We start from the raw sequence: 71,916 nt of genomic DNA, 5'->3' as shown, positions 1-71,916 counted from the left end.
CCAGATAGCTACGTATTTGTTAGTTGGATTTTACTTTATAGTAAGAGTACATTTAGAAGCAGTTTCTCAATGGTTAATAATGGAGTAATGGATATCTTGATAAATGGTCAATCAATTGTTAGAATCCAACAATATTGTCTGTAGCTGTGACTTGGAACCATCTGTTATGAGCCTATCCGTAGAAGGTGTTATAATCTATAACATATGCTATTTATGACTATAACATGCTTTTAAGCGCTAATCACTTTAACTCTCTATAAGCTATTTATAAGTGTAAACTTTATATTAAATGACCTTTAATTTTGTGTGTCACTTGTGAGTTTTAAATTGCTGTCTACTGCTGTTATTTCAACTATTTCAGAAACTCTATCGTATCAAGTGTTAGAGCAGGATGCTTCCTTTTCCCAATTACCGCTAACGAGCTGAACTGTCACTAATGAATGTGTTATTAAAGAGAGATGTTTTTGGAAGGCAACGTCACTGAGACCCTAAAAAATATAATAGGAAGACTACATCCAGTTATCCACCTGATTTGATCCATACTGGTCACAATAATCTTGTGGCAATCTCATTACAGATTAATTAAAAAGCTTCTTAGATTTCCACCTCTCCAGTATTGCTCACATGTAGATATATTTTCACTGTTTACTGCAGCAATAGCCCCTTGTAGAATATTAGGTACAAAATCTATTGTATTGACACCATGTCTTAAAAAAAGTTTTCCTTTTATAATGGCAAATACAGGAGAAGCTTACTCATAAGGCCATGCTGAGGAGCATTCGTTAATGCGTATGTCTCTGTTAATGTATTTTCCCCATGTCTTTAGGAAGCATTGTTGTTCCTGTTCCCATAGGTGACATATTTAAATATGAAATACACAAGCCATGTTAAAAGAGCCCTATTAAGGTTCCAGCGTCAAGCTCTCAAAAGTTAGGAAATGCCAGAATTCAGGCTGCATGCGTAACCTTAATTTGGCCCCCATGTGCATATGCGTTATAATACAGTCTTTAATTACATGATCACATTCTGCTTTTCCCCCCAAAGGACCCTTGCCTCATTCAGCACACAGAATGGACATTAACTGAGCAATGAGCATCTGACAGTGTAAACTGTTACATGGAGAGGAGAGGAGAAAAAAAACAAAAAAAAAAAAACCCAAGCAGCTGACTCCAATTAACCATTCCTCTCAGAGCCTGCTGGGAGTGGGAGAGGTCTGGGGTCTATATAAGCCAGAGCTGGCTCATTTCAGGGAGCGGGGGGGGGGGGAGAGGAGGGGCACGGCACGGCACGGCACGGCACGGCACGGCACGGCACGGCACCCAAACCCAAACCCAAACCCAAACCCAGTCTAAGTCTGTATGCTGAAGGAGTGCTGGGGTTGGAGGGAGAAACAGTTCCAGAAAGTGGCAGGATGAGAAGTAAATGCCTATCGGGGGAGAGGTACTGAGTTTGGGGAAAGTTGGGCACCAGCTTGGGTCTGCCTTCCCAGGAAACTGTAGGCTTGCCTGAGCGGTAAGGGAACACCTGGGGAAATGGGACAATAACTATGGGTATAAATAATGATAAACTGAATACTGAGGCACACCTTTTATAAATATTCCTACAATCTCTCTAGCATCCTTCTTCCCCCTGCCCCCCCTGCAGTGGTCAGATCATCCTGGCTCACCAGGCAATGGCTTGGTGACAGGAGTTGGGGCTTAGCTGAAGGGCCAAGTCACCTTAGCAATCATCTGCCAAACTCCCTGCAGCTGGTGCACCAGTTACTGCAACATATTTTGTTTTTTCCTCCATGTTCAATGTGTGACCTCAAGCCTTATTTACTGCGCACTGTCCAAACCTTGTTCTGAAAACAGGATGACTAATTTTCATAATAGCTTTTCTATGGTGCTCCTTGCTATAATATTTGAGTGCTTCAGAAACACCCATAAACGTATCTCCACAGAACACCTGTGAGATTAGGGGATGCTAGCCCTATTTGACGGATGGAGAGCTGAATTACAGAGAGATTAAGGTCAGGAGTGTCCACTAATTTTGCATGCTCAATTTGCCTAAAACCTGATTTATTTTTTTTCCCCAGGAGTACTTAGCATGACATAGCACTTTCTGTATTCAGGGACAGCTCCTACTGGGTTCATTTACAGCTGTCAGTGCTAGTCACTTCTGAAAATCAGACCCCAGGGTCTGAAGGTGGACACCACTGAGGGTGAGGGAGGAAGTTAGTGACCACCTAGGAAAAGATCCATTTCAGTGACCTGCCCTGTATCCCACAGGAACTCTGTGGCACAGAGTCTTGTCTCCCTCATGGCTCCTCATCCCATCCAAGTCTCTGCTGCATCGGCTGGCTCCCAGTCAGTCCATCCCCCCATTTCCCATGCCAGTCTCCCCGCAACTCCCAGTCCCAATTTCCCTTTCCTGCCAGCCTTCAGTCCCAGCTTCTACTCTCCACTGTTCCTCAGGTCTGGTTCTTGTTCCCTCTGCATTTGAGTTGGCCCAATGTGGGGCAAGGGGCAGACGCTTAAGAGCACAGGAGGGAGAGGCTCTCAGTTCTGGTGCCAGGACCTAGTGTGCATGTCCCAGCGTAGTCTTGAGTTGAAATTGCAGGGAAAAGTCCTGCTCAGTCCTAGGCTGGAGCATGCCCAGTGCAGCTGGACTCTAAGGGGAATTTAGCTGCTAATACCTAAGAAGTCCCTACCAAATACATGAGATCTGTGATTTCCCCCCCCCCCCGCCCCCCAAAGGCTCATAACTTGGCCAAATGCTGGTGGATTTTCATGGGGATGGCAAAAGGCACAGCCTGTCTCAAAGGCCACCCCATGCTCCTGATCCAAAACGTGGGGGCATTAGAACTCTTTTTCCTGGGCAAAACAAAATATTTTTCCCTAGCTACCACCTTGGAAATGGCTGAATTGTTTTTGGCTGAGGTTTTCTCAAAACATGCAACTGGAGGCAGACACACAGCATGGTAAACTTCAGCCAAAACTCTTAAAGCTTGGTAAAGTTATAAACAACTGAAGACAGGGACTTATCATGGAAAACTTTGGGCAGCCTTAGTAATAGGTGGTGCTGCTAGCCCTGCCTATAACGCACAAGTTTTGTGGGTCTGTAAAGTGTGTTGACAATCTACTCTTGGTCTTTGTTTCTTCCACATAGAAGGTGAAATGTCTCTGAATTTCCTGAAGTGTTTTGCCCAATATTGTAATGGGAAAAGAGGAAGTTGACTCTAGGTTGCTGGCAGCTCTTCTGCCTTTTCTTGAAATAGTAGTGTCCACTCTGAGTCTCCAAATCCTAATACATTTCCCATGTAAATACAGTCTTCAACGGCGACATTCAAGTGCTCAGTGGCTCTTTGAATCAGCCCCAAGGTGTCTCAAGTTATACATCCAACTACTGAGGTATCCCAGATCTGTGTCCACTTTTGTAAAATGTTGGGTTTAGTGCCTGAAGTTCAAAGGTGCTGGAACAATTTGTACAGTGGGGGTGCTCAGAGCCATTGAACCAAGCTGTAAATCCTGCATGTGATGGAAACCACTTCAAGTCAGGGGGTGTGGCGGCACCCCCAGCTCCCCTAGTTCCAGCGCCTATGGGTACCGAGCAACCACAGTTCCTGTTGAATTAAATAGGAACCGTGAGGCTCAGCACCTTAGAAAATCAGACCAGAGCTGACTAAAGCTGGGCACCCACAATTTTGCAGCATCCAAAAATAGTAGCCACTTTTGAAAATGTGGATGTAAGTGACTTGCCCAAGGGAACACAGGAGGTCTGTGGCTAAGCTAGAAATACAACCCGGACCTTCTGGTCTTCTTTTAAAAATATGACAGTGTTCTGCCCTCCATTCCAGGATTTTGTCTCTTGCTCATCAGCCCCAAGAAGCTGCACCTCTGCTTTCTGAGCACTGAAAAAAAAATCCAAGAAGGTTTTAATGGCTCATGTATCAGCTAAGCGTATGCAAAATAGAAAATACAATTAAAGATTTGAAGTTCCAGGAATCTGGGACTAGATTCCAGCGGCCATCCTCAGAGAAGATGGACCCTATCTTGTTCTGTTATTTATCCCCGGTGCATTACCTGTGTGTGAGAACAGAATTTGTCCCAATCCCAATTTGGCCTCTAATTCCTTATGCAAACGGTTGCAATATGATGTGCAAATTAAAGAGCAAACAGTTTGGGTGGGTTAAACTTGTTTGTCAAATAAAACTGCTGGGCTCTGAAATGAAGACCACCAGGTGAGGAGATCCTGGAAAGGACTTGAAAGTACATTGCATATCACATTTTTAGTCTTGAAGTGATTGGTTTCTTCAACCTCTTTCTGGGTCCTAATCTGGCTACTTTTTGCGTGCTCTGCCTCTTTTTTCCAACTGACTCATCTTTGAGTCGCTCCAAAAGTTTCTTTGCTGGGGGTGAGGGGAGGCTTTCTCTCTTTTTGAATAGTGCCTCCTACCTGTGGATTAAGACAGTCATATGCCCTTTCAAATTAAAAGGCTTTATGGTGAACAATAAAAACTCCCACACAAGTTTTTAATAAAAAGTATAAGTGGCTGACACTAAGATACATGTAGTTGTCATCATAAAACTTGTTTTGTCTTTAAAGCCCTATTTCACGCTTAGAGGACAGAACAAGAAATATTATGGGTGGTTTCCTCTTCTTTGGTTGGCAACACATAAATCCACAAGAGAAGAAGGGTGGTCTAGCAGGTCAGGTACGAACCCAGTGTTGCAGAGCTCCAGGTTCGCATCCCTGCTCTGCTGCAGACTTCTGTGTGACTTTAGATAAATCATTTAGCCTCTCTGTGCCTGAATTCCCTAGCTGAAAAATTCAGTTAATAATTAGAACTGGCCAAAGGATGATCGCTCCAGTTCTTCTGAAGGATTTCAGTTTGGCTTTGCTTCAGATCAGAACAAAACCTGAAAATTTCAAAATTCTATGTGAAGGGCAATTCCAAAAATAATTTAATTTGGGATTGATCGAAATGTTTCATTTTTGACAAAATTGAAACCTCTTAATTTCAACTTTTTTTGGTTTATATTCTATAATACAAAATTTTTAAAAATTCAAGCGGATATGCAATTTCAAAATTAAAAAGCCAAACATTTCATTCCAAAAAGTTGAAATAGGTCCTTTCTACATTGTCAGCACTTTCATTGATTTCCTGAAATGAAATTTTGGCTAAATAAACACTGTTTCATGAAGTATTTTGATGTCAACAGAACGCTATTTGCCGTAATAGCATGTCCTAGAATTTTAAAAAAGTCTTTAAAAACAAATTTAAGGTTTTTTTTCTGCTTTCCTGTTGATGTTGAAAAGAACCTTATAAACAAGGAAGAAAGCAGCTGGCTAAGATCTTAATCCTGAAATTGAAAGTCAATGAGGCTTCATGCTAGCACAAGGGTCTACTTTCACAAATCTGATTGCAGGATCTAGGCCTATCCAGCTATGCTGGGGGAAATGTGAAAATGACTATACAACAATGGTGTGATTTTCACACTTGGCCAATGCTCAATGCTTTTGAAAATTCCATGTTAAATGTTGTCAAATATATTATGAAAACAAATTAAAAATATAAAGATTTCCCACACACACCAACACCTCCAACTAGCTTCTTTCCCTTCCAGGTTTCAGAGTAGCAGCCGTGTTAGTCTGTATTCGCAAAAAGAAAAAGGAGTACTTGTGGCACCTTAGAGACTAACACATTTATTTGAGCATAAGCTTTCGTGAGCTACAGCTCACTTCATCGGATGCATCCGATGAAGTGAGCTGTAGCTCACGAAAGCTTATGCTCAAATAAATGTGTTAGTCTCTAAGGTGCCACAAGTACTCGTTTTTCTTTTTCCCTTCCAGTAACCTTAAGTGCTATTTGTACTGATAGTAGGCCCACAATTTTCAGACACAAATGTGAATCAAACTGACAATGCCCCTTTAGGCAAGATGACATCAAAAATCATTTTAAAGCAGATTCTGGATTTTAATAATGTCCACATAGTTCAAAATATCAATATCCTCCTTCCAGCTCAGCTGCAATAAACCTCCTCCTCCATCTGGATTTGAAAAGATCTGATTTTTAAAACAACCCTCCAGATCATTAACTTGGAATTTTTCACAATAGAGATCTTTCTCTCACCAGAGAGAAATTAAAGAGCACTCACGCTAAATTACTTCCATCCATTATACACCACACATTAGATTTGTTGTACTTTTGGAGTTGTAATATTACTTTTGCTATTACTAGGCAGAAATATAAAAATGCTAATAACACCCACATTCAACATTAGCTCCTTGTGGCATTTCTCTCTGAAGTTGCTTTGTCTAGCATCCAGTCACAAATTGATTTAGGGTCTTCATATACATACTCTCTGCATTGGTGTACAGTGCCTCCTGGGAGAAATGGAAATTCCCAGGTCTGGATGAATCCCCTGCTCTGTTGCATCTGCACTTGTACTATCTGTTTAGAATGTACCAGCCTTCATCATCATCTCCTTTTCCCAGTCGTCTGGTTGGGTAGCACCAAGATTCTGAGCAGATCCCATCCAAGTCTACTGTGAGCTGCCATTTGAGCCTTGTTGGGGGAAGAAGAGTTATTGCCTGGATGGTTTTTATATACCACATTATCCCCCGTCTCCTTCGACATCCACGGACTGCGTCTCCATGTGCTCTTCCGTAGAGAACAATTTTAGGAAAGCAGTATGGGGACATTCTAGCAACATGGCCAAACCATTGTAGTTGGCACGTTTTGATGAGTTTAGTCATGTAGTGCACTTTCAATCTTCTGCAGATGTTGTCGCTTCTTAGTATATCTAGCCTTGTCACAGCTAGGCTATGGTGGAAGCACTTCATTTCAAATGTTTGCTGCTTTTTCTACAGATGCTTTCTCAGTTCCCATGTGTCTCAACCATTGTATATAATCTGGTTTTGGCTGTCATGGACACTGATTTTTAAGCTTCCAAACATTTTTAGTCAGGCATGTAAATATTCTGTTGCCAGTAACCATCTGTTTGTCAAGGTCCTCTTCATAGCAGTTGTCATATGTTATGATAGAACAGTAGCCGAAAGTGTCTAATTGTTTGATGTCTGCACCCTTAATGACTAGTTTCGCCTGTTTTCTGGGAAGAGGGGGTGTTTTGTTGTTGTTACCCTTAGTTTGGTCTCTTTCTCTTCCATCTTTAATCCTCATTCTCTGGCTGTTGTGTACAGGTTAGTTGCTGCTTCTTGGTTGTATTCCTCCATAGGCGCTATTATGATAGCGTCTGCCAAGTTAAGGTGATCAATACATTTCCCCAATATCCTGCAGCCTCCTCCAGTGCCAATAAAGAAGCTGGACAAGATGTTTTCTAAGTATAGAGAAAAAAATATTGGGTTGAGGATGCAAACCTGGGACTCCAGTTTTCACTTCAAAACCACTGTCAGCTCACCATTGCCGCATAGTGCACGCCAAGCTATGTTATACAGACTTCTGAAGTATTTAAAACCAACTTGCTGCTAAAACCATACCACTTAAGTATTTTGCACAGATTCTGTGTTAATAGTTGAGAATGCTTTCTTAGTGTCAATGAATGTGCAAAGCAGGGGTTCATGGAACTATGGACTAGCCTTGCAGGTTTTTAATTATATATTTTTTCTTGCTGTGTACTAAATTGTCAAGCCCATGCAAAACTTTTCCTTACTTAGACTTAACACCAATGCGTGCAACCGCCCTTTCCCGACCGTGCAGTCATACAAGACCAGGGACTAAAGCTGGTTGGAAACTGGGTGTTTCCAGAGAAAACTTCGAAGAAAATGGGGGAGGGAGGAATTAGTTTAGTCTAATTTTCTGTGGAAAAGTTAGACTGTTTGGCCAACAACTGAAAATGCTGCTGTGGTGTCTAATGGGAGTTGTAGTTTGTGTCTCATTCTCTATCATTATAAGGAGTTTGAGCTCCAGGTTGGACTACAACTCTCATGATTCTCCATGGTCTCCTCTTATGGTGAAGTGGGGCACTTGTATCATGGGGGGCTATAGTCTTTCTAGGGAACCTAGCCCAAGGAGGAATGAGGACATGAGAAAACTGAACTCACTCATGAGGCAGCAGGGTGGGATATCCAAATCAAAATGTTTTAGTTTTTGGATGAAATATTTCAATTTTCATTTGTTTTTTTCAAGGAAAAATGAAAAAAAAAAATCCAGAGAAAGCAAACAATTTTTGTACATTTTGTTGAGTAAAAACCCCAGTTTTCCACTGAAGTGGTTTTGACAGAAAATTTGAATAGGCTGACCAGGAACTCTGAGGTGTGTGCATGGAATGGACTGGATGGGTGGGCCTCAAGATGGGGATGGGGATGCACTCACTCTTCATGTATCACTTCCTAAATCCTGACCATTTTTTCCCCAACCTAACTTGATTTGAACATGTTGCTTAGGATTCAAGCTCTCTATTTGCTTTTTTTAAAATCAAGTAATTAAAATGTGAGTTGGCACGATAGACTAACAACAATAAGAGACCCATTGCACTCTATTATTTATGACTCTCCATACAGCAAATATCTAATTACAGTCCTAAGTTATAACATTATGTGATATTTCCTTGATGCAAGCAATTGCAGTCTATTGTGCAGGGAAGTAATTATAGCCTGGGTTAGTTTAATCATTTTTTGAGGGGGTATGTACAATGCACGTATAGAAAAATGATGGGTTCTCAAAAACCCATGGAAATTGTGGGTTCTCAGCACATCTGGAACACACACAGAAGTATGGGATTTTGAAAGGATAACTTATAACTCATGGTATTTTCTAAAATAGCAAAACATGTAATCAATTAACTACAAAACCTTTTGTTTTTAAGAGCCAAAGAACAACAAATCAAATGTTTTCTAACAAAGTGTGTGTGTGTGTGTGTGTGTGTGTGTGTGTGTAAATACACTTTGCATATACAGACATATAAGTGAAATGTACACTTTCTCCTAGGCTAAGACTTTAGATTTCATTTTTTTTAATCCAGGAGCAATTTCTTTTTTTGTTTGGTTGGGGGTTTTGTTTGTTTATTAAGTCATTAAATCTTAAAACTAAGGGCGTGTCTACACTACAAAATTGTTGCCCTAATTGCAATCGAATACAGCTGACACAGTAATTAAATTACTCTTGTGAGACCATGCTATGCTCCTTGTATCAGCAGTGCACGTCCTCTCTAGCAGCACTTGCATTGATACAGAGAGCAGTGAACCGTGGGTAGCTATCCCACTTTGCAACCCACTACTATCCGGCGCCGGATGTTTTGGGAAGGTTTAGCAATTCCTCATGGTGCTGAAATGAGTTGCACAGGGGTGACTGGGAATATGATTTTAACATCCCATAACACACTGTTCTCCATCCCATAATTTCATCTGCATCTCATAATGTTTTTGCCTCTTTTCAAAATCCCTGCAAACCCGCACATCTGTGTGAGAAGCTTGGCTCCTGCACGGTTCTGCACTATTGTGATGAGCATGGCGAGCACAGGGCTCCTGATCCTGCGGTATTTGCAGAGCAGCCGCGGGGAACATGATGATTCCTTGGAGGCTAGATTGCTGTGGGACATAGAAAGAAACAATGGAAAGTTGTTGGCAGCATTCATGGAACAGCTGCAGATGGTGGAGTGCCGGTTCTGGGCCTGGGCCGTTAGCACTAATTAGTGGGATCCTATTGTCATTCAGGTTTGCGATGATGAGCAGTGGGTGCAGAACTTTAAGATGCACAAGGCCACATTCCTGGACCTGTGTGCAGAGCTCACCCCAGTCCTCCAGCGCAGTGAAAACCAGCATGAGATCTGCTGCACTGAGAGTGGAGAAGCAAGTGGTGATTGCTCTGTGGAAACTGGCAATGCCCGATTGCTACTGATCAGTAGGGAATCAATTTGGAGTTGGGAAATCCACTATGGGAGGTGTTGTGTACAGGGTCATTAATTGCCTCCTGGTACACAGAACTGTGACTTTGGGAAATATGCAGGATAGTGGATGGTTTTGCAGCAATGGGGTTCCCAAATTGCAGTGGGGCACTAGAGGGCACACACATCCCTATTTTGGCACCAGACCACCTTGCCACAGAGTACATCAATAGAAAGGGCTACTTTTCTATGGTAATGCAAGCATTGGTGGATCACAGGGGATGCTTTAGTGAGATCAACAAGAGTCTGCAGCATGTCTGTTTGCTGCTTGAAAGGCGGTAGCATCTCCTGCTGCATGTCCCTCTCCTTTTCCTGCCCCTTTCTCTCCGCTCTATCCCTGACCATGCTGTCTGCGAGGCTGATCCTCCAAGCCCTGTGCTTGGTATCTGAAGCGGCAGAAGCTTGCAGGATCTCTTGGAACATGTCATCCTGCATCCTCTTCCTTCTCCTCCTTGTCTGTCCACACCACTCCATTGGTGTGGATGAAGAGACCCTCAAGGCCACATTTCCAGCTGCAAAAGATACAGTGCGACTCTTGTGAGTGAATTCACGAGATAAAAGGAAACTTGGTATACTGAACTCACTCCTCTTGTTCCACCCAAGTTGCAAGCTCTCCATTCTCACAGGCAAGAGCGTACGTGTATAAGGCAATTGAACTGCATACTGGCCCCGTTTCCCACAGGCTGTGGTGACTTTTAGCTGATATCTCACTCCTGAGGGTAATGGAGGCTGAAAGGAAACAGCTCCTGCAGGCATCTAGCTGCAGACCAGGCCCGTATGCTGCTAGCCTGTGTGGGCTGCAATGGTGCCTGCTGAAGTAATTGCTGAGTGGCATGAGAAAGTGTCCTACCATGGTGGATGAAATAAGGCAGCCCTCCCCAGAAACTGTCAGCAGAGGATTGCAGAGTACCTCCAGAAAACTTTCCTCTATCTACATGGAGGATGCACGGGACATCCCAGTGCACATAAGCAAACTGTTCCACGGGGCCCCCTCTGCCTAACACTGCAGGGGAATGAAAAGAAGATAGCAACTTTACCTCTACTGGTTATTTCACTACCTCTTCTACCATAGATAAAAAAAGCATAAATCAACAGATGTGTCCTGGTACTGCGCCGGTTCCATCCCAGCTATTTCAAAGCCAACTGCATATGGGGCCAGGACAGGCAGGGAGCTTGCCTTAGCCAGGCTGGGACGCCACCTGGGAACTGCCTGAGGTAAGCGCTGCCTGGATGGAGCCCACATCCCTCACCCCCTCCTGCACCCCAACTCCCGGCCCCAGCCTGGAGCCCCCTCCCACACCCAAACTCCCTCCCAGAATCTGCACCCTGCACCCCCTCCTGCCCCCCCAATTTCTTGCCCCAGGCTCAGGGAATTGGTGGAGGTGGAGTTAACTTGGCATAGCCAAGCAGTTACGTCGGCAGGAATGAACTTTTTAGTGTCTACACTAACATACTGAGGTCAATGTAAACTGCCTTGTGTCAGCCTAACTCTGTAGTGTAGACCAGGCCTATGGTTTGTAACTTAAGTGTTTGAGACAACCTCAACTCTAGTGATAGTGCACTAATTGTCATGAAAGAACATATTAGCAGTAGTTGGGGAGGCGGGAAACAGCTGAAGAGGGAATGAAAAGCAGACTGTTAAAATGCAGTCTAATTGATATTTTTATTAAAGTGGTGCTAAACTGTAAATATCCAGTCTTCTTCGCATTTATCTAGAGATGATAAAAGTTACCCTCCTCTCAGATATTTGATCCAGTCATTAACTACTAGCAGAAATTTGAGATCGGATGTGTGATGGTTTGACTCCTTTATTACCCACTAGAGATTGTTTTTAAAGGGATTTCCTGGAGAGGAATATGAGATCTTTGGGGAATATTCTGAAGCTAGAAAGCAAAACTTAGTTTCAGTTCCTGCCATGAACCATGTATGTCTTTCGTCAAGTGCTTAGAAGACTGGTAAAGGGTCAAGGAAGTGAGGTGAAGAGGAGAAAAGATCAGAAAGATGCCAATGTTTATTGTGAAGGGATGGGGTTGATTTTTTTTTCATATATATACATAACAAGCTAATGGATCATCTTATGACACAGTCTAGAAAATAAATCCTGTGTCAGTGGTGACAGTACATGTCAGAATAAGATTTCTTTGTGTTAGCATTCAGAAAGTTAATGTTTGTTTGGTTTTGTTGGTTTTTACCTTTCCACCTCCTTAGCAATAGCGCAAGAGCTGTTGTTCTCAACTCTCAGCTATTGGAAGAAGAATCTGGGGCAATTTCCCTTAGAGCTAAGGGTCAAAACTGGAACATCTTCTCAACTCGGGACATTTTGCTCTCGATGCAGATTTGGAGCCAAACTTTGCAACTTGGGCTCCATATGCTTACAAAGGATAATTTCTGTTTTATCAAACCTTACGCTTGTTTTTCCATGATTTTTTTTTCTCTCTCTCTCCCTCTCTCTCTACTTCCACACCATCTCTGCTCCCCGGTTTGGATTCCTGAACTGTATTCAATTAATGCCATTTAAGCACTAATTCAAAGGAAACAAGATTAGAGGGAATTCTAAATCCTGCTAATCAGAGGGAATATATTTTAAAAATGAGGCAATCCCATGTTAACACTCTCCTTAAAGACAGTGCCCACAGGAACTTCAAAGTCAGCATTTCCTTAACGAATCCCCATTTCCAAGAGTCTATAACACATGCATAAAAACATGATTCAGTTGAAACTCAACATGCACAGATTGTGGGGTCTGGTCAGGAGACTTGTTTGACCATGAATGAAAGTTTCGCCATTAAATCACCGGGCACCACAATGAGCATCCAAAGGGGTCCAAACATAGGAGTGAGGGAGACTGACTTTATAATGGTGACTTCTTTAGTGCTCTCATTTTATTGTGCCAAGACCATGGCTCAATGAAGGACAGTCTTGCCATAAAGGAATTTCTTTAACTTTGTACAGGCTTTAAATCTGAATCGGGATTACTAGGTGATAATTCTCTTGTTAAGATTTCATTTTCTTTAGAGATAAATGTCCAGATCCCCAGATGAGGTAGATCAGCATAGCTCCATTGACTTCAATGGAGGTTCACTAGTGTACGCCAGCTGAAGACCTGGCCCTTAATTTCATTTTCTTTTGCTTTAGATAATATAGTACAGGCACATTTTCCAAAACATTGCCCAGGTCCTGCAAAGACTGGCATGCTTTCAGTCTGTGAATTTCCTGCGTAACACTTTCAGAATTTACCCTAACATAAAGAAATCTATGGTTCTTCTCCCACTGTGCCCCTATCACATCTTTGGTTGTGATTTTCTGCATTTATATCAAGTGAGACAAGGTCTTAGTTAGAGGACTCTGAATACGTTTCCTTAATGCCATTACTGCTCTAGAATTGTTCTCTAGTTTATTACTAGAGGGGGCAGTGTAAGCAGGGCAACAGACGGGGTGTTCATGATCATTTGTGTGTGTGTGCTTGTACTTGGTTCACAAATACACATAAATTATTTCTATCCATACATCACCATAAGGTTTTAGTTAGTATATAGCATAGCTCTCAGACTCTGAACATGTGAAGGCCATTTCTTTTCGAACAAGTTACATGAGCAAATCCATATACTTTTTAAGAAGTAACCCTTGGAGTATTTTCTTTAAAAACAAAAGGTAATGTGGCTTTAAAAAAAAAACCAAAACCCCACCACCTGTCCATCCAGAAGATACGGTTAATTGCTAGGAAACAATTTAAGTTGGATACAATAGAATGAAACTTATTTTATATCAACATATTTGCTTCACATTTCAATACTTCAGCTATTTTCTAAGGAGAGACCACTGCCTTAATGACTTTGTCTGCTGATATTCCTCAGAGCCAAATTGTAGGATGGTGCACATGCTGCTGACTCTTGCATGTCAAGCAGAGAAAGGAAGCCCTGACCACAGGCACCAACTTTCATTTATCGGGGGCGTTGCTCCCTCCCTCCCCCTCCTCAGTGCCTCGCCTTTGCTCTGCTTCTTCCCACCTCCATTCCACCCCCTCCTCCAGCACCTCCCGCCCGCCACCAAACAGCTGATCGGCTGGTGGGTGCTGAGCACCAACTTTTTTTTTTTTTTCTGTGTGTGCTCCAACCCCGGAGCTCCCATGGAGTCGGTGTCTCTGGCACCAACTGTTTCACTTCACAAGGGACTAAATTTGTCGTGCAATTTTGGAAAAAGCTTCTTTACCAAATGAGCCCAGAAAGTGATTGATTAAAGAGAATTCCCATTGGCTGCGGGGGGAGTCAGAGCTACACCAATACTAAGCATTTTTGCAAATCCCACCCTTATGCTCTTTTCAGAGTAGCAGCCGTGTTAGTCTGTATTCGCAAAAAGAAAAGGAGTACTTGTGGCACCTTAGAGACTAACAAATTTATTAGAGCATAAGCTTTCGTGAGCTACAGCTCACTTCATCGGATGCTCTTGTGTAACTTCACTCGTGTAAGTAGTCAATCCTTGATTCCCTGTCCAGTGTCTTGACCACAGGACATCCTTCCCCTATGTAGATTTAATGCTGAGAGAGAATTTCTGAGATTTGGATTGTAATGGTTCATAATCCTCAGAAGGGACTGTGGATTATGAAACATTACTTACCAGAACTGTTGTGTGTTACGGTTTCAGGGAGAGTATTTCAGAAAAAGATTCAGGAAAAGAAGTTTTAGGGCTGGTTTAGCTGTAGAATCACTTAGAAGTAGATGAAGAAGCAAAATGTGAAGCAAATATGTGGTTATAAAATACAGTTCAGTTCTATCCTATCCAAGTAACGTAGCTTATTGTTGACAATGTATTTAGATTCAAGTTCCATTTTAAAGGCTATAATTTAAACAATCTTGGTTACATTGTAGCTGTGGAAGATTTCTTGAATTATTCCCTATCAAGTAGAAATTTCTTTCCTGCTGTAAAGGCTGATGTGGACAAGTCAGTTCTAACGAGAATTTATTGCTGCACCTACAGTCATAAAACAATTAGCTTTCTTCAAGTAAAGAATGAGCTCAGCATTTTAATATCAACTGAGGCAGGTCCGTCAAGTTATCATTAGTCCCACCATAATGGGCATTGTAATATCATTTACCTGGAGACGAATGGCACTCCACTCTCCGCTGCTTCTGAAAACATCATCAAGTTTAAAAAAAAAAAAAAGTCCTATCTGATCCTTACGCCAATAAGTGGAGTAGATAGTTGTAAGCAAGGTACAAACATATCACCACCCAGCAGAAGATGGTTATTAGGAATATTTTTTGATAGCTGAACGATTACTTTCTGCAACCATCTCACAATCTGAATGGCATTGTACATACTCCTGCATGTACAGTCTAAATATAAATAAAATAATGCTATAGCTTTTGGTGCTTAATAGAAAGATGGCAACTTTAATGCAGCAAAAAATATTTTATGACTTACAAAAGAGCTTGCAAACAATTTTCCCAGTACTCAGAGAGACCTTTTGGTGCAAATGTTGAATGACTTGGGCTCTCAGTAGGTGAAAGGAAAGTTTTCTGTAATAATTCAGGTTGAAAATACTGTTTCGGTGCCAAGAAATCAAAGCAATTTTATGTGAAGCAATTAGGAAGCGTTAGAAAGGCAGCAATTTCCTGCCTGAAGGTGGTAAAGTCTGTGTCTCTTATTATGATTTCTCTGGGGATGTGAGTAACAGGCTATCATGTTAGTAATTCCACAAAAACAACAATCTTTCAACTGCCTGCCAATTTAATAGATATGACTGATGATCTGAGTGTGAAACAAAGTCCTTACTCTTTTCTTATGGCTCAAGTACCGTCTGTAACTAAAAGTCAAGTAAATGTATTTCTTATTTTTGTATTAATTGCGTCAAAGCGTGTGGTTTTTTTGTGGGGTGGGAGGGGGTTGGTCAACTAAAAACCATTGCTTCATCTAGTCACCACTTTTGGGATCAGATGCTGAGGATGCTACAAAGTTGCTTGCTTTAGAATAAAAGTTATTCATTTAGGCAGATCTGTCCCTTGGGTACGGCGAATCAGAGCAACTGCCCTGGGCCCTGTGCTTTGGGGGGCCCCGCACTTTGATAAAATTGGGACGGTCCTGATATTTAGCCCTTTGTCCCGCGTCCCAACCTATGTATGATCGGGACCCCATTTGTCCCAATATTCAGGTGAGGAGGTGAACAGGGAGGCGAGCGGCAGGTGAGAAAGCGGACGGCGAGAAGGAAAGAGGCGGGTGAGTGGGTGGGAGTGGGGAAGGTGAGGAGGTGAGTGGTGGACGGGCAGGCGTGCCAGGCGGACAGCAAGGAGACTAGTGGGGAGGCTGATTTGTCCTGGGCCCTGCACCCCCCCAAGGGATGGCCCTGAATTTAGGGGACGGAAGCAGCAATTTTGGAGAGAGAGAACGTGGCTTGTAGTGCTGGCTCTGGTTGTGGTACTAGGGGACGTGTCTTTAAGGGCCAAGCTTCTCAGGGGGATCAGCCACAGAATGCGGAAATCTCTTGCAAGCACTGTGATCACTGAACACCACATTGGTCACTTGCAAAGACTGAAGCCATCCAATCATCTCCCCTCAGATCTCCAGCCTCCATGTTGGAGAGCATGGCAGCAATGGAGAAAGGGGAGGAGCATGCAACATCCTGTGGTGACTGAAGCACTCTTCTTACCTTCCCTAGCTCCTCTCTCTCCTGCACCATTTTAAAAGCCAGGGCCTGATCCAAAGCTTATTGAATCAATGGAAAGATCCCCATTGACTTCAGTGGGCTTTGAAACAGGTGCTGGGGCAACAAGGAAGACTACCCTGCTAAGATTGCAATGCCAAATATAGGCCAGTCTTGCTTTTACCCGTAACGAAATGCATGACAGAGGAAACATGTCCCCAGGCAGGTCAGCACCTCGTACAGACAGCACTCTGACCCACTGGATAAAATGCATTTAGAGCCTGATGAAAGCAGACTTGTTCTAACAAACCTGGATCATAAATCTGATCAGCTGCTGGTCCATGAAACCCCATTGAAACCCAAGTGGATGAAATCAAAGCTGATCATAAGAAATATAAAGAAACACAAAGAAGATTGAACTTTCCAACAGTTTAGACAAAGAAATGAAGGTTCTGTGAAAAAGAGAGAATCAAGTCTGCTCCAAAAATCGTGGACTTTAGGGATTATTGAATGGGGGAGAGAAAAACCACCAGATTGGGGGTATTTCATATTCCACAGGCTCCTGAAATTCTTTTGTGGAACATAAAGGACAATCCCAGACTATTCTGAAAGGATGTGTCATGGTCCACACAGAGAAACCACAATGGTACCTAACCTAATACATTCATTTTCCAAATCTCCAATTGCTGAAACAGAGCAAATGAAACAAAGGGTATCTTAAACAAAGGAAGTAAAATAACGGTGTCCCTAACGCAGGCCACTATGAGATCTGTGGTTAGTACATAAAAAAGCATTCCTCCATACGAATATGGAAGCAGCACTTTTGCACCCATCAGGTCTTAAATATAAAGGACAAAAAATACAACCTTGATGCGTGGGAAGTTAAGATTTATTGTTACAGCTGTTGAAAAGCAGGAACTTTGTGGTTCAGAACTCCAAACGACAGGTGCTAGACACAGTCACTGTCTGTCTGACTAAAATACTTTGGGGCCTGATCCTGATTTACACTGTGGCAGCATGAAGGTGCTTTTAAGGTGGGAGGAAAGTATAACTCGGTGATATTTTTCCATTATAAAATGCTGTTTTCAGTTCCTTGGAACTTAGCCTGAGACATGGAAAATTTTAACCCCCAACAGTTAGTTTGGCAAATTTTTTTTGTAAAGTTCACTCTAAACCGGTTCAGCCATTTTTGAGAATGAGGTTAGAGGGGGAAATGTTTGTCCCACATTAAAAAATTCATATAACTGTTTCAGTGGGAAGATCTAGCACCTCCATGCTTTGGAGCAGGGACCTGAAATTCGTAAATTTGCTCTAGTATTAGAAGATGTGCTTTTTGCCCTGCCCATGAAATCTGCCCAAATTTATAAAGCTGAAAATTGCAGTTTGAATATGTTCCATAGAGACTTGTTTACGGCTGTCAGCACTATTCTCTGAAGAGTCTGTCTGCACTGAGCATGCTCCATTCCCACACAGCATCTATGTGCCCATTGGACTATGCATTTGCCATCCTGATAGAATAACTGAGCATGCTCCATCCCAAGGCTGCAGCAACTGGGTGGGATTTTTCCTGCAACTGCTCCTTCTGCTGGACAGGGATCTCTGTGGTCACTGAACACTAGAACTGTGCTCAGGTTGACTCTCCCTCCTTTCCTTTCAGTGCTTACCCTGCTGATACCCAGGCAGTGAGGTTGAGAAGGAGGAAGCACTTGACTCAAATGCAGGGGATGACAGCCAGGAGAGGTACAAGGACGGGAGCTGTGGGGGAAGGTGGGATACAAGCAGAGAGGAGCAGGGAGAAGAGCAGGAGAGTCTGTAATGACCCATGCTCGTTTCCTCCAGAACCTGGAATTGAACCCAGGATTCCTGAAGCTCAACACTCCTCTGCTGTCAGCCAATAGCTGTGAAACATGCTAGCAAAATGTATGTCTCATCCCCCTCTGAAGGCTAGTTGGCACAGAGGATAACAGTTTACTACTGCTACCAGTTACACCATTACTTCAAGTATTAGAGGTCTGTTCTGTGAATCTAAATATCCTAAACCTGCGCGTGACCCATGTAGGGGGTCAATATGGTTCCACATGATGGAATTTGTTTTCTGTTTGCTTTTCTTAAAACCATAGGAAACTTGCATCAAAAATCATGTTACAAAAATGTTAAAGTTGCTGAATCAAGCATTTATAAATTAGGAAATGCCAGGATTAAAATTGCCCGTGCAATCATAATTTGGCACTCTTGTGATCACATACTGATCACATACATGATCACATACTGTTTTTCCACATGATTTCTGCTTCATTCAGTGCACAGGATGAATGGTGCTTTAGGGATAAACCTGGATTATGTAGAGAAGGAAGCTGTTGTTTGTAGAACCCCTATCTCATTTGTTGCACAAGTTGGAAGGTGTGTGTGAAATGAGGCAAGGATTGTAGGAAGAGAGAGGCTGGTGACATGGTTAAGCAGTGGTGCTGGAACTAGGGGTGATGGGGGTGCTGCTGCACCCCCTGGCCTGAAGTAGTAGTAACAAACACCAATATATGGTTTCCATCATTGGCACCGCCACTATCAAAATTGTTCCAGCACTCCTGTGGTTAAGGCACTAGAACACTATCCTGGAGAACTGGATCCTTTCTGTGCTTCTGTTCTTCATCTTCTAACATGGAGATAATACCATCCTTGCATCACAGAGGTATTAAATTCTTTCATGTTCAGCACTAGTGAGGCTACATCTGGAGTACTGCATCCAGTTTTGGGGCCCCCACTACAGAAAAAGGATGTGGACAAATTGGAGAGAGTCCAGCGGAGGGCAACGAAAATTATTAGGGGCTGGAGCACATGACTTATGAGGAGAGGGAACTGCGGTTATTTAGTCTGCAGAAGAGAAGAGTGAGGGGGGATTTTATAGCAGCCTTCAACTACCTGAAAGGGGGGTCCAAAGAGGATGGAGCTAGGTTGTTCTCAGTGGTAGCAGATGACAGAACGAGGAGTAATGGTCTCAAGTTGCCGTGGGGGAGGTCTAGGTTGGATATTAGGAAAAACTGTTTCACTAGGCGGGTGGTGAAGCACTGGAATGGGTTACCTAGGGAGGCGGTGGACTCTCCATCCTTAGAGGTTTTTAAGGCCTGGCTTGACAAGGTCCTGGCTGGGATAATTTAGTTGGGGTTGGTCCTGCTTTGAGCCATGGTTTGGACTAGATGACCTCTTGAAGCCTCTTCCAACCCTAATCTTCTATGATTCTATGAAGCACTCAGACCCAACAATGAGAACACCAGAGAAAAGTTCAGTCAAGGGATGATGTGCACTAAATAAGGCCTGGGAAAAACGGGGCTCAATTATGATTTGAAATACAGATACATAAAATGAAAGAAATTATCAGGTCTAAAGTGGATGGCAGCAATTGTGAGGCAGTCATTTAGTTGGTGCGTTTAGCAGTGAGTCTGCCAGAAGGAGGTCTCCTGATGATTGTGATGTAACATAGGCACTTGTGATACTGATGCATGTATTTGCCATATAGGAAATAAAGCAAAATGATAAAGGGAATTTTTGAATCTGTTTACAAAAATTGCCTGTGCTGCTACTAAAGCCACAACAACAACAAAATCTGTAGTAGATAAAATTGCAGGGCACACAACCCAACGCAGCACAGATTCCCTCCAATTCCTGACTGTTACATGATGACAGTAACTGAAGTAGTGAAGGTCAAACCACTAAGTTTCAGAAGTTCACACAGGCATCTGAACGTCTGCGGTGTATCTATCCTAACCGTCTGCTCGGAGAGACACCCTAAGCACATCAAAATCCCAAATTTTGGGATAGGTCTTTGTCTTTGCTTGGCCTAACTCGTATTTTTACTAGCAACAGCATCACTATTAAAGCATAACGTTATAATATCATCTTCATTAATCAGCACTAAAAGGACAAAACTGGAATATTGCCCACCCCAAGCATGCAAAGATCATGAGTCAGGCCCTGCAGATCATGAGATTGAGTTTAAAAATCATGAGATTTTGAAAAATAATACATTGGGTTCTTTTTCTTTGCCTTCTGGGTTTTGAGTCTGTAGGGAGCACTCAGGTCCTGTTTTTAATCTTTTCTCCACAACCATAAGAGCTAGAAACTTTTTTTAAATGACAGCTGAGATTTTTCACAAAAATCACTTAACCCCAGAGGCTGGGGCTTAAAAACAAACATCAAATGCTGCGAGACTTGCTATAAAATTGTGAGAGTTGGCAATACTGAGATGGTCACATGTGCCTTAATTTTGGGGTACCCAACAAGGGACGCTCCAAAGGAATTTTCAAAGGGTGTGTTCTCAACGCTTTCTGAAAACAGGACCCTTTTAAGGTGTCTCAAGTCAGGCACTCAACATGGCTAGTTGCTTTTGGAAATCTTGTCTCAGAATATAAATGCCTATTTTATGTATCCGGTGCTGGTGTAGGATATTAGAGAAACAAGGTGGGTGAGGTAGTATCTCTTATTGGACCAACTTCTATTGGTAAAAGAGATAAGTGTTTGAACTTGCACAGAACTCTTCTTCAGGTACCCAACTGCCAATCTGAGCAACTCAATATGGAGTTTTGACTCTCCAGTTGAAGTGCCCATGTTTGAAAATTGGATCCTGTATCACATCAGTCATTCTATATTTGCTCCACTGTCTTTCTGTCTACTATAAGTCTTTCTAGAGCCTGGTTGCTGCTGGTCACCTTTCCATTAGGTCTGGCTGATCCCTGTTTAAAGATATTTCAAAGTGAAGGTTGGTATGTGTTACCTACACCCTGTCCTCCTGCCTTCAGTAATGTAGATTTAAAGACTCAGGAATCTGTGAGCTTGAAGGCTTTATATGTATTTCATCTTTCCACAGACACAGGGATTTGCTGTGATTAGAGCTGGTCAAATTATCTGATGATTTTATTCATTTTTTTTCTGTTCCCAGACCATTCAGACTAATCCTGATTTCTGAGACTCTGTATTTGCTGAACAGTTTGGAAGAATAGCTTTTCACTGTGTGACTTTCTTTTGTCAGCATAAGGTGCCTCTACAATAAAAGGATTTGCTGGTGTAGCTGAATGGGCAAACCTTTCCTAATGGAGAAGAGGCCAAAATCAGTGGGAGCAGATCGTGTTTAGTACTCCAAAAATCAGTCACTCTGTGATTCAGTGTTTCAGAGAAATGCTTTGCAATGCAGTATTTATTTATTTATTTATTTTATTTATTTTAAGAACTGAAAAGTAAGATTATTTTTTTGGCCCTGAACTTTGTAAATAAAATCCTGATTGCAGAATTAATGGAGAAGGCAATGGGCTGCCTCAGCTGGCAAATAGTTTTATCAAATGGTTTTGGATCAACCTATTGAAAATTGTTGTTTTTACATTTTTTGTGCCCGCAAACTATATCGCAGCAAATTAGGTTACATCGTCGTTTGAACTCTTCACATAAAATGCTAACATAACTAATCGTGGGAGAGACTATTATGCTACGTCAGTCTCTCCATAGCCAAAGGCAATTCAGATCGTTGGCAGATCTGGGTAACATTTGCTTGAAACATGTTTAAGCCTGGTCTCCACTGACCTCGCTAACCAAATACACAAAGCTAAAAATAAATGTGAGATGATGTAGACAAATGGGAGCTTTTTGGAAAAGGAAGAGTGCTTCTGCTGAGTTCTGTTTATCATAGGGAGATAAGATCTAGCATCAGACTGTTTGAGTGGGGAAATTTTCTGGACTCACTCTTCCAGACAGTAAGTATCCTATCCATGTCTTCTCAAAATCCCTAGTGTTCTCTGAGTTCACATTTCCCAAATGCTCAAGGCCATTATGGGTTTTACAGCTAGATAATAAGAATGGACCAAATCTGCCATCTGATCTCTGTGCTAACGTAGTACATGCATTGCCTTAATCAGTTTAAACAGGGATTTGAAAACTCTTTGTGAACTCTACAGCCAATGGCTGGGGATAGAAAACTTCCTTTTCAATTAGATCTAAAGCCATGGCCAATGCTGTGGGCTTGTCTGTTGTGCTGTATGGGTTCACTTGAAAATCAATACTACAGTGCTAAGTGCTTGAGTTCAGTGCAATAATAAAGGGCCCAAACCAAATAAATTAGTCACAGAGAGGAAATTAATATTCACGACTGCTTTCAAAAGCAAAACGGTTGTGCTACAGAAGTGATACGCAGCTTTGACATGCGTTTTACGTTCAGCATTGTGATTTTTTTTTTTTTTTAAATCAAACTCCCGGTGAATAAGGAGTGGTTAGATGTACTACACTAAGGAATTTAGAGATATTGCTAGATGATCTACCAGAGATTTGGATAACCTTGTTTTATAATGCTACACAGAGCTGAAACAGGATAGTGGAGGTCTTGTACCCAAGTCTAGGTCAACTTGGAAGAAATCGTAGAACTGGGATGCCTGACTTCCTGGGGTTGATCTGTATCCTAACAACAATATGAGAATCTGATCCATATCTTTTCATATACTGAAATAATGGAAGGCCTGTGACATTCCAGGAGAATTTGTAACCTTGGCAGAATATCCCATCTCGATTAGGCCTTGCCTTTCAGTTGCCAGGCTGTCAGATGCAAGTAAAGATCCTGTGACAGGAGACTCTGTGTGCTGGGAAGGTAGATCAGAGCTCCACTTGGGCCTGAGAGGCAGGGCCACCTTGGCCAATTTGGGGTGGCTCGTATTAACGTTTCCTTCTCCTTTTTGATTTTGTTTAATTATTCTTCCTAGACATTCTGAGTAGGTTAGACCCTTCCTGTGCCACTGCGCCTGCTCCCCGTAACCCCTGGCATGAATTTCCTTGTGAAGAAGAGTCTTGTTTTTGTATTTTGACTGAGTCCACCCTAGTTTCCTGGCTATCAGCTGGAAAACGTCCTAATTCAGGGATCACTTGGAGTTCTTTCTCTACAGTTTAGCCAATCTGATCTTGTGTTTAGTGCCCCTTTTGTGTGAGACTAAATGACTTTCTGCATTTGCTTCTATGATTGGCCTTGAACCTTTTGAACCCCCTTGTCAGTTTACAGATGTAGCTATCAAATTATTTGACTGCCTCACCACGTGCTTTTTCCTTAGGTGACATTGGAATTCTTCAAATGGCCAGCAATTGGTTCTGGGATGTGGGTGTTTGGAGAACCTGGTGCCTGCTTGGAGGGGCTGCAATTAAGCCTCAGAGCCTGCGGACAAGTGTGACTTGTCTCTGGGATTTCTTTGGGCTGCGCTGCTCCAGGCTGGCCCAGAATGAGGGGGAGTTCAGGATCCAGAAACACGACATCACCCTTAGCATGCCTGTAGGGCCAAAAGTCTAGAGAGTTTGTGCAAATGATATAATGCACCCATGTGCATATTTAGAATAGACTCATAGAATTTTAGGTTTGGAAGAGACCTCAGGAGGTCATCTAGTCCAACCCCCTGCAAATAAGTCAAGGCATATATCCTCTCTGTGTGTGTGCCCCAGAGATTTCCCCTATTCCTCTCCTCTTTCTCTCTGGTTTTCTCTCCTGGAGTTGCCCCATACCCCTCCCTTTGACTGGCTCACCCTTCCTTGAGTTTTCCCTGACCACAGACACCCTACAGCATGGCTCCCAGCCCCCTGTGGCCATAGAGATATGGCTAGAGTGACTTCCTACATAGCGCCACTCTATTCATCACAGTGTCCATTGCTCTAATGGCATCTGTCTGTAGGCAAATTGAGAACTAGACCCCATAGCTCGAGGGGACTCCTTGGTGTCTCTATGGTTGGGAGTCCCAGAGCAGCCCCCCTGGACAGAGATGCAGTCTGAGTGCCCCCACAGCTCAGCTGGGCTGTCATGCTCATCCAATGGAGCTGCAGTTTGGAAGCCCAGGAGGGGTTGTGAACGGCCCTTTGCAATCTGGCTTCTCCCAGTTGACGGGTTTCCCCCTCCCTGCATTGATTTACCCTACCTGCCTTGGTGCTCAGCCTGTGCTAGGGGACAAGCCTCAATCCTGGCATTTCAGGGGGCGGTAGTCAGCTCCAGTCTATTCCTGACCATCATTCATACCCTGACTCTCCTGAGCCATAGCTCTGTGAGGCAGGCTCCTGCAAGGGCCTTGCTCTGCCGCGCCTACGTCCGAGGCATGCAGCTTGCTCTGCTGTGTGGCAAGCCAGCTTTGTTTTCCCTTCCCTAAGCCGTGACCCGGAGCAGGGTTGTTGTTTTTTTTGCCTGTCTCCCAGCCTGGGAGTCTGTAGCTGTGGAAATGAACAGAGGAGCAGGCACATTGTGGCAGAGCTCCAGAGAGCTGTGGTGGAAATGAAGGTGGGGGGTGGGTGGGTGGGTGTGTGTGTCTTTTTCTTTCCACACTGAAATGGAATCTTAATCATTTTACCATCTGCTCCTTTCTGATCCATTTCATCTCAGCTTTACCGTCAACCCCCAATGTCAATGTTGCTCTGGGCGGCATTCATAAAATATCGCCATTATATGCCTAACCCCGCTGCCTGTCAAAATACCGGCGGGGCTGTGTGGGCCTGTGCGCACCGCAGCTTCAGCAAGAGGGAGGAAGAGGCAGCACACTTTAACGCTGAAGGAAATAAACGTGTCCTCTCCGGGGGAGAATGTTTGCATTAGAAACGGGCTGAGGAGGCTGCATTTTGGCTTAGCAAAATCTTGCCCCAGGGCGGGGGGGGAGGGGTCAAGGTCTGTTTTTTACGAAACCAAAGCTAGGGGTGGCTGGGATCCAGCTTCCATTTTTTTCCCCATTTCTGAGGGTGGCAAGTCAGAGCAGAGCGTCCTCTCTTCAGCTTAAATGACCAAGACGGTGAACAAGTCAGAGAAAACAGTGTAGCTGTGGAGAGGGAGGAGGGTCCAATGGTTAGGGGCATGTGGGTTCAAGCGTGTGCTTTGCAGCAGACTTCTTGGGCAGGGTCATTTAGCCTTTTGGCGCTTCGGTTTCCCCCATGTAAAATGGGGATAATAGCATTTCCCTGCCTCGCCAGGGATGGTATGAGGAAAAATGCATTAAAAATTGCAAGTTGCTTGGATACTGCAGTCATGGGGGGCATGTCAGTACCTAAGATAGCTAGACTATGCCCACATTTGCTTACCCTTATAGCCAATAACTTTGTCTGTTGTAGTGGCTCTCTATGTTTAACCTAACAGTACATAAAATCGCTTTACCCCTGCACAAAGGCCATCAAGGGCCAAAGAGAGGCTGTTCACATGTTTAGTGTGACATGATTAGGCAAGACTTTGAGGGGAGCGTGCCTTTGTATAACTAACGCTGATGTGTTGTCCTCAAATCTAGTTCCCTTCAAATAAAGCCAATGCTAAATGCACTTGAAATTGCATCATGTCATATGGCACATGGTTCACTAGAGTGTTGTGAGGATAAATTCATTCAAAGATGGTGAGACATAGATACTAGGGTGATGGGGGCATATGATACCAGAGATACAAGAGATTAAATAAGCATAATGAATCCTTAGCAGCGATGTTCCAGCCTGGCATTGGAGTATAGCCTGTTGCTGCTTCCTGTTGAAGGTAATCATTCCATGAAAGCAATAGGGAAGAATGCATCCAGTATTATTGGCTAGCTCCGACCTCCTACATAGGATGTGCTGAGCTGCTTTAAAATGCCCAAGATAACTAGAGTGATGACTGCGTTGTCAATGCTCACAGTTAGGCAGACTTGGGCCGGATTCTGGCCCATGCTAAGGTCACACTGTGTCACTGGCACGGCATACAGTGATTTTAAAGCTGCCTTTAATGATCAGCAAAGATTCCACTGGCTGGTCTGCCCCATATGCAGCCCCAGGATTGAGGAAGGTAGAAAGAGGGTTTGGAGCCACCTTTTCCTCGCCTTCTTCAAACATGGGCAACCGAAGACGGGATGGGCAGATCGCAGATGGTATTTTCCTGCCAGTGGGAAAAGAACGGCGGTGGAGCTTAGTCTGAGGAGAGACTCTTGTGATGAGCGCGGTGTTCGAACCTGTATCGAATACAAATTGGCTAGAATAGGAGAAGAGGGTGGAAGCAATCAAAGAGCCTTGAGTGGCAGGTGCTCAGGTGAGCTTCCATTTGTTCTTGTTCATACACTTGATGGGCTTTTCTGGCTCCAGCCCTCACCCCCTCCCAGACCCCAACCACATGAGCCAGCCCAGTGAAAATGAGCGAGTGAGTGAGTGAGGGTGGGGGGAGCGAGTGACAGAGGGAGAGGGGATGGAGTGAGTGGGGGGCGGGGCCTCAGAGGAGGGGCACGGCCTTGGAGGAGGGGTGGGGCAAGGGGTTTGGTTTTGTGTCAGTAGAAAGTTGGCAACCCTACCCACAGCATGAGACCTGCCTGCAGTATTGCTAATTGTACTGAGCCCGCTCTGCCTTTCCTCATTGCCTCACAGTGGGACGGCGGCTATCCAGGCTAGTTCGGTTCGGTTCTACGTTTATTCAAGGGACAGCAAAGGGTCTTGCACCATATTGGGAATGGAGCAGGCAACTCTGGTCAAATTTGACAAAGACTGGTGCATGCCGCTCTGCAAGAAACATAGTGAGCATGTACTCCAAGAGAGACCGGTTCTTCTGCATGCAAGCTTTGTAAGAAACATAACGATTCCTCTTAATATCCTGGTTGCAGATTGAGTGTTTTTACAGTATACATCTGCTCCTGCAACAGATCATCCAGAAGGCCGTGAGGATGACTGATTCTCAATGAGTGGAATTTACTCTCTTTTGAATGCTGCCCCTCGGGGCTTAAATTCTCAGAGATTATTTCCTGGAGCCTCCAGCACCTCCCGCATTCAGAGCTCTGGGCTTCAGCTGCAGGGCAGGGGGTCTCAGGGCTTTAGCCCTGCAGGGTGGGGGTGGGAGAGGTGAGCTGGGGAGTGAGCCCCCGGGGATCAGGGTTTCTGTGGGGGTGGGCTGCCAGGGCTCGGGGCTTCTGCCCCGAGGGAGAAGGGGGAAAGGGGTGGGCCACCGGGGCTCAGGGCTTCTGCTTTGAAAATATTTACCAGAGCTCCACTCCGGACAGCTCTGGCTGAATTTAAGCTCTGCTGCCATTCAAAATGAATCAGTGTCCTGAACGGATGGTGTATCTACTAATGCCCTCTTATAACACAGTGCTGGATGAGACCCCCCGATCCTTCTCCAGCCCATGCCATGTGCTACTCGCTGAATTTGGTGGTCTTGATACTCCTCTAGTTTACAACTGTGTAAGCCAGGAGCAACTCCACGGCAGCCAGTGGAATTCCACCCCTCTAAACCCAGCATGCAAACGCAGAATCAGATCCAGAGTACCAGGGCCTGATCCAGAGCCCATTCCAGTCAATTAAAAGATTCCTATTGGTTTCACTGGGCTTTGGATCAAAGTCCTCAGCACAGCTATGACACTGCTTCTGAACTCTGAGGAGGCAGTCCCTGATCAACGCCAAGTCGTCCTACTGGATCTCCGCATGCCATGCTCCCAACCTGCAGCTTTTAGAAACCAGGATGGCCAAGTTACTTGGCCACATCTGGCTTTTGTGGTGGCAGCTGAGCAGGTTGGGTCTTTCAATCATGACCTGTCTCTAATGCATATTATATGCAGATTCTGTCAAATATGCAAGCGAGTTGCTGAGTCCTTTCCACCAGAGCGGGGCTGACGTCACTGCCGGCTAACACTTCTACTCCCAGCCCATCTGTGCCTGGTGATAGCTTCATGCATCATACTTGGATCATTTGCATGTGGAAAAAAGTCAGCACTTTGTCTATCGTCTGAATCCAAGCCACGTCTCTGCTAAATCCTAACCTGCCCTCAGCTTCACTGACGTTCCATCTTTGGCCTGACAGACACAATGCCAGAAGATGTCGGGCTTCCCGTTTGCAAAGATACCACTGTGCTTTGAAAGATTGACAGGCCCAATCCTTAGCTGGAGTGACACAGTGCAGTTCCACCAATGCTCATGGAGCTATCCCTCTTGGCCTGCATATATTTGTTTGTGTAGCCTGGGCTTTTGAGACACAGTGGACCTGATTCTCCTCTTACTTCCCTCAGTTTAACACCCAGGAGCCCCCACAGATTTCAGTAGAGTTACTCCTGGTTTACAGTCATAACCAAGAGAATTGGACCTATCCTTCTGGAAAAATAGCTCTGTGTCCAGGAATACACACTTTAACCACTAGCTTTTTAGACTCTCTCAGAAAGGCTTTGAAAACAAAAGCTCGAATTCCATAATAAGCAGAAAGTCCTTCTTTCTTGATGGTGAAAGTTTCCTCCCTGTATTAGTCCCAGAGGCAGTACAGACGCTGCATTTTGACTCCTCTAAATGCATTAGGCACGGTATTAAATTTCACATCCCCTGCATGTTGATGTAATGCTCCTGACACGTCTGTTTGCACCATTATGAAATAAGGGATTTTCTTTCTCTTTATTTCCACTTTTCCCTGCGTCTCGAGGGAATCTTGAAGATATGATCCATTGGCATATAAGGATTAGGGCTTTTACACAGAGGACTTAAAAACAGCTCCATCCTGGTGCTAATAGTGCTCTTAGGACAGCATCCGGTACTACTAGTGCTTGACGTGACAGAAAACCTGTGGGTGAAATGGATCAATTAATCTTTTGTGCTGTGGCGCAGCTAACACTCCCAATCCCATCGGAAAGCCTGAGCCTTGCTAAACGGAATTCTTTTAGGTTCTGGACCAGCACTTTAATAAACCAGTACAAATGTGTAATGTTTTGTGGTTCATTTCTTTTGACTGAAAAGTGCTCTGATGGAGCAGTGAGATTTCAGCAAATGGCCTCTGATTTTCCTGAATTGCTTTGCTGCTTATATCAGCAGGTCCAATAATAATGTTATGCCGAAAGGTGCTAATGGCTGACAGCAGATGCGTCTGATCCAAAGGCCAATCACAGACCACATTTAACGCCAATGGGTGCCAAGCACAATCTTGCAGCCTCAACAGAAGACGCAATCAAACCCTTTTATGTAATAGAAAGAGCTGCATCCTTTGGGGGGACTGCCAATGGCATTAGGCTCTATGGCGGGTCAGAGCTGAGTCATGCAGACTTGCGGGTTTCCCGAGTTGCAAACACGGGGGTGAGGGTGCTGGTTGATGAAGGCAGAAAGCCAGTAGCAGGAGTTGTGAGTGTGACCCTAAGAGGAAGCACAGGGACACTGCTTCTTGGGCACAGAACAGGAGTGGCAGACCTAGAGATTTCTGAGCCAGGCTGTTGCTTGTTTTTGCTGTGCTCAGGGAAAGAGGACTTTGTGGACTTTTTGTAAACAAACAAGATGACAACAAGGATATATCTGACATACAGTAGAACCTCAGAGTTACGAACGCCTTGGGAATGGAGGTTGTTCGTAACTCTGAACAAAATGTCATGATGGTTCTTTCAAAAGTTTACAACTGAACATTGTAATACAGCTTTGAAACTTTACTATGAAGAAGAATATGTTGCTTTTAAACATCTGAATTTAAACGAAACAAGCCCAGAAACAGTTTCTTTACCTTATCAAAAAAATTTTAAACATTACCTAAATTTTTTTAGTAGTTTACGTTTAACACGGTATTGTACTGTATTTGCTTTATTCCCACCACCACCACCACCCCGCAGCCCCTGTTGCTGCCTGATTGTGTACTTCCGGTTCCAAATGCAGTTTGTGGTTGACTGGTCAGTTTGTAACTATGGTGTTTGTAACTCGGAGGTTCTACTGTATCCATGATTTCTCATCCTGAAGAAACCAAGCCTGCAAGGCTAACCCTTGGGCCAAAAGGGCCAAGAATAACATGTTTCAGTTTCACAGAGCTTTTCATATGAAAATCTCAGCTTTTACTATAACTACCTAGCTCTTATCACACACTTTTCATCAGTAAATCTCAAAGCTTTTTACAAAGTAGGTAAACATACAAATATAATTTAATTTAACCTCCTAGCTCTCCTGACAGGTGGAGAACTGACGTTCCCACATTGTAGATGAGTAAATTGTGACCTGGTGCAAGGAGCACTCACCATTTGACCAGTGGCTCCTTTATCTCAAGAGCCCCATTCTGCATAATCTTTTTGGAATGAATTTTGAATGCCTCCAAAAACTGGGTGGAAGAAGCACCCTAAAAGTGGGGGAGGGCACTGGCACCTGAACCATGGCCCCACCCTCCCATCATCCCTTCCACCCAAGACCCCGCTTCTAAGCGGCCTCTCACCCCCCCCCAAGATCCCGCCCCCAGCTCGCTCTTCTCTCCTCTCCCCCCATCACTCTCCCCAGTAAACAGAGGGAGGGCATAGTCCCCCCACATTCCAGTACCCTTGGGGGAGGAGGAAGGTTTGGATTTTGTCTTTTCAACATGCACATTGACACTACCATTAAAAAAAATAATGAAAAGTGAAAATTTGCCAGATTAAATGTAAATATAGAAGCGGGCCAGTTCATCTGCTGCTGACAATAGGCATTGTTACATTGCCGTCGGCGCAGCTATGCTGTTGTACACCAGCTGAGGATCTGGCCCAGAATATTTCCCCCTGTGCTTTAAAATCCTTTATCCCCTGGGCTCATCCTCCATCTCTTAAATGGCACAATAGGAGTGAGTGTTGGGAGAAATGTATGGAGCCGGAGACTCGCTTTTAGAAATGGGGCTTGAAACTATAAAAGCCTAGAAACACTTTCCTGTAAGGCTGTTGGAAAATATCCTTGTTCTTCTATGCTGAAAAGCCAGACCAAAGTGTGTGCACTTGTATCCCATATGGTTTTGTCTGAACTGAATATTGTTTCTGGGTTAATCAGAAGCCATCTATTTATTAATTACAAAACCAGATAGCAATAACTTTAATGCATAATTTTAAGAAGAAAAAGTCAAAGGGGTGTAATTATTCTACATGTCAGAACATTCATTCTCAATTACTTGTCTGTACTGACATCTAGAGGCAAAGCGGTGGCATTGTGCAACTGAATCCAAGTTGATCTGTGAATGAGGGTGTTGAACAAACCAATCTCTGCACAAAGTTGTCACTTTTTGACGCAGCCACTTTAACTCCATCTGGTATTCCTTTTTATTACTCAACTCTAAGGCAAACATAGTAATCAAGATCGATTTCCAGTGGAACCAGTGTGAGCTGTTAGTGATTCAAGTAGCACCATTATCCCCCTTCTCTGAGCCAGAAATTCCCCCTTTTCTCTAGAAGTTGAGACATTAGAATAGGGTGACCAGATGTCCCAATTTTCTAGGGACAGTCCTGATATTTGGGGCATTGTCTTATATAGGCACCTATTACCCTCTACTCCCTGTCCCGATTTTTCACACTTGCTATCTGGTCACCCTACATAAGAAGCAAATGTGCTATATCAAACCATACATGGGTGGAACTGGATACAGAATCCTCCACACTGGGACAAGCCTGTTGCTCCTTGAAGGCAATGACAAAATTCTCTTCCGTGTCAATGGAAACAGGCCCCAATGCCAGGGAAAATGGGTTCCATTTCTACAGAGGGGGTGAGGATTTGAAGTATTTAAATGCCTGATTTCCCCCTTCTCCTTACTGACCCAGCCTTGCCCCCTTTTACCTCACAACATCTCTTTTGCTTAACAGTGGTACCAGCATCGGCACCATCAGAGAAGAGAGAAAACACAAATGGAGCAATGGGAGGTGAGCCCTTCAGTGGGGGACAGAGAAAGCAGGTGGGATGGGGGAGGGGAAAGGATGAGAGAAGGAAAGACAGACCTATGCTTGGGGGAAGTGAAGGCAAAAGGGGAAAGAGAATGAGCCCCAAAATGGGGGCAGTGGGTGAGGGGAACAGAATGGTGCACAGAATAGGGGCTGAAATTTGTCTAAAATACCTGGGGTTAATACTGATGGAAGGTTTCTATTCTGGCCCTCTCTGATATATCATCTAGATCTCTCCAGTTTCTCCTGATCTCTTCTGGTTTCCTCATCTCCCTATTCCTTACTTTTCCTCTCTAGTGCTCGCCTATCTTTGCCTGACCCTCACTGCTCCCCTGACCAAGCCTGTTATGAGCTTATGGAAATTTGGAGGGGTCACCGGCATTCACCTCTGAAAGGCAGCTCACTGCACTGTGGATATGTCTTACCAGTAAAGACCCCAGGACAGACATGTACTGCTATCAATATTCACTTCAGGAAGACTGGATCTCCTCAACTGACTTTTGCAGATTGCAGTTCCACATAACCTTTGTTCACCCTTCCATCACTCTGATTGATAGATGGCTCTGGTGACAGTCTTTCAATTTGCAATCTGGGAGTTTCTCCCTGGGATCCTTGTGGTGGCAGTTTCAGAGCATTAAGTCATTGAAACTACTTCCATCCATTCTCAGTATTAGGTGCAGAAGCACCTCTAGCTGAGGGAGAGGTGCTGGGGTGGAAACTTCCAATTGCACATTTCATGTCACACAAGTAAGCATAACAATGTTCCGGACATAGCAATAGCCTTGTTTACCCTGACAGTGTACAATGTATGTTCACACTGTGATCAACTGTTGACACACTAGTTTCCTTGCACAGAAAAGTATGCACCCCTAGAGTGGGGTTTCAAATAAAGAGCTTGCATCCTGCCAAGCCTGGTTTCCAAACTCCCGTGCTAAAACAACTAACCAGAGGTGTGGATCCAATTCCCATTGACTTTAATGAGTGTTGGACTGAGCCCTTGATCTGTACAAGTGACCCCAACTCACCTGGTATTTTGGAGATTTATGCTGGATGCTTTTCTGCACCTCACAGGTCTGTCCTTGAGTAACTTTTCAGGCACACAGTATTGCTGAACCTTTCCCTTTCGGCCTGTGTTCAGAAACGTCCTCTTAGCTGAATACACCTCTCTCCCCATTCTCTGCTGAGGCATTTCCTCGGGCTAGTTCTTCTGCTTCCCGGTCTTAGTGAATTCTGATTGCCTTTGTCCCCTAATAAATCTGTCTTTGTTTTATATGCATACATGATGCTTGTGAGCAGGGAAATATGGCCTGTTAAGTATGGCCCGGGGAAGGTATTTAGTTTTTCCCAGGTTGCTAGGTGGGGGTTTGAGGTGGTGATGGTGGTGGTGGTTGAAGCTGAATGTAAAGATGATGCATAGGCTCTTGTTGGTACAGAATGTGACCACCCACCTATTCCATGGTTTAGGTTGGAGCAGGCCTGTGCTCATGTCCCTTCACTGGTTCTCCGTCAGCTTCTGTTCCCAATTTAAGACATTGATCCTCACTTTCAAAGCAATTAATAGATCAAGCCCTAGCTATGCCAAAGACCACATTTTGATCTATGAACCTCTGAGCTCTCTGGGACAATGCGGATCTCAAAGCTCAGGATGAAACTTGGGAGAGCTGGGAGCAAAGCATGCTCTGTCAAGGAGATCCAGCTATGGAACAGGCTTCTGGAGATCCAGTGAAGCTAGAATCTGCCCATCTCTAGGAATTATCGCCAAGCCTTTCTCTTTGAGAAAGCCTTTCCACTATAAGGGACACTCCCAATTCAAACAATCTCTTCTACTTCCAAAACCTTAACAAGTCTCCACCCCCCTCCAAAAAAAAAAAAAAAGCAATCCCACACTCCTACCCCAGCAGAATTTTGACCCCTGAAAGGGAGAACAGCCAGCGTCTCCATGAAGTCCTATTGCTATTGACTGTACACGGAAGGCACTCCAACACTACAGTGATAGGCTGCAGTATAAAACCCTAAGCTAGATAGCTAATATGGAGGTCTCCTAATTGGTTGAATTTCCTATTTTTAGTACAGTTTTAAAATTTAAAAAACCCAATATATTGGGGCAGGGGAGGGAAATGTGGTGTGACTTTTGAGGGGATTTCAGCTAAAATGCTGACTTTTGTGTTTTGCCATAGCAAAGCCATGGTTTTTCCAACTTTTTGCTCTGACAAACAACCAGCCTTCACTTTGTCTCTCTGCAATTTTTGGCATCCTTTCCGTCTAATCCTTCTTATGCAACATGTTATCTAAATCATGGGTCATACCTCCTGTCAGTTTTCAATGGCATGTGATTTTTACTCCTTATCGTTCTACTTAATTAATGTGTTGGCTCTCTTTTTGAGGGGGGGCTATTTCATGCTCTGTTGCCTTGCTGCAAAACTACTTCCATGTCTTCCAACCACTTTGTGAGAGCAATTGGAAGAAAAATCAGGTTTTTGCTGGAAACATGGCTCCCAAATTGTATTGAACTGGCAATTAAATGAATGCAGTAATTGCCTTGATTTTTAACTCAAATGAACCACTCTGAGGTTTTTGGTAAAGGATTCCTACAGTACTGTCCAGAACCCTCCAGGAAAGAAAACCTTCAGGATTTCTAAATGGATTTGTTCTGGTTCACATTCCAAGTTAAAGGTGCAGTTAACCCCTGGGATTAGATTCTGGCAAGAGTAAATTTCAGAAGCTGGAATCGTTTATCATCTTAAAACCCTATAATGTGCCAAAGTTGCCAGGGCCAATTCCAAACTGCATTAATCTGTCCCTCCATAAGCAAGGGGCTCTGTAAGTGGGTGAGGGCAGGCAGGGCTGGGGCCAAAGGGACACCTGATCTCCAGGGCAACCCCAAACTCTTCAAGGGATCCAAATATAAGTTAATACTTACACTTGCCATCATTAACCTATGAAATTTCCCTCAATGCAGATAAATCCTCTGCTGCACAAGGTGGATACTCACAGTGGCAACCTGACTCTTGCTGCCCTGAGAGGGGACAGGCCGGGGGTTGACAAAACAGGTGGAGACATTTTCTGCAGATTTCCCATGGCCCTGTGCTGAGTGCAGCCATCTAATGGAGCAACCATGTAGAACTTCTGTTTGCAGAGTTGTTGTAGTTGTGTGGATCCCAGGATATGAGAGACAAGGTGGGTGAGGTAATGGCTTTTATTGGACCAACTTCTATTGGTGGACGAGAGAAGCTTTCGAGCTCCAAGGAGCTCTTCTTCAGGTCAAGTCGTCGTCTTCTCACCCACCTTGTCTCTCTCATGTAGATGCTCGGCAAGCTCAAACTCCTGGGTTTTCTAGCCCCTCTCAGGGGGAATAACCTGCAGGTGAGACTTCCCCAAATGATCATTACAAACGTATTGTCTGAGATTTAGCATCCACCTAATAGATCTGCATGTAGGGCCAAGGTACATGATAATTATAATAGCCATATAGTAGCCTCATGATATAGATGGAAGTTTGAACAGAGGGGCCCTAACCCTGAAGAAGGGGTTTCTTTTGCAAACAGGCCCCAGGCAGTTTGCACCCATCTCTAAACATAGCCAGGGTGCAAGCGACTGGTTCTAGTTTTATTCGCTGATGGCCATGACTCTGCTTGGTGTTTCTAATATCCCAGGCTCTGTTCCAGCTCTGTTTAATGGAGAAGCTTGTCACAAAGTAAAACCAGAGCAAACCGTGGAAATATATTTCAGCAGCCACGAGTTTCTTCTGGTCGAATCAAAGCACTCATGCCACTGATTCTTTTAAGCCAAACAAAGTATTAAGAGCATGAGCCTGCAGGCTGCTGACCGTCCCCGAGGGTACATTTACACTACCCAATCTGGAAATTACATCTTCAGCGGCAAAGGTACTTGCGCTAGCTTTGATCAAGCAACTGCACCTAAAATAGCAGTGTAGCCGCTGTGGGGTTGGCTAACCACCTGAGTATGATCCTATCTGAGACTCTGAGTATGTACTCGGGTGGCTAGCCCACGCCACCATAGTGTTCTAGCTTAATCAAAGCTAGCGTGGGTCCATCCCCCCGAGACGGAATCTACACCTCCAGACTTCAGGGGGAGCTGAGTGCTCAGAACCTGCTAAGACCAGCCCCAAATCCGTTCAAACCCATTGAAGGATATACCTACTGTATTCAATGTGTCTCAGGGTGTGAAGCAAATAGCCCTGCTGAATGGATGAATTGCGTGCATGCAATAGCTCAATGTAAAAATAGCAAGCAGTAAAACTGTGGATGGGACAATCACTTTATATAACGTTTCACTTGCAAACTCTCCCAAGGAAGATGACAGATAAACTTGGTTCCAGGGGGATCAGTTCCATCTGGTGCAAACTGGAGCAGCTCCAAGGTTTCTCTAATTTATGCTAGCCCCATAGGCACCATTCTGCCAGTTGGAGATCAGTGCGATTTTTGTGCCAGCCAGGCCCCCGGCTCCTACAGCTGACCCACACTGGAATAGCTTCTTTAGGGTTGGGAGCAGTTGGCATAAAGCCAACAGGGGAATTTCTGGGACAGCTTTAAGCCCTGTTGGACTGATGCAAGGAGGACTTAATGTAGGCCAAGGATCTGGCCCTTCAATGTCTTTGGTTGTGACCTAAAGGCATGAGGAGCAGGTATCTTGGATGCTGGGTTTATATATCGTTTTTTTAAACCAGAGTAAATAAGATTTTCCTCTTTGAGTTCCATGTTTTCTAACATGAGTCCAGCCGAGAATGCACAACTCAGTGTGATGGAGTGTGTGGCCTCAGATTGGAAATAACCGCAATGCCTGGAGTTTAAAAAAAATGATACCCCTGGCTATTTGGAGTGTGATGTTGCATTAGCAAAGAACACATCTCAGCTGTTTCACTGCTTTAAACAGTCCTTCCATTCCATGTGAAAATAAATCCTCAGCAATTAACAGGCTATTAATTGAATGAGACCTCATAAGATCCCCAAACAATCACCTGTTTGTCTGCCATGTAGTAATTACAACTGATCAAAGTGCAGGTCTGGGTCTCTCAGGAGGAAGATTTATTAAACAAAACATGGTGGCTGCTTCCAAAATGTGCAGGGAACCATATTGTCTGGACTGTTTATTCATTTCCAAGTGCACGTATTATACAGTGTGTTTGTGTTAGCGCACAGCAAAGACTTGGTGGGCAGATGGGAATTATAATTGCAGCATAGGCTCAATGCCGTGATACCTTGTTGCCATTTACTCTGTGATAATATTGTTCATGATCATTCTCCTAGGGTATTGCTGGAACTGATTTCATGGATGGGGAAGTAGTTGGCCGCCTTAGAAATGCTTCCCTTTGAAACTGAGCAGCAGTGGGAGAGCTGAAAATTGCATGGAAGGCTTGCCTATGAAAATTGGATTCTATTAGCTGTGCTGGGGCATCGGGTTGGTAAGGAGATTTTTGAACTGTTCTTTGCCACCACTCCAGGCAGCAGAGATCCATCAGTGGAGAAACCACTCTACTGGTCACCTGGGGAACTCCTGCTGCCTCGCATGATTGTTTTTTAGGGTGGATTTGATTCCTGCTTTCCGGGCTTTGGGCAGGTAGGTCCCTTCAGTAGAAGCTGCTTTAACAGTGGAATCTGGATTGCATTTGTTTAATATTTCAGGACTGTTTCAAAAAGCCTGTGGCACTGAGGCGAAGTCTAGTTCTAGTTTTGATTTTGAGCAAGATTTGCAGTCAGAAGGAAAATATCACAAGACTCCAAGGGCTATTTATCGTGATCCACTTGATTCCTGAACAGCAGTAGGGCAGATGGGTCTGTTACCCAACTGCAAGATAGTGGTCAGGTCCTCCCATCTCCCAGGGGCGTTATGAGGATGAAATCCATTAATGACTGTGAGGGGATGAGGGCAGTATAAATTACCTGGATAGAAACAGGGAAGAGGGGTAATTTCCTGATGATAAGGGTACTATGGGACTAGGAGCACACAGCCACAAGAATGTGCAAGGGGGGAGGATGAAATACCGAGAGGTAGCACAAAGAAGCCACAGTACAGCCCTACAGTGGCTTATGAGAACTACATTTTTCTGAGATATTTGTTATAATTCCCTTTTGAGAAATTCTTATTATGCCCACAGCAATCTTTTTGTCACATAACCTCCTGAGCAGGCCAAGATTTGGGGGAATCCAATGATAAGCAGAGAGGAATAAACATTCAGCAATGTCACCTAAATGAACAGGCCCCAAGGGAGGAAGGATGGTCTATTGGTTAGAGTGCTTGCCTAGGACTTAGGAGACCCAGGTTCAATTCTCTGCTCTGTTACAGGCTTCTTGAGTGACTTCCACCAAGTCACTTAATATCTCTGTGCACCAGTTCCCCATCTGTAAAATGGGTCTAATAGCAATGATAATAGTAAGTATAGCATGTTTAACCCAGCTGCATTGGCAATGTTCCACAGAGGAAAGATTTGGAAAATAGAACAGAGAGATGTGGAGATCCAAGGCTCTGAGGGTATTTCTTTCTCTAATACATAGCACAGACTTCCTATTAGAAATGCAAAATGTTTTTTTAAACTTCAATCATACTTGGGGGCTAAATAATGATTTAATTTACTGAGGGGGGGACATTCGGGGGAAAGACAAACTCCAATTGTAGGCTAGTCTACGCACAGGTTTTGCACCAGTATAATCATTTGGGTTAGGGGTGTGATTTTTTTTTTTAAACTGATGTGGTCACACTGTACAATCCCTAATGTGGACATAGTAACACTAGTATAAGGGTGCCTTGTAAAGCTATGTTTCAGAGTAGCAGCCGTGTTAGTCTGTATTTGCAAAAAGAAAAGGAGGACTTGTGGCACCTTAGAGACTAACAAATTTATTTGAGCATAAGCTTTCATGAGCATAGGATGAAGTGAGCTGTAGCTCTCGAAAGCTTATGCTCAAATAAATTTGTTAGTCTCTGAGGTGCCACAAGTCCTCCTTTTCTTTTTGTAAAGCTAGAGTTCGTAACACTTCTAAAGGTCTAAAGCTGCATCCGCACTGCAGGGGTGGGGGTTCCTACTGCTTTAACTTGACTGCTATTGTTAAAGTGGCACAACCAGTATGTGTGGGAACAAGCCCATTCTTAGGGTATAGCTGCACTACAGAGGCTATGCCGGCATAGCTATGTTGCCGTAGTAATGCTGGCATAACCCCATCATGCAGATGCAGCCTCACCAATAGAAGTTTTTTGATCAGTGTCAGAACGCCGCCTCCCCCATATGGTGGCTAGGTTGATGGAAGCATTCTTCTGTTACATAGCTGTGTCTACACTGGGGGTTAGGGTTGGCATTGCTACATCAGTCGGGCGGGGGGGAGGGGCGGTTTGTACACACTGATCAATGTTGACCTAACTTCTAAGGGTCAACCAGGCCTCACTAAAGACAAAAACCCAGTTCAAGGCTCCCAAAAGCTTGAAGTTCCTGAGGCCTTGGCCATCCCCTGTACCCAGGGGATGTGTTGCTTAAAAGAACAAAAACTTCCCAAAGTTTTGCTTCTGTTGACGAGTGCTTTGAACCCACAAAGTTCAACTAGCTGTGAAATTCCCTGAAATGGGCTCTCCTGACCCAGGGCTTTGGCTGTGTCATGTGTCTTGGAGGGTTTTTCTTTTCTTGTTTTAAACCAGCAGAGTCGCACTGATTCTACAAAGTGGGCCGAACTCTGCTGTCAATCACAGCCTGTGGGTTGAGCTGTACACGTCAAACTCCACATTCCCCTTCAGCCCCAGTGGAACTCCCATGAGCTCATAGAGGTGTTTGCACAAAGAGCAAGGGTAAAAAGTCTTTGTGCCGTAAGTAAACTCTCAGTATTTCAGTGTCTCATTCAGCATCACTTTTTATACCTCTGCTGTTTCTACCCTTTATTTCTCTTTCCTCCCCATCCTCATTTCTCTCTCTCCTCTGTCTGCCTTAATGCACAGGGAGGAAAAGAGTAGTTTCTTCCTTGCAGCTATTCCCACCCATCCATCTTCCAGAAGCTTGACTCCTCCCCCTTCCCCTTTTCAGCTGCAAAAACACACACAGCAATTAAATAGTTAATGTTGACATCATAACTGTCATTGTTGGGCTTTAGGGTCAACAAATAATGAAATGCATAGATTATAAAGCCAAAAGAGACCTTGTAATCATCTAGTCTGATAACACAGGCTGTAGGACTCCCCTGAATTAGTTCCTATTTGAACAAGAGCATATTTTTTTAGGGAAAAAAACTTCCAAACTTAAAATTGCCAGTGATGGAGAATCTACCACAAAGCTTGGGAGTTGTTCCAGTGGTTGACTACCATCACTGTTAGAAATTTGTACCCTATTTTTTCTTCTTCTTCCTTTATGCCGCTTTTCCTGGTGAGGGTTGCAGCGGCAACATGGAGAGTAGGGAGAACCAGACCGACCTTTCCTCCACAACAGGTTCCAGCTCCTCCTGGGGGATTCCCCAGTGTTCCCAGGCCACCTGGGGGATATAATCCCTCCAGTCTTTTCCTAGGTCGGCCTCAGGGTGTCCGCCCAGTGGGATGTTCCCAGTATCGTTCCAACGGAAGCCTCCCAGGGGGCATCCTTACCAGATGCCCGAACCACCTCAACTGGCTCCTCTCGATCCAGAGGATCGCTTTTTTGGGCTGGTCCCAGCCAGGTTACATAGGTAGCCTGAACACCAGACACTCGCCTGACACCACCCCCAGGGGTAGGTCCCAGTATTGCTAGTCCAGGCAAGGTTTGCATGGTCATTTTTGGGCTTTCATGAGGGTCTTGAGGTGGATCATTTTTAGTCTGGAACCTCCCCCAAACTATTTGCCTTGGGTGACACTACCAGATGCACTAGGCTCCAGGTGGCATAGCGGGTTCGTCGGAACATGCAAGCCCCTCCACCACAACAAGGTAATGCTCCTCAGAGGGAACTTGCCCCGTTTCTAGTCTGAATTTGTCTAGCTTCAACTTCAAGCCATTGGATCTTGTTATACCTTTGTCTGCTAGATTGAAGAGCCCTCTGTTATCAAATTTCTGTGCCCCGTATCAATACTTATGAACTGTGATCACCATCCCTTAACAATTCTCTTTGTTGAGCTAAGCCGATAGACTCAAGGAGCTCAATCATTAAAAAACTGGAAGACAGGCCTTCTAATCAATCTGGTGGCTATTCTCAATGGGGGCAGGTTAGGGAGTCCAGACTCCACTAAGACAGTATTTTCATTGTTTGCTTGCAGGCTTGAGAAGAGCAGGCTGCATCCTGTAGACTCAGATCAAATTTGGAAGGTTTTCCTGGCAACCAGGAGGGACAGAAATGCTTCTGCAGAACCCAAATGAGCCAGGTAGACCCATGTGTACATCAGGCATGCATGGTGCTTGACGACGCCTCCATTTCAAACAGCAGCGTTTCCTCATGAAAAGCCACCCACTTCCTTTTACAGCAAGAAACTGAATCAAACCAGTGGTGATGTACTCAGTAAGCCAGAACTGTAAAGCTCTCCTAAACCAAAGGGCCGGGAGGAGGAACTGCCCCCAGCTTTGCATGAGACAGGTGGAATAACCCATTTTCAAACAGGACCAACACCTTTTCTAATCCTGCTCATATAATGTTCTCTTACCCCAGTGATTTGCTCATGTGACCTTTGATCTTGTCACTCATTTTTTAAAGCCAGCCAGTTCATTATGGCATTTTAGTTCATACCGGGCAGCCACTGAAATCTAGCCATTTGTGATATTTATACAAAGGCACTACATCAACTAGCAGTGACTCAAAGAAGCTAGAGAATGTTTGACACTTGGGACAGGCAGAATTTTGTAAACAGTGTGTGTGTGGGGGGGATATGATATAAATCATGTCATCATGGGTCTGCTGCAGATAAAACAGCTGGGGGAGCAATTTTATCATCACTGTTACTCCTGGTTTGTATCACTTTTGAGCTAGAGTGTAGGGAAAGTCACATCTCGGTGTGGGATGCAAGAGAAATGGTATTTCCACAGGACTTTCTCCTTTCGGTGTAGTTCTTACAGTACTGGACCAGTGTAATCTGCAATAAACAACTCTGATCCCAGTGGGTTATAATATTTTGCTATAAGGAAAAAATAGTTTCCCCTTGTTTTGCATCTCCAAGATGTGTTGCTAGAGATACTGTCTTCTGTGCATCTCCTCCAGAACCCAGTAATGATGGTTCTTCTGCAGAAACAAATCCAGCGGGCTGATATTTTTTCTGGTTTTCCTCATTGTCTTTACCTGCCTTTCTCATTTTGTGAAGATCCTGAGTAATTTTTTTTTCAGTGTCTTCCAATAATGTTGTCAATAAATTGAACAGAAGAGCAATCCAGGCCAGGCCAAAGATAATCCAAATGGCCACCAAAGACCGGTAATAGGAAGGATAATTCCTGTCAGGCTGTTTACCTGAATACAAGGAGAAAAAATAGAGGATAATCAATTAAGAAGTTGAATTCAATTTGCCTGACTACAATTGGTTGAGCTAGTGTATTGGTCAGAATATTTCATGTTGAATACTTTGAAAAGGACACTAAGATGTAGTGTGTTGCTTCATCTTTCCAAAAGGAATGGAACTATGCTACATTTTCCACTGGAGAAATGCTATACTGGATTGGAGTGTAGGAGCTAACACAGGTAAACCCAATAATTTGTAGTGATATACAACAGTGTAACCATATTATATTAGAATTAAGATACTCCAGGATATGTTTTAGTAGCAAGCACAAGGACAGAGTGCAATGGAGCTGAAATGTTCCATGTCTAAAATTTATGCTATCTCCATAGACTTACCTAGCAAAGTGTGATTGTGACCTAATAAATAGCTGTTATAAATAGCAGACAACCTTGCATGTATAGGAGAAACCTATAATTCATATGTTACTTGCTGCGGGGCCTACTCCACTAAAAAGAATGAAATGCAATGAAAGCAACTGTTGAAAACTCTCTACCACATACCGATAATTGAAGGCACAACTTTCCGCATTTGAAACCACTGGGTTGATGTGTATTTCACGCAGTCTAAACCTTTTAACATCACTGGGAGTTCTCCACCTGCTGTTCTACACAGGTCATTTAGTTTGGCTACTCAGACATAAGCAATCCTCCAACAAGTGAAGCTTTGTTCCCACTCTGTTTAGTCACGTGTAACCTTAATAGTTACAATGCAGCCAAGACGGCTCGCTGAAATGTAAACTTCTGCTTGGTTAACACATAAGGTCGAAACATCAGCATGGAATCTTCAGAGTAAGAGGGACTCGACTCTGTAAGTGTAACTGCACCGTTTGCAGTTTACATTGTGTGAATCCAAAACCTTGGCACTCAAAACTCTGCTGTTTTGCTACATTTTTGAGGCAAAATTAAAGGGGGTGGATTTGGGTGGGGGTTTGGGTATCTGTGACACTCTGCACCCCATATTCACCATAGTAATATGATTATGATATGATTATTATATAATTATGATGCATCTTGTACAAGGTAGGTCATGTGAGGTATCTATAGAAGTTATGGTTTGCTGAATATGATTATCCTGTTTGCATGAATGTATCATTTTTGTATCTGGAGTTATCAGTATTGACTATGTATTTGTATTTCAAATGTGCTTGCACTTGGGTAACACTCGCAAATTTTTAGGCCTTGTTTATGCTGCCACTTTACAGCACTTAAACTTTCTTGCTCAGGGATGTGAAAAAACACCTCCCTGAGTGATGCAAATTTCAGCGCTGTAAAGTGGCAGTGTAGATGGTGCACCAGCACTGAGAACCACACTCCCAGCACTGGTAGCTACTCCCCTCGTGGGGCTGGGGGTGTGACTATACAGCCACATTAAAACGCTGCCGTCTGCCAGTGCAGTGTGAATGGCCTATTCTAGTTGAATGGCCTATCAACAAAGATAATGAGTCATGGGGAAAGCTTATCTTCGCCTGATGAACTGTCCTGGGGATGCTTCAGTCAGCCTCTACATAATAGCTACCATGACTCACCAAAGCATGCAAGGGCATTTGACTAGATCACGTGATACTGAACTCCATTTTGGTTCCTGTATTTTTTCACAAACTGGACTAGGAACTTGGCTTGGAAGAAGGGGGTTCCCACCATATGGAAGAAGCTATAAAAGGGGGATGTGAGATCACCAATTGGCCTCACTCCCCACACAAGAGAACACCTGGAAACACCTGACGAACAAAGACTGAACTGGAGGAATTGCTGGTCCCAGGCAGGAAAGAAGCAAGTTTGTGTATGTGGACTGTTTACACTATCTAACAGGATGAGACACTGCTTAATTCAAATCCTATCTAGTATATTAGGCTTAGATTGAGTTTTTGTTTATTTGCTAGGTAATCTACTTTGATCTGTTTGCTATCACTTATAATCACTAAAAATCTATCTTTGTGTAGTTAATAAATCTGTTTTATATTTTACCTAAAACAGTGTGGTTTGAGTGACGTGCTTGGCGAGAAATCTCAGCTCAGCAATGAGAGTTGGTGCATGTCCACTTTCCTTTGTAGAAGTGGTGGACTAGGTAATAAATCCATATTGGTCAGGACAGTACAGCTCCAGGGTCCTAGGCTGGGGAACTGGGGGTACTTTGGTTGAAGCCTCTCTCTTGTTAGTTCATGAATGGCTCTGGGAGCATTCATGCAATCTAGCTGGGTGTGATGCTCCACATGCTGTTGTGCTGAGTGATAACAGCACCTGGAGAGGCTTGCTGCTTGTCACTAGTAAGGCATTGTGAGAGACAGCCCAGGCTGGAGAGTTCAGAGAGCAAAATGTGAGAGGGAACCCAGATTGGTAAAACAGAGGTTCAGCAGTACCCCAGTTCCAGGTTGCACCCTGGGAGGCCCATCGCAGTACCTGTTTATCTTTTCTCTGGGACAAATATGGCCCTGCAGACATGTGACAAAGAAGGAGAAACATGCAAAAGTCTGCCTTTCTGTTCTTGTCCTGGGTTCTAAGTAGCTGTGCAATTATGGCCCTGATGTCTGCCTGAAAACATTGTTTAGAAGGGAAGTGTAGCTCTGACTATTGGGATTGACTCTGAGGATCATTTTTCATGGATAATCCCATGTGGGCGGAATCAGAGAGTAAGAGTAGCCTCTGGAGTGGAAACCTGCATGGGTGTGGAGGAGCCCTAACCATTATGAAACTGGAGAGGGGCAGGATGAAGGGAACCTTCCTTGAGGCCCTGCCCCTGTCATGCTCCTTCTCTGAGGTCCCGCCCCCACTTGCTCCATCCCCCTTCCCTCAGTTGCTCGCTCTTCCCCACCCTCACTCACTTTCACCAGGCTGGGGCAAGGGGTTGGGGTATGTGGGGGGGGGTGAGGGCTTTGGGGTGTGAGCAGGGATGAGGGGTTTGGGGTGCAGGAGGGGGCTCTGGGCTGGGGCAGGAGGTGGGGGGGTATAAGGGCTCTGGCTCAGGGTGTGGGCTCTGAGGTAGGGCCAGAAATGTGGAGTTCAGGGTGTGGGAGAGGCTCTGGGCTGGAGCAGAGGATTGGGATGCGGGGGTGTGTGTGAGGGCTCCGACTGGGGGTGGGGCCTCTGGGGTGGGGCCAGAAATGAGGGGTTTGGGGTGCAGGAGGGGGCTCAGGGTTGGGGCAGGGGGTTGGGGGTGCAAGCTCCAGGAGGTAGTTTGGGTGCGGGAGGGGACTCCGGGCAGGGGGTTGGGGTGCAGGGTGGGGTGAGGGCTCCAGCTGGGGGTGTGGGCTCTGGGGTAGGGCCAGAAATGAGGGGTTCAGGGTGCAGGAGAGGGCTCCAGGCTGGAGCAGGGGGTTGGGGTGCAGGAGTGTGTGTGAGGGCTCCCACTGGGGGTGCGGCCTCTGGGGTGGTGCAGGAGATGAGTGGTTTGGGATGCAGGAGGAGACTCAGGCCTGGGGCAGGGAGTTGGGGTGGGGAGGTATAGAGTGCAGGCTGTGGGAGGGGGTTTGGGGTGTGGGGTCCCGGCGGCACTAACCGCAGCTCCCAGGAAGCAGCTGCCAGGTCCCTGCAGCCCCAAGTTGCATGGACAGCCTGGGAGGCTCTGCACACTGCCCTGGTGCCCGCAGGTACCGCCCCCACAGCTCCCATTTGTCATGGTTCCCAGCCAATGGGAGCTGCGGAGCCAGTACTCAGGGTGGGGGCAGAGCACGGAGCCACCCTGTGCCTAGGGGCCACATAGACCTGGCAGCTGCTTCTGGGAGCTGCACAGAGCCAGGGCAGGTAGTGAGTCTGCCTTAGCCCCGGGCCCCCACTTCGCCGCTGACCAGACTTTTAATGCCCCAGTCGGCAGAGCCAACCGGAGCTGCCAGGGTCTGTTTTCGACCGGGCATTCGGTTATTTTAAAGTACCCATTTAATTTGGACCGGGGCAGATGTCACAGCCAGTTCTGTTGCTACCTGTGTCTTAGCCCTTTATCTTGTGAGGTGCGGAATATTCTTAACCCGACACTGACTTTGATGTTCCAATCAGAATTCTCTCTCTCTCTTCCTCTCCCTCTGTTTTTTTTTTTGGGGGGGGGGTTAGCGGAATTAAGAGCTTGTGAAAGAAGCTGGATTGTCAGCTGCAGAGACAGGGGTTTATTTACTCACAAAAGAGGTAGAATATAGGCAATGTCAGTGCAAGTTTCCCCACACCATTCTGCCAACAGACCTCAGCCCTGACCTGGAGGGAGCCCTCACAATGGGTGAGAAGGAAAGACAGTCAGTCTCCATGCCCTTCAATTCTTGGCTGAATTTAAGCCTGCCGGCAGAAGTGGTCTTTTTGTGCTGTGAATGGCCTGTCCACTGAGAAAAGGAGTGAGACCTCCAAACTCAATGCACTTAAGCCACTGATCTTCTAGTACCAATGCAAATGCCGTTTCCTTGTCATTTCTCTGTGGAGAGGAAGTCTGGTTGCCAACGTGTTACCAGGACATGCACTGTGGAGGAATCTGTTCACTTTGACAAAATCCAAATATTGGATCATTTCTGCTGACAGTGGTTTGGACTCTGAAGTTCTCTTGTGCGGGGCCTCTCAAGGGGTTCATTCCAAAAGCAAATGGAGAGAGAATATTTTGGTGAGAAATATCTGAAGGTGTTTGTAGAACGACTTTGCCTAGCTAGGCTGTGTTTTATAGGGTTTAACTTCAGGAGAACTTTTGAACTTGTGTGATGTCCAGGAGGGTCTAATGACGCATAGGGGAATCACAGAAGTTAATTTCTATAGTGACTCATGTTAGTGGAGGAATAGGTCTCCACCCCCAGGATAAGTTTTCTATTGCTCACTCTTCATCAAAGACTGAAGCTGTGAAGAACATTGCTTAAAAATTAGGCATTTTAAAACAAGCCCTGATTATTTCTTCACTAACTAAAACACATGAATCAGATATGCACGTAAGATTTTGTAGTTGGGACATCCCCGAGTCTCCTCTCTTGTTCCCCAACTTCCTCCTCCCCCAACCATTGCATCTTTTTGTTCTATGTATAAAGCACCATGTTTCATAGTGTCTAGGCATTTGGGCACCCTGAGCCGTCTGGACTGCCCCCAGGAAACTGGTCATTCCTCCTAGAATTACAAAAGCTACAGCTGGGAAAGACCATTGAATGCAGCATTGCTTCCTAGTGTGCGTTCGCTTGTGCTTTGTCCCATCTCCTTTTAGTCACTACTATGGTAATTCTGCCACCTTTCAATTCAGAGAGAAGTACTGTTATCCTTACCTACTACATAGTCTCCAAAGCCAATGGTGCTCAGGGTGATAAATGCAAAATAAACTCCTTCACTGTAGGACCAGCCCTCTGCCACCTGGAAGACAAATGACGGCAGACACAGGAACACTAGAATGCCCATCACCAGGAAGAAGAGAAGGGTCAGAAACTTGATCTTCTTCTGAAAAATAAACCAACACAAATTGCGGTCCACTTGGACACATGAGGAAATCCTACACAACGTGAGTATTTTGGATGAATAGCTGGACAGGAATTCCTCCCAGGCCTGCAGGAGTTAAAGATTGGCACAGTCACACAAAAGGACTATATTTCCCATGAGGCACCATGGCCTCACTCTCTGGTGAGGAGAGGTCACCTATTATGGCCATTGCATAGCAATGGTGCATCATGGGAGATGAAGTCCAGCCCCAGAGATGAATGACAGCATGAAACACTTGAACTACAACTCCCATGAGGCACCATGCTGACATTTCAGAATCAAAATGTTTGTTTTCAGCCAAAATGTTTCAGATTTAGTTGGATTCTGGGTGTTCAGTGGTTTGACCCAAAAAAACTTAAATTTTCCATGGAAAATTTCAAACCAGCCCAAATAACTGTCACTAAGGCCCAGACCCTGCACTGTGTGGCGCTGGCTTTCCATTGGGGGAGCACCCCAAGGTTGGGGGAACTTCTGGTGGTGGAGAGACAGTGCAGCAGCTTCGGCACCATCCCTTCTCTTTGCAGTCAAGAATGGGAGGGCCTCGCTGGGGCAAGGGTTTGGTATATGCTAAAATTTCTCTTTTCTTTTTGTAGGTATGACATTTACAAGTAGAAATTGGGCGAAAGGAAACTGGACAACCGTGGTACCCACGCTGGAGAGAGCGAGGTGAGCTGTATACACCCCAGATCCCTTGTTGGTGCAATCCTTCCATTCCATGCCTATGGAATTTTGGCAGGCCTGGGGAGGGAGATTTACCTGTTTGAAGGATGAAGGGAATTGGCTTTAGTGCTGATATCATTTTTTATGGGAGAACTCAGATTACTCATTAGCCCCAGAAGAATAACTCCCACCACCTCAAAAGCAGTGGGGAGAGCAATAGGAGCTGCTAGAGACTCTGGGTATGTCTATACTGCAGCTGGGATCAAGCCTCATTGTGGTAGAGGAGCTTGCGCTAACATGCTAAAATCACTGGGTGGGTATTGCCACCCCCGCAGAGGCTCAGGCTGGCCACCTGAGCTCTGACTTGGGGGGTAGGGCAGGCTTGAGCCCGGGTGGCTAGCCTGAGCCTCCACTGGGGTGCCACAACCACCATGCAGCTCTCTGTAGTGTGCTAGTGTGAGCCCTGCTAGCACAAGCCTGTCTACCTGGCGTGGAAGGCTTGCACCCAGCTGCAGTGTAGACATATCCTCTGTGGCACAATCAGCCTTGAGAGCCCTTGCCTCCAACTCCAAGAGACCCATCCCCATCTTTCAGCACATTGACTAGAATGGCCCTCTTCTGGTGGGCTGTTCGTTCTTTGTCTCTGACCCCGTGGAGTGGTTGGCTCGTGGTGTGACAGCAGGCAGTTTAGGCCATTAGGATACAGGAGGAGGGGGTGGGGTAGCTCGTATCTTGGAACTAACAAGCCATGCAGTACATCTTGCATCACTCCAGATATTTTGCTCAAATTTCTCATATTTTTGTAGGTGTGGAAGATATTTTGCGTGTATGTCTTTATCCCCACACCCTTGTCTCATCTTTTTAGAGTATAGAATGTTTAGAGCAGGGACTCTCTCTTCATATGCATTTGTACAGCACCTAACCCCGCTTGGGTGCATAAGTAGCATATAAAGTAACTGAGATATATCTGGAAGAAAACCCAATAGCCAGCATATAAACAATCCTGGAGAGAATGAAACTGATTACCTTTTTCATTCCCTTCTCATACAGCCATCTCCCAAGCCTTTCACACAGCAGAGAAAGCATCTTACTGACCCGGTGCAGGAAAACGATATTAAAAGGGATTCCAAATGAAGCAAAAAAGACACAGAAGATCTGGCCGGCAGCCGTTTTAGGACACATGGTACCATAACCTATTGAAAGACAAAAAGGTGACAGGGAGCATTTCAGTGAGCCTTCTCCTTAGAGCTTGGGCTTCTAATCAGGTTGCACATATAGACACATTCACACGTGTCCCACTTCTTGTATTCATGCCAACACAGCTTTAGCACATCACGAGCATTCCTAGTATTCCTTAGTCAGACTCATGCTCTTTCCAATCAAAGCAGAGAGACTGATTAAATGACATGTTCTGCATATTTTTAGGGTTCAGAAAGTGCTGTGTTTGGCTCCAGCCTGGCCTTCATTTGAACTACATTATAATCTGAAAGCAATCTACAAAAACACACTATCCACTGCTACAAGTATGCAAGTAGATACAACATGGAAAGAGAGAAATCAGAAGTTAGGGGATCTGGAAGATGTCAAGGCTGGAGTTTGGACTGTTTGCCGCTCAAGGACCAGATAAGCCCCATTCCTGAATCTTAACTGCCATCTAATTTCTTGTCACGCCATCCCTCAAGGATCAGCATGCAGCACTGCACTAAGAAACCCACTGATCATTTTGGAATATGTGGAGTTGGCATCAAAATCCTGTGCCTTCTCTTAATTTAGTGACTCTAAAATTTGCAATCCCACAACTTCCCTCTTATTTTAATGGCTCTGGGAATCCCAACTCTTTAAAAGCTGTACATAATATAGTATCATCTTATAACAATGCCCTTCATCCCAAGGGATTGTAAACGTGCCTTTATAGGTGTCACTTCCCCCACCACTGAAGTCTAGCCACCTCTTATATCCAATTGAAAACACAGAGATCAATTACATAGGCAGAAAGTGGAATTTGGCCAAGACACCGGGGCTAATATCCCTCTGCAAAAGATCCTTAATGGTTATAAATGGCCAAGACTTTAACCTTAAGTTTCATTAGAAAAATGGGACATTTCCCATTTTTTTTCCCAGGTCTCCTCTCACTCTTGCCTGAGTGTAAGGCTGACAGACCCAGCCTTTGGCAGGTGGGATCGAATCTGGGGCTTCTGGAGCTTAGTGCATGAGCCTCTACTGCATGAGCTAAAAGCCTCTTAGCTAAGGTTGTAGAGCAGACTCATTTTCTCTCTCTAAGTGGTCTCGGTGCCACTAGATGGGACAGAACCCCACACCCAGGACGTGTGTGGGTTACAATAGCACCATACTAAAGTACTGGCTCAAGTACAGGTCGGAGGGAAGCATGCCACCTAGGGAATGTACAGCATCCCATTCTGTAGCACAGTGGGTTTTCCTTGAGGGAAAGGGGCAGGGTCTCGCCATGCTCAGCTTGTGAGATCTGATGCACCGGAGCCTGGAATGGAATGGGCTGCTGGGAATAAACACACAGCCATTAATAAAAACAAGCGAGCAACACCTGGGATCCAACGTGTTCCTGGTGTTCCGCTGACATCACCGAGAATGCAGCACCATTCTAATGGGAAAGACTGGACAAACGTATCCACGCTTCAACCCACCCAGCTAACTCGGATCCAATGAACTATGGCCTGAGCAGCTGAGTTACAGTGGTACAATCCCTCTACTGTGGACACAGTTATATCAGCATGAGGGTATGTCTACACTAGAAACGCTACAGCAGTGCAGGTCCATGCAGGAAGGGGAATGAGCTCTGCAGGTGAAAGGCATTGTTATACCAGTATAAGTGCATCTGCACGAGGGTTTGTACTGCTATAAGTACGTCTGTTTTAAAAAAAAACAACAACAAAACCCACACTTTCCTCACACGGTTGTACCGGTACGAAATCGGTGTGTAGACCAGGCCTTTAAAGATGATGAATTTATTTACACCAGGGTTGAATTTGCCATCAGGTGTTTTTAAAGGGGAGCAATACCTGAAAAATGAGACAATGGCTGCATAACTCTAAAAATTTACTGTAGCATGTCCCCTCCCCCATAGCCATTCAGCTGCTGCAAGGCATGTGTCATATAGGGATAGTCCCAGGTTTTGTTTATGTCCTTAGTGTGTCAGTGTCCCTGAGAAGTGGGGCTATTCCAGCACAAGTCAATCTCTGACTGATAATACAATGGTCCTATTTACAGGGGAAAGAAAATAAGACAGTGCCCTAGTTCACTGGCCTTTAGACCATGGGAACTTACACTACCGTCTGCCTGTGTTACCAGAAGGTTGTTGCATTCTCCGTTTGGATGAGACAGCTATTTGTCTTCATCTCACTGCACTTTTGGCCTCTTTCATCCAGATCAAACACCTTCCTAATAAGGATGTAAACATCTGTTAAAAAAGTTAACCAGTTAAACGATTAAAATTATATTGTTTAACTGGTTAACTGTTAACCAAGGTCACTCCAGCCAGCCTGACAGGGCAAGGGTTAGGGCTGGGGTCCCTCCGGCCAGCCAGCTCAGGGCAGCCAGGGCTGGGGTCCCTGTGGCCAGCTGGTGCCTGGGCTGCTCTGGCCTGGCTGAGGCTGGGGTCCTGCTGGCTGGCTGGCCTGGTGTGACCAGGGCTGGAGTCTCTCTAGCCGACCAGTACGGCCAGGGTTCCTCCTGCCAGCCCAGTGCAGCCAGGGCTGGGGCACCTCTGGCCGGGTTAACCATTAAGGTCCATTAACAATAAGCCTAATGCTTACCCGGTTAACCATTTAACCTTTATATCCCTACTTCCTAGTAAAGCACTGACCAGGCCTCACTCTCTAGCTGTCTGTGATATCCTGGATCACAAGATGGTTCTACCAGGTTGGTGGAAACCTCTCGGCCACATACGATTTTGGACACTATTTGGTTTTTGCCTCCAAGTCCAGCAGCCTCAATTTCTGTTAGCTTTAAGGACAACACTCTGCTTGAATTGGCCGTGATGGTATTCACCTTGTCCCTCCCCCATCTTTTCTCCTGGCAGCAGTGAAAATTGTGGGTATGCTGGTGCAGTATGTACTATAGTAATGGCCTTCTACAGCCCAGCTGCGTTCAGTTGTTTCCTATCATTCTTTGTTGCCTTACAGCTGCCTTGGAAAAGATTTACAGTTAGTTTGACCTAGCAATGAAAACCAGGGAAAGTCAAGTCCATCTTCCATCCATGACTGGCGGCTTAGTTAAGGTTTTAACAAATGATTCTATGGCTAGAAAGGAACAGACAGAGAGGGAAGGGGAGGTTGAGATGTAAAAGACCATTGTCATTTTATAAACTAAAATAATACCGTGAACGATGAATCATGCATCTGTAAGGCCTCAAGGCCAAGTCAGTTGCTGTTTCTCATCCTGGCCCATGAAAAGCGGTAATTCATAGCCATGGCTCGCAAGGCCACGATAATCTATTGTGATCATCTGCCTGTGTAGCACAGGCCAGAGAACTTCCCCAAAATAATCTCTAGAGCAGAGCTTTTCAAAAAACATCCCATTTTGACTGTAAAATTGTCACTGATGGAAAATCCACCTCCACCCTGGATAAATTGTTCCAATGGTTAATTACTCTCACTGTTAAAAACGTATGTTTTATTTCCAGTCTGAATTCGTGTAAAGCACAGTCACTTAGAGCAATAATAACTATATTTGGCAGAGGGGAAAAAAGCACCAAACCTACCTATTGTGGATACCACTGCACCCACAAAGAAGAAGGAGTTACTCAAATCCCAGTTGCTGACCTCAGTCTGTGAATCGTTTCCGATGGGATATATTCCTCTCTGCACAGCGTTAGTCAGGTTCTGCGAGCAAAACCAACATTTGATATGAACATCTCCCTATTCTCACAGTCCATTGTGATAAAACAGAGGAATCAGCCCGCCATGGCCCTTTTCCTATGAGTATCCATAGATCGTATGCATCAGTATGCAAAGTTATAGGCGGCAAACTCTGCTGCCAGTACTACTAGCACTCCTGCTTCCAAGGATGCCACTGACTCACCAGCAACCAATCAGCATTTCAGATAGTGCCATGTACTTACCTGATCATTTAGGTGGGAGCTGGAATGGGCCCTATGAGAGATCACTTGGGTTTTTTAGAACTAAGTTTACCGCCACTGACCTAGCATTATAGTGTTTTATCCTAAATTATTTGCATCAGAAATGCAGAATCATGTAAAAGGCTTGTATAGGCTAAAGCAATTCAACCTGCTGCATTTTTACATTACGGCCTTGTTATTTTCCATCCCTTGGTCTCTTTGGTTGGTTCTTCCTCCTTGTGTCCCATAGCTGGGCCCTGGCAGTTTGGGAGATATGGTTCTCCATGGTGCAATTGTAAGGAACACTCCCCAGCACCTCAATCATTCCTCTGAATTCTTTGACTTTATTTTAGGAGACTAAAGCAAAAAAAAAAAATTGATGCCCTACTAGCTGTATATTTTCCCTCCCTTCCAGATTCTAACTGTTCAGTACTCATTAGGGACTGTAGCTAGTCTGCCAAAAGAAATGGAGACAGCAATTGTTAAAACCATAGGGTGATGACAATTATGGTTCAAGGCTCACCAGCGCTTTGGAAACCTTGTTGACTTTCACACTAGAAAAATAAAGGGAGGGAATTTATCACATGGGATTTCTCCTGGATATGAGGTTTTTTTCCATGTGATCTCCCAAGTTTACATTTTACTTATTATTTGTAAATAACCTGCCTGCAAACATACTCTATTTTGTGAAGATAAATTTGAACGCTGTGAATCCTTTAAGTGTACAGCCAGGTTTTCAAACACCAACCCAGATCATTTAAAATGAAACAACATGTAACGAGAAATCCTCACTTTGGGCCTGTAGAATATCCTGGGCCAATGCAAAACAACACAGGCAGATGCAAAATATACTGACCCCGATTTTCTCATCCAGCTGAGCTGCTCCCAGGGCAGGACCAGAAATAAAGGTGGCTTTATGCCACGTTTGTGGATCCCTGATCATGGCCCCAGCTCGTGTCCAATTCAGGCCTTGGTGAAACTTAGAACAGCCTCAAATCTGCTCTAAGTTATGCCTAGCTGCCAGTGGCCCAAAAGGGCAGTTCCAGCAACCCAGGATTGCCAGAGCAAACTCTCTGGCCTTGTTCCTCTCATCCAGCCACAATTCTATGCTAGGAAGTGCAGAGCTGTTCTGCTAGGTCTGTATCATTTAGGGATTCCCATTGTGCACTGAGACTCTGAAGGAGAACTAAGCCAGCTTTATGGTTGCTGTGCACCACCGGTCTGAAATAAGACCATTGCATCATCAGTGAGACTCAGGGCCACTCTGTTAAACTCTGTGCACTGTTATATCCAAGCAGTCCCACTGAACTCAATTATGTGCAGACATGGGTGTGACAGCAGAATATGGAAATTGTATCTCTTGTTCATTCAAAAATACTTAGGAAGGAAAAGGTTCTCCTAGTCATAAAGTAACAACAATAATGTACTTTATTCTTAGGGCATCCATACAAATAGAAAGCCAGTAACCTCTGTATTCATGCAAATCAATATACACCACTCTTCAAACATATTTTGCAATCCCCTACCTGACAAAGCAACAGAAAGGCTCAAATTAATTCCTACTTTGACATACCTGAGCTTACATCAGGGACACATTTGGCTCTGTATGATATCCACTTAGCATCCGATGAAGTGAGCTGTAGCTCACGAAAGCTTATGCTCTAATAAATTTGTTAGTCTCTAAGGTGCCACAAGTACTCCTTTTCTTTTTGCGAATACAGACTAACACGGCTGCTACTCTGAAACCATCCACTTAGCAAAATTTTATTTTAAGGCAAAGGGCCAGATTCTGCTTTTTTACCCCAATATAAATCCAGAGGAACGCCATTGACTTAGGTGAAATGTATCTAGATGTACAATGGTGTAATCGCAATCGGAGACTAGTCCAAAATGTGTCATTCTATCCCGTTATTAATTGTTCTCCATGTCCGCTGAAGGTAGGACAAGAAGGAATGGGCTTAATCTGCAGCGAGAGAGTTTTAGGTTAGATATTAGGGAAAACTTTCTAGCTGTAACGATGGTTAAGTACTAGAATAGGTTTCCCATGGAGGCTGTGGAATCCCTGTCATTGGAGGGTTTTTTGAATAACAGGTTGGACAAACCCCTGTCAGGGATGGTCTAAGCAGTTTAGTTGGTCCTGCCTCAGCGCAGAGGGATAGCTTAGATGACCTCTTGAGGTCCTAGAAAGCTCCAGCCGTATATTTCTATGGTTCTATGAATATCCCCCTCCCCCCGCCAAACACACACATGATATTTTCAAAGATGAGTTTTCTGACACCTTCAGTCTTTCTCTGTTCTAATGCTAAGTGATGTGCGTATTTTAAGATAAAGCTTTAAACAAAAGCTGCTTCCAGCTGTGCCTGCCCTTAGCAACCTAGGGAAGCAGGGCTGGACAACTTGCTCTATGACTGATTTGATACAGACACAAGCCTAGATACATTCCAGAGATGAGACTGGCCAGAGGCTAGACACAAGATAGAATATATTGCACCAGAATGATCTCACACCATGGCTTCGCTCCTCTGTCCCCGAGAGTCAGGAATGGCAGAGGTGGTTTTTATTTGTTTTTATTTGTCGTCTTGGTTTTGAACCTTTAAGGGGTCACATTTTCTGGCTTTTCTTTCCAAGCCTGGAGGGCTAAAAATGTACATTTTTATTTCAAATGAAAGCTGAGATTCTCATGTAATCACATGACTCCAGGACTGGGGCTTTAAGAAAAGCACCAGATGACATGGGATTCGTGATAAAATTGTGAGAGTTGGTGATGTGGTGTGGTGCTTCTGTGGAAGGTTTTGTGGGGAGCAGCAGCAGAATTTAGGGGTCCATGCTGGGGCTGTGAGCCCAGCTTTTTGTGTATGGCAGCATGCCCGGGGGTGGGTGGAAGCAGGCCCATGTAAGAATGGGGTCAAAGAAGCCACTGCTATGCAGATGCCCCAGTCCTTCTGGGAACTGGAGCAGTTGCTGCTCTGGCCAGCTGCCCAGTGTCTGGTCTATCTACTCAGACTGTACATTGGGCTCAGGATTCACCCATAAGTGGTTAAATGAAATCTCCCCAATGGATGCACAAGAAAAGGCACAACACTCGTTACCTGCATGCGGCCCAGGAAACAGCATGTAAGTGAAAAGCCGGCTGGGTTGCATGTGAAGGCTAGAGAGGCCACCAGCCTACACTGCCGCAGCATCCCTTACCTTCACAAACTGCTCAACATCTGCCACAGTGAGGTGGGTGAAGTTCTGTAGGAACGCCTCCTTCATTTGGATTACTGCCATTTTCTGTTCTTTCTCGGCATTCTTCTCCAGAGCCCAGAATCCAATCACACCCAAGAGTAGGTAGGTGGCGTAGCTGACCACCAGCAAACCGGTGTGGATTGTGCCACTGCACATGGTACTCTGCAGGCAAATGTGAGGGAGAATGGGGAATGGTCTCTATTTGCACATAACTCTCTAATGTAAACTCCCCGTATATCAGAGCCCGGGAATCTGGGCCCTGCCCAGCAGCGAGGATTTCCCTGGGGATCACATGCAGACACAGACAGCAAGCTGTTGAAACCATTTAGGGGGAGAGAAAATCTCCAGCTCCCTTGGTGTAGCGCTGGTCTGCAGTCTGTGAAACTTTGCCTTGCTGAGTTCTCAGAAAGTGGGTCAGAGTGCGGGAAGCAGACTGGCTGGATGCCACCTCCTTCTGCTGAAATGGTGCTGGGGGGAAGTGGGGGAAGTGGAGAGGAAAGGGAGCAGGTGAAAACAATACCCACAATAATAGATCAATGCGTTGCACCTCATGGTAATTGTCTTTGACCTTGTTGAGACTACAAGGTTCTCACTCCACATACTTCGGTGAGCTGTTGATCAAAACACTGCAGCGCAAGCCTGAGTTTCCACAACACCAGACCCTGTGGCCAAAGGGAGATGCTTGGTGATGGGGAAGCCTGAATGTGGGACATGGCGTAATAAACTGGCTGTCAGGAGAAGCTCGTCCCAACTGTCTGAAGTCAAGCAGAGCTCAAATCCCCAGGCAGTCACTTTGTAACGATCTCACCACCACAGGTTCCGAGCGGGGAAAAGAAGGTAGGGCCTTCATCCCCAAAAGGACATGGTTCTTCCACATGAGCTAAACCAGGTATTCCTTTCATTGGGAGCAGTACCTGGCTGTTATTGTCCATGGGCCATCTGTTAGAGGGGGATATGACACGCACTTTGCCACTTTGTGTGTTACATATTAGGACCTGCCCTACGTTCGCACAGTGCTCCTGGCCATCTCCCCGTTTGTTTCCTAGGAGAACTAGCATGTAACAGAGTCTCCACTCAGCCAGTTGATGTTAGCTCAGTCAGGCCTCCTCAGAAATTATGCCCACAAGCCCAATCTCCAGCACTTCCCTAGCTACGCAGCCTTGCCAGCAGTAGGTGATTACATCAGTGACCTCACAGAGGCTTGGGGGCAGGTGAACAGCCCCAACAAGGGGGGGGAAGGAGGCAGTGGCCCTGTCCCCAGAGCAGTGGGCTTCCTGGAATGCCACAGATGGCCCTGCTGCTCTGTGTGTCTTGTTCACATACAAGACCTTTAAATTATGTCCCTCTGAACCCTTTTAATCTCGCTATTGTGCAGCACCTTCATTTATGTTTTATCCCAGAGAACTACAAGATGTTTCAGCCCCGTACATAGACATTCACACCAACTCGTAACAGAGTGCTAGAAACGTACATTTTTATTTCAAATGAAAGCTGAGATTCTCATGTAATCACATGACTCCAGGAGCTGGGGCTTTAAGAAAAGCACCAAATGGCATGGGACTCATGATAAAATTGTGAGAGTTGGTGATGTGGCATGGTGCTTCTGTGAAAGGTTTTGGGGGGAACCGCAGCAGAATTTAGGGGTCTGTGCTGGGATGGGGCTTCCCAGTGTGGAAGTAGCTCAAGCCACAGACCCAAGTCAGGAGGTCTGTGTAGTGCAGTATGAATGTGTTAGCACATCTCTGAGACCTGGGTTCAGCAATTGTAAGCCCAGGTGTACAACGCACCGTGAATGCTCGAATGTGGACTTGGAAACAAGTGCGGCCCCCACAGCCCCAGATTTACAAGGCAGTGTAGACATACCCTAGCTCTGCGTATCAGTGTATCTAGTGTTCTCATTGCACTCTGATCCAGTACCGGGTTTACAATGGCGCCATGGCGCCAGGCCCATGCTCAAAACAGGCCCTGGCCTGGCTCAGTCCACTTGCGCTGTGCTCGGAGTAGCTGGCTCCTCTCTACCCCCAACTCCTCCACCCCACCGCTCGCTCCTTTTGGCCAGCTGGACTGCTGGCCCAGGGCTTCTTTCAACCCCCGGCCCTGCTCTCCGGCTCCTCCCTGCCCCTCGGCATTGCTTGCTCCTCTCGGCCGGCATGGCAGCCGCCAGTGGAGCTGCGGGCAGAGAGGAGTCCCCAGCCCTGCCGACCTGTGACCGTCCGCTTCCGGCTCCCCAGGGGCAGGCCTCTCCCTGCCACTTTGCACAAGAGCAGCAGGCTGGGGAAGTTGGTGGCTGCCTCCCCCCATGCCCATGCAAGGAAACTCCTCCTCCGCCATGGGCACCACCAGCACCAGGCGGGTAGGGTTGGGTGGGGCCCTGGGAGACGAGGCTACTCTGTGCTCCCAAGCTTCAGCTGTCCTGCCCCCTTGCACTGTGCTGGGAGGGGGGATCCCTGCTCTGCACTGGCTCAGCAGGGCCAGGGGGCAGGGCGTGGGGGAGTGGGTCTGTGGCGGGGGATGCTGGGCAGTGGGGGAGGTTTGTGTGTTTTGGGGTGCTAGGCGGTAGGGGTCTGCTAGAGGGGTGCTGTGTAGTTGTGGTGGGGCTGTGGGGAAGAGCAGAGGGGGTGGGGGAGATGTGTGTGTGCGTTGGGGTGCTAGGGAGTGGAGGTTCTGTGTGGGGTTCTGGGCAGTTGTGGGGGAACTATGGGCAGGGGTGCTGGTGTGCAGGGCACTGTGCATTTGTGGGGCGCAGGTGCTGGACATAGCAGGGTTGGGGGGTGCTGGGTGGGCGGGCCTGTGTGGCGTGGATGGACCTGCCCCCAAAGGGAAGGGGCACATGGGCAAAACAGGGCCGGGGGCCAGTGTCCATCTGGCGTCTGCCAGTTTGTAAACAGTGCCCTCGTGCTGGGCGGAGCAGGACTGCCCCCGCCATGCATGCCCCATTGCCCCTGGCTGGCCCCTTGCTCTGGGGACCGACCTCCCCACGCCATGCTCCATTGCCCCCATGGGGGCCCACAAATATGTTTGGCGCCGGGCCCACAAAAGATTCATCCAGCCCTGCTCTGTTCCCAAGTACCTGGGCACCTGTGCTGTGCATTCCCCATGTTAGAGATGGCCGGGTGACCTTTAGACCTCTTGGAGACAACATTTTCTGTTAAAAACCTATCAGGGGATCCCCTCTTCACCTCACACCCCATTCTCTTCTAGCTGGGTTCTTTCACCAACCTTTCCTATTCTCCTACCCTGCCCAGAACACCAGCTTTATAATGACTCTGATCCAGCTACTTCAGCACATGCTTAGCTTTAAGCACATGCCTAGATCCATCCTGATTCAGCAAAACACTTAAGCAGGGGCTTAGCTTTAAAACATGTTGAATCCCTTTGAACTCTGCATGTGTTTAAGCTTAAGTTCTTTGTTGAATCAGAGTCTGTGGGCCCAATTCCAGACCTTAGGCAGGCAAAACTCCCATTGATTTCAGTGGGAATCTCTCTCTCAATAGATCAGACCCACAGTATTGTAGCTGCTGTTTTTAAGGTTTTGAAAGAACTCCAGCTAGGAGCTGGCTTGGCAAAAGACTTATTCACTTAACACAACCAGCGCGGTGTTCTCTAAATAGCCAGTGATATCTGGTCGCCCTGACGATTTGCTTTAGGCCTCTTATTTCTTAATGCATTTCACTCCCATGATGATCTTTTTTTATACCATCAGAGGAGGAATGTTTCCTGAAGATGGTGTATTATTAGATGAAGGACAAAATAAGTTGCTAATCCTGCTGCTGCTATTATTGGTTGGCAAAGCAATATTCACATGGGACGTGATTGATCATAAGTAGTGATCTGGAAAACAATGTTTCCAAAGTGAAACGCGTGATGATTTGCTTCTCCCAGCAGCATTCTGTGCAGCGTCTGTACAGTCCAACAGCTATGTAGAACTTGGCAGCCTCTTTAGTACTTTCTCACCTGTTGCACATCATATTAACTGACCCTCTCTGTGTATCTGGCAGTGGGATCATTGCTTCATTTCCCCCCATCCCCCTGCACTCAGTGGCCTCTCTGTTTTAAAGCAAGGGTGGAATTGGTATTTCACTGACCCTTGCAATCTTCTGCCTGGGCGCACACTCACCGTTCCTCTCCCTGTATCCAGAGCGGCCCCTCTGTTACACTCACGGCTCCACTCCTTGTGTCTGACAGCTGGGCTACTGCTCCTTCACCTTTGTATTAGGTGGGGCTGCTTAGCTGCCTCATGGCCTCTGTGAGGTCACTGATATAGTCACCCCCTGTATTTGGTGGGGCTGCTTAGCTGTCCCCCTAGATCTCTGTGAGGTCATTGATATACCCACCCTCTGCTCACCTGCCCCATCCTTTAGCACTCATATGGAAGATAAGCTTAGATTCCCTTGGAGAAATGATAAGGGCCTGACTGTGTAACCTGTACTCCCATTGGTTAGCACACAATTATGCAAGGAGTTTCTATTGACTTCAGAGGGACTATTCACATGCATTCAGTGCTCACCAGCATAAGTGAAGGATGTGGAATTGTGCTTAGAGGGTCAGAATCTGTTCCCACCAAAGTCACTGGGAGTTCTGCTGTACTTGAGAACTTGCTGACTGGGAGGGGAAAGCCCCTGAAGGCAGGCATTGTCCTTGGACAGCAGTACAGAAGAGAATTTGGCTAGGCTAACCCAACCCATGTATCATGTACATCCTTAGAGACGTTTCAAGTGAAGTTGCTGAGTCTTAGTTTTACAACCTCAATGGCTGAGTGTGCACAAGCTCTTTGGCTGCTAGACGGCTGTTCTGTTTTTGTCTTAAAATCATAAAAGTAAATCAGCTGCTGATGAAGGATTTAAGCATGCCATCCGGTTCTTCTCTCCAAGACCCCATGTTTTTAGTGAGTTTGAGAAATGCAAAGACTCTGGGCTTGCTTCCAGTTCAGTGGGATAAACAAGAAGTGACAGATGGGCTATCGTCTGTGGAGTGCTGACTGTCCTTTAACACAGAAACCTGCACTGACTCTGGACAGAACAGAAAAACAGGAAAACAGTGAATGGAGATGGCTTTCTTTGAAGGGCTTGCAAAATGCTATGGCTTTTTAAAGGTGGCCTGTAAGGGATTAGGGAAAACATAGGGCTTGTTGACCTTTTTCATCTTTAGGGTGTATAAAGAATGCCTGAGGTTTTGTTTTTCAGATTTTTTTCCCCTGTGTTTTTACCTTGGCAATATTATTATTAATTATTGATTTATATTAATGTAGTGCTGTCAAGGTTCCTTCCCCACTCTGAACTCTAGGGTACAGATATGGGGACCTGCATGAAAGTCCCCCTAAGCTTATTCTTACCAGCTTAGGTTAAAACTTCCCCAAGGCACAGATTTCTTCCTTGCCTTGGGAACCAGCTTAGGTTAAAACCTGGTACGCTGCCACCACCAAGCAATTTAAACAAAGAATCCAGAAAGAGACCACTTGGAGACGTCTTCCCGCAAAATATCCCCCCAAGCCCTTACACCCCCTTTCCTGGGGAGGCTTGAGAATAAACAAGATGAGCACAAACCAGCCTTGAATTTTTAAGACCCAAAAAACCCAGTCAGATTCTTAAAAAACAGAACTTTATTAGAAGAACAAAACAAAGATAAAAGAAACACTCTGTAAGATCAGAATGGAAGATAATCTCACAGGCAGTCAGTTTCAAAACATAGAGAATCCCTCTAGGCAAAACCTTAAGTTACAAAAAGACACAAAGACAGGAATACACATTTCCTCCAGCCCAGCGAATTTACAAGCCAAAACAAAGAAAACCTAACACATTTTCTAGCTAGATTACTTATTAACTTTACAGGAGTTGGAGGGCTTGCATCCTTGATCTGTTCCTGGCAAAGGTATCACACAGACAGACAAAAGCCTTTCCCCCCGCTCCAGATTTGAAAGTATCTTGTCCCCTCATTGGTCATTTTGGGTCAGGTGCCAGCAAGGTTATCTTAGCTTCTTAACCCTTTACAGGTGAAAGGACTTTGCCTCTGGCCAGGAGGGATTTTATAGCACTGTATACAGAAAGGCGAAGGAGTACTTGTGGCACCTTAGAGACTAACAAATTTATTAGAGCATAAGCTTTCGTGAGCTACAGCTCACTTCATCGGATGCATTTACAGAAAGGTGGTTACCCTTTCCCTTTATATTTATGACAAGTGCCCAGAGGCCCTAGTCATAGAGCAGGACCCCATTGTGCTAGGCACCACACAAAGACAGTCCCTGCCCCTGATGGGCTTACAAGCTAAGTACAAGGCAAGAGACAGCAAATGGATACAGACAGACTGACAGAGACTTACCAAGAAACAATGAGGCAATGTTGAGCAGCAGCGGGCTCTGCACATTGACAGCCTAGTATCAGGAATGCCAAATTGAGTCTTCCATGGTTTTTCTGGGACCTCTCTGGGAGGTCTCAGCAATGTTTGCCATAAACTCTAACACTTTAACTGAAGGTGCATGGGTGATAAATCTTGAACAAAGACTCTCTTTATCCAAAATGTCTTGGAGTTTAATAAGTGTAAACCACAGGCTAAGGGCCAGCTCTGGGGTACTAGTAAAGAGGCCTAAAGCTTTCCATGCAGGTGGATGAGGAGTGTGCAGAGGTTAGAGCTCCCCATAGTCCCTACTAGTATTTGGGCCAGCACAAAAAAGGGATAGAGAATAAGACAGAGAATATCTTATTGCCCTTATATAAATGCATAGTACACCCACATCTTGAATACTGTGTACAGATGTGGTCCCCTCTTCTCAAAAAAGATATACTGGCATTAGAAAAGGTTCAGAAAAGGGCAACTAAAATGATTAAGGGTTTGGAACGGGTCCCATATGAGGAGAGATTAAAGAGGCTAGGACTTTTCAGCTTGGAAAAGAGGAGACTAAGGGGGAATATGATAGAGGTATATAAAATCATGAGTGGTGTGGAGAAAGTAAATAAGGAAAAGGTATTTACTTGTTCCCATAATATAAGAACTATGGGCCACCAAATGAAATTAATGGGTAGCAGGTTTAAAACAAATAAAAGGAAGTTCTTCTTCACTCAGCGCACAGTCAACCTGTGGAACTCCTTGCCTGAGGAGGTTGTGAAGGCTAGGACTATAACAGGGTTTAAAAGAGAACTGGATAAATTCATGGAGGTTAAGTCCATTAATGGCTATTAGCCAGGATTGGTAAGAAATGGTGTCCCTGGCCTTAGTTTGTCAGAGGGTGGAGATGGATGGCAGGAGAGAGATCACCAGATCATTACCTGTTAAGTTCACTCCCTCTGGGGCACCTGACATTGGCCACTATCAGTAGACAGGATACTGGGCTGGATGGACCTTTGGTCTGACCCAGTATGGCCATTCTTATGTTCTTAACTGGACCAGTGCACTGGCCAATGTACATTGCCCCAATTATAGGGATGGCCCAGGAACAGTCCACCTGGAAAGCTTGTGAAACAGATTGTGATTCTCTGAGTCTTGATTTTCTTCCCAATCTGCTCCATGCATGGGACCTAGCCTAGCAAAGCCACAATTTAGCCAAGATTCTTTTAAACTCACTAAGAAAACCCTTCTCCTCTCATTTGCTCAGATTTCGCTCTTTCGGCTCTTGTGATGTCATCACTTCACTTGCCCACTAGTCTTCACTGGGACGGATCCTCAGCTGGTGTATCTTGTCCATTGCCTCCAATAGCAATGTATTACACCAGCTGTAGACCTGCTCCCTCCTGCCCAGACAGGCCTGATTTCTCATGTAAAAAAACCAAGCCAAAACTAAAATCTTTGAAAAAGCAAAGGACCCATTTAGTCAACCAACCTTGTAGCCTTCTGTAGCCATCATAAAGAAACAACACAGGGATGAAAACCCATTTTTCTTTTCCCTTACTGGTCTGCTTTAAAGAACTTTGAACGACCAGTAGGTGCAGGTTTCTGATCTGCACCCAAACACCATGCTTTTACATATACAGACATACCCATGAAGGGCCTGATTCCAATCCGACATAATCCATCAAGGAAGCTTTGCCAAGTAGCTTCAAAATGCCTCCATGCCAAATCCTAGGAGATGTTGAGCACACAGTATCTGGTCCCACATAGATGAGAACAACACAAATAAAGCGCTCTGAAATCTGTCACGTGAGACAGTCTGAAAATGGTTAAACTAACATATGAGAGGAAATGCGTGGGGTGCATTTGACCGTCACGGCAACAGCTAATAGCAATGAAAAATGCAAACAATAATCGAAGCAGACAGGCGCTGACGTGTATACCATACAAGTGAGCCATTCTGTATTAATGAGGGTGTTGTGGCGAAGGTACTTGCCTGGCACGCAGGGGATCTATGTTTAATTCCCTGCGATGATCTTTGAGCAAATCTCTTAGTCTCTGTGTGCCTCTACTTCCATCTCTGTAAAATGGGGATATAGCATTTCCTTCGTCTGCCTTTTCAGCTTAGATGGTGAGCTCTGTGGGACAAAGAGTATCTCTTACCCTGTGTGTGTATAGCCCTGTGACCCAAGGTTCTCTTATGCCAACTGGGTAGAAGGCATGGGGGTACATAGGAGTTACCTGGATCCCCTGGGTCTGGTATCTACATACTAGCCGCCCAAAGGGTCATGTAAGGTCTCTAATGAAAGCCTGTTTCACACTGGTCATCACAATCATTTTGAGATGCATGGATGGAGAATATGTGAAGAGTTATGTATTCATACTACAAATTATGTTCTCTAAGATCTGTGAGGTCAGACAGGTCACCAAAAGGTAAGCCACACACTCCTGGCAGAGAAAGGAGAAGAAACATTTGCCTCTCTCTGGCTGGTCTTGTGCAAATTAAGGATTGTATGGTTTCCAAGGCATGCCCAAGTACAGTCTGAGTAAAATGCTGATTAATTGATTGTGGGGGTTAGAGGAAAAGAAAGCAGCAGGGGGTTTCCTGTCTTGGAGTAAGAGAATGAACTGTTGAAACTGTATCTGGGGTGCAGATGAACCCCCCGTTATCCTTCCATCTGTGAAGACAAGCTGCCAGTGGGGTCCCTAGCACAGTGGGGCCCCAATCTTGATTGGAGCTTTGAGACGCCAATGTCATACAAAGCATAAATATGTATCTGTATGGACTTTATCCTCAAAGTGGGTGAAGAAAGGAATGGGGTGAAATCCTGGTTGCCTAGAAGACAATTGTGAGTTTTGTCTTTGACTTCAATGGGGTCAGGATTTCACTCCTGGGGGTTAAAGCCCCAGGAAACCATATCTTTCCCTTGCTGTTTCCACTGAGGGATGAATTCCCTTTCTCTGGGTGATTAACGGAATTCGTCACCACCAGCTCTGATGCTGAGAAAGCAGATCTAATATGTGTATAGGAGACTCTGTAGAAGAAGCAAATTGAGCAGCCCCGGAATACGAGCAGCTTGAGGGCATGTGACATTCATCCTGCCCCGGCTCTGGCAATAGATTATGTATAGTACAGATGCATTATCTGTTCCTGGCATGTTTATTCACACCAGCCTGAGATTCTTTAAAAGCTGCAACATGTTGGCTTGGCACAATGTTACATCAAATAACATTGCGTCATTTACATGGGAACGGGGATGTCTGCTGATAAAAAGAAGTCATTGTGGAGAGGCAGCGAAGTATTGGCTCACCCCTAGAAGCTCTGTAATGATCACAAAGGAAAGCTGGAGGGTGGGGAGAAGGGAAAACCCCACTTTCCCTACTTGCTCAGCAGCAGTCATGCCTGCGCCATTTGGAAATGTTTCTCAGACACTTTGGAGTCACTTTCACCGTGCTGGGCTGTGCTCCTTTCCTCCGCTATGTGCAGGAGGGCCTAGCATTGTGCCTTTCAACCTTTGTTTAAACCGGATTGGATTGCACGTTGTCAGCAGACCTACCACCTTGGAACACACATCGGGGACGTCTACGCTGACACCCTTGGTGATGGTGTGTAGGGCACACATCGCCACCCGCTGCATTGGAAAGCAGGCTGCATCCATACTGCAGTGTGTAGCCACGTGTTAGTGAAAGGCTCTTGAATGGGGGAGGTAACAGGGAAAGGCTCAGCCGTTCCCCCCCCGCCAGAGCTTTTCCTCCCACCGGAGCCTTTCCCTGCGATGGGGGATGGGCTCGGGAAGCAGTGGGACTCTAATCTGCTAAAAACAGTGTGGATGGAGAGGCACAGCTTAGTAAAGAGCTGCATAGGCAGGTCCCTCAAGCATGTCTTTACTTGCCTAAACAGTGCCGACACTGCTATGTATACCTGTACTGGGGGACTATCCATATATGTACTCTACATGCTGCTGAGAGAAGCCTTAGAATAGACTAACTGAGAGAGAATGGTGTGACACAGACATGCCCAAGCATGTGTGTGTGACCATCTTCTCAACATGTCACTTAAGGAGACTGTGTGTGGTCTCTGCCAAAAGCTAAGGACTAGCTGATTGTGACGGTTATTGCAAGACAGTTGTAGGCGACATAGGTGCCGACTCTGTGGGTGCTCCAGGGCTGCACCCACGAAAAAAAAAGTGGGCCCCGCCGATCAGCTCCTCTCTCTCCTCCCCAGTGCCTCCAGCCCGCTGTTGATCAGCTGTTCAGCAGCAGGCAGGAGGTGCTGTGGGGGGAGAGGGAGAAGTGGGGGCAGGAAGAGACAGAGTGAGGGTGGGGCATGCTCAGAGGAGGGGGCAGAGTGGGGGTGGGAAGAGGTGTGGTGGGGCCTTGGGGGTAGGGGTGGACTGTGAGCGGAACCTGGGGCAGAGCAGGGGTCGAGCACCCCCAGGAAAATCAGAAAGTCAGCACCTGTGGTAGGCGAGACAATTTTAGAGCCATGGAACATGCAGGTGATTGCGTTCCAAAACTGTTGGAAGTGAAATAGGTCCCTGAAATGGGCGAGTCTCAAAGCTGAATCAGTCAACACTGAGAACAATCTACATCCTTTGCCCCAGTAGAGCCCTGTGTTTATAGTCTGGGGCAGAAGCAAACTTGAGCATTTACAAAGTCAAAAGAACCTGAAGAAAAGTCTCTGAGTCGGGGGGGGAGGGGTCCTGGGCTGAGAGACAATAGTCTGTAACTGTATGTAAGCAGGGTCTGAATGAGCTCTCCTCTGACATCTAGTGAGGAGCTGGGGAAGAGGACTGCAGGAGCCGATCTTGTTTGCATGGACACACCTATGCTGCCTGGGTGCTCAGCATGATGGGATTGCTTTGCCCAAATGATCACTTTTGGCTGATGTTGGATCACAAATCACTTTGTTATTGGGGCAGGGATACTAAAGGGTTATTATTCTTGTTATGTGAATCAAGGGCAACAGAACTCTGCTTGGCATGCCCTGATTGAGGGAGTCACCTGCAACTAAACAGCACTTGCTAGGTAGGGGACAAGGGTGCCACAGCCCAGTGAAGTTGAGAGAGGGTGGTGGTAGGTTTGGTCATAAGTACTGTTTGATTGATCATTGCCGTCTCTCCATGGTATAATAATAGTGCTGATTAAGACTCAGTTGAGAGTCTTGTTATGTGACTATAGAGCTGAAATCATGGATAACCAGGTGTAAGCATTAGGGATGGTGTCTCTGATGCATAAGGCTGCCCAGTCTGCACTAGTAGTGAGGCTTCCCTACTGACAGCTGTGTTAAGTGCTGGGACCTCAAGATGTCCCATAGGGTGGAGCAGTGAGTGGCTGGCAGGGCAACTGATGCCACAGCGAGCACCTGGACAGCAGAGTGAGCAAGGTGGGTGGGAGCTGAGGTCATGCAGATGCACCTCTGAATTCTGAGTCTTCACTGACCAAGGACAACAACTGTGGGTGGGGTGGGGTGGGGTGGAGGGAGAAGGGAGGCACATTAAAGGAACTTTTGGTTGCTGGACTTAAGAACCTGAGGCAATAGGATACTGCCCAGCCTACTCTGGGGCGGGTCTTTTGCTTGTGGTTTTATGTTTATGAATCCTGCTTGCAGTATTTTCCCAAATTAATGTTGGGTGACTTCTCTCCTTTTATTAAAAGTTTCTTTCTACATTCAGACTCAGTGCTTGCAAGAGGGGAAGTATTGCCTCTTAGAGGTGCCCAGGGGTGGTGTGTAATTGTCTCAGGTTACTGGGTGGGGGCTTGAGCCAGTTCTGTGTTGTATTGTTGAAGAGGAACCCCTAGGTATTGAACCCAGCCCTGGTTGCTGCTGACTCCAATTTGCAGATGGGTTACATGTAAAAGAAAAGAGGGCACAAATGTTACCCATTATAGAGGAGCTCTCTGGACTGGACAAGCACTGAAAGGTCTGACCACTGGGTGAGAAACACATTATTGGACAGGAGAGCTATTTGTTAATACATATAGGCTACAGTTTGTGAATTACATTTTTCTTTTACCTGTATCGTTGTTTCCTAATCCTTACTTTTATTTGAATCTTTCTCTCAAGCTCTATTAAATACATTTCAATTTGGTTTTATGATAGACATAGCTAAGTACCTTGTGCTCAGGAGAGTGTTGCACTGAGGTGAAACAAACCAGTAAGCTGGGGTGCTCTGTTTCCATGGAGGCAGCAGATTGGCATACATTTTGGATGTCCAGGAGATCAGGGACTGGGCACTCAAGTGTAAGAAGGGGTGTGCTAATTGCTAGGCTGCAAAGGGGAAATAACAGCACTCACAAAGCCTGGAGTGGAGCACTGGTGTTGCCAGTAGTCAACTGTTGGCATTCCCCTGAGATCTCATCCACTGGGTTCCATAAGAACTCAGTTTGACTCCTCTCGTGATTCAGGTTCATCACAGCAAAGCTACTGTGTTGGGCTATATAAACCCTACGCTGGGCTGGAAGGCATTAAAGAACAGTACTGGGACCAGATAGCCCCACCCCTGCAACATTGCAGAGCATGCTCAGCTGGAAAAGAGGTTGAAAAGGGAGCAGCCCAGCTCAGAAGGGGGAGGCTGGAGAGGAGGGAAGATCTACCCTGAAGGCTCCTGACAAGGGTGCCGGAAGAGTGTCCTTGAAGGAATATGACTATATACTGGACCTAGTTGGGGCTGATGGTTTAGCTGCCTTTTCTTTTTCTCTTTTCTTTTTCTTTGCCTGGATGCTGGGAGAGGAAAGCAGCAGTAGGAAATGACCCAGGAAGGGTCACTTTGGGGACAGACTCTGTTAAGCCACCTTGGGCTCTGGATCAGAATATGGTGGAGTGGGTGGACCTGGGATCCCCTGGCACCACCCACACTACAGGAGGGACCCAAACCACCTGCCTACCTCACCAGAATGCTCATGAAAGGAAGACCAGGACTGCAAGACTTACCCACTGAGAAGGGACACTATTTACACTAACCACTAGGCTACCTAACCCACCAAGAACTCTATTACAGCTACACTGAGTTGCTCAGTCTCATGCATAGGGGATTGGTGTAGGATGTACCTACGTGTTTGGAGATGCAGGTGGAAAGTCTGGTTGAGTTTAGGAAGGGGTTTGAGCAGATGATGGAGCAAAGATATGAGGTATCTGAAGGGAAAAGCTCAGACTCATGGATAGAAGCAGGGCTGGGGAATTTTGAGGAGAGACGGGATGAGGAAAGTGGTCAGTGGAAACATGTGACTCAAAGAACCAGGCAGAGAAAAAGACGGGCTAGTGAAGGAGAAATAGAGCTTAGGAATAGGTTTGCAGAGTTGGAAAATGAAGAAGGGGCTCAGCAGGTACTTGTTTAAGGTGGAAGGGTAAGGAAGAAGAGAAGAGAGGCTAGTCCTATAGAAAAAGGGGAAGAGTCAAGGGAGACTACACCAAATATGAGCCCCAGGAGGATACAGGATGGGTTGAAGAAGATTGTAAGGGAAAATAGGAATGGAAAGAACTTGCAGCCACAGGGAACAGGGGAGAGACTGGAGAATAGCACAGTCACCAGGAAAAGGCAGGTCTATGTGATTGGGGACTCTTTATTGAGAAGAATAGACAGGCCTGTAACTAGAGCTGATCCTGAGAATAGAAGGGTGTGCTGTCTTCCAGGTGCTAAGATACGGGATGTAGACCTGAGGTTGAAAAGGATCCTAAAGGGAGCAGGAAAGAATCCCCTAATTATCCTTCATGTGGGAACAAATGATACAGCTAGATTCTCGCTGGAAAGTATTAAGGGAGACTACGCTAGGCTGGGGAAGACACTTAAGGAAATTGAGGCTCAGGTGATCTTTAGCGGGATCCTTCCTGTTCCTAGAGAAGGGCAACAAAGGTCTGACAAGATTATGACTGTCAACAGATGGCTAGGCAGTGGTGCTATAAGGAGGGCTTTGGGATGTATGGCCACTGGGAGGCATTCACGGACAGAGGTCAGTTCTCTCGGGATGGACTTCATCTGAGTAGGGAAGGAAATAAACTTCTAGGATCGCGGCTGGCACAACTGATAAAGAGAGCTTTAAAGTAGGAATTGGGGGGAGATGGATGGGAAATGTCCAGAAAATCTCCACGCCAGATTTTAGCATTGAGAGGGAAGAAGATGAAGTAAGAAAGGATACAGCCGTGGGTAGGAGAATGTATATAAGGAGCGAGGGCGGTGTGGATACTAGTCTAATAGGTTATACTGGCTGTAGAATGACTGTGCCTAATAGGGTACAAAGTGTGAGCGAGTCCAAACAGCAAAAATTAAGATGTTTGTACACCAATGCGAGGAGTCTAGGTAACAAAATGGAGGAACTAGAGCTACTGGTGCAGGAAGTGAAACCAGATATTATAGGGATAACAGAAACATGGTGGAATAGTAGTCATGACTGGACTACAGGTATTGAAGGGTATGTGCTCTTTAGGAAAGACAGAACAAAGGTAAAGGGGGTGGAGTAGCATTGTATATCAATGATGAGGTAGAATGTAAAGAAATAAGAAGCGATGCAATGGATAAGACAGAGTCCGTCTGGGCAAAAATTACATTGGGGAAGAAAACTAGTAAAGCCTCTCCTACGATAGTGCTTGGGGTGTGCTATAGATCTCCGGGATCTAATTTGGATATGGATAGAGCCCTTTTTAATGTCT

General features: G+C 45.4%; 1 protein-coding gene and 1 long non-coding RNA gene across 2 annotated transcripts; one reads left to right on the top strand and one right to left on the bottom strand.

Annotated features, from left to right (window-relative positions):
• Positions 1-24,738: 24,738 nt before the first annotated feature.
• LOC122460689 lies at positions 24,739-48,635 on the top strand. Its single transcript, XR_006282150.1, has 3 exons — positions 24,739-24,799; positions 47,832-47,993; positions 48,565-48,635. It is a non-coding gene; the product is annotated as an uncharacterized LOC122460689 (long non-coding RNA).
• On the bottom strand, positions 42,177-57,180 carry LOC119857344 (potassium channel subfamily K member 16-like). Its single transcript, XM_043516814.1, has 5 exons — positions 56,913-57,180; positions 53,367-53,487; positions 49,658-49,824; positions 47,764-47,932; positions 42,177-42,502 (listed from the first exon to the last, which is right to left on the bottom strand). The coding sequence occupies exons 1-5, from the start codon at positions 57,105-57,107 to the stop codon at positions 42,177-42,179; spliced, it is 978 nt and encodes a 325-aa protein (XP_043372749.1). The 5' UTR covers positions 57,108-57,180.
• Between the last annotated feature and the right edge of the window lie 14,736 nt (positions 57,181-71,916).

Source organism: Dermochelys coriacea, chromosome 6 (genome assembly GCF_009764565.3).
Source record: "Dermochelys coriacea isolate rDerCor1 chromosome 6, rDerCor1.pri.v4, whole genome shotgun sequence".
In the NCBI taxonomy this organism is placed as follows: Eukaryota; Metazoa; Chordata; order Testudines; family Dermochelyidae; genus Dermochelys; species Dermochelys coriacea.
The sequence above is the reverse complement of the archived record's forward strand: the minus strand, read 5'-3'. Positions and strand labels throughout refer to the sequence as shown.

Excerpts from the sequence above, each read along its gene's own strand:
- LOC119857344 (XM_043516814.1), bottom strand. The coding sequence starts at position 57,107 with ATGTGCAGTGGCACAATCCACACCGGTTTGCTGGTGGTCAGCTACGCC. Across the intron at positions 53,488-56,912 it reads ATGTTGAGCAGTTTGTGAAG|AACCTGACTAACGCTGTGCA; the intron begins GTAAGGGATGCT and ends TTTTGCTCGCAG. Across the intron at positions 49,825-53,366 it reads TGCAGTGGTATCCACAATAG|GTTATGGTACCATGTGTCCT; the intron begins GTAGGTTTGGTG and ends GTCTTTCAATAG.